This window comes from Musca vetustissima, unplaced genomic scaffold (genome assembly GCF_032173495.1).
Source record: "Musca vetustissima isolate MV318-11 ecotype Yass unplaced genomic scaffold, APGP_CSIRO_Mvet_v1 utg2726, whole genome shotgun sequence".
Taxonomy (NCBI): Eukaryota; Metazoa; Arthropoda; class Insecta; order Diptera; family Muscidae; genus Musca; species Musca vetustissima.
Window position 1 is genome coordinate 67600 of NW_026873534.1, and position 72089 is coordinate 139688.

Consider the following 72089-nt stretch of genomic DNA (forward strand, 5'->3'; position numbering starts at 1 on the left):
TTAAGTGTAACTCCCAAAACTCCCAATAAATGGTATAAATTTAAAGGTCAACCACTCCTCTTGGGTATGCTATCAACTTCTCGGGTCTTTGTTCTTCAGGTGTTTGGGCTATAATTGCGGCCTCTGGAGCGACCAGAAAAACAAAAATAATGTTTTGGGTCCATTTCATCCCCTAAATATTAACCGATCTTTTCCAAAAACAATAGGCGTCTTCATTGGCCAGAACCCATCCTACATGCAAAATTTCGTGAAGATTGGTTCATAACTGTGGCCTGTATCGTGTTTACAAATTATAATGGACAGACGGACGGACGGACACACATGTCTAGTCAAGATATGACGATCGGTATACTTAAAGGTGGGTCTAGGACCAATATTTCGCGTCATTACAAACTTTTGGGGATGCACAAAGCTATAATACCCTGACAACATATTTGTGTAGGGTATAAAAATCCTAGCGATACCTATAAAACATATTCCAAAAATTTTTATTTTGTATAGAGATTGTGTTGGGTGAAAGTGCTTCAAATTTTGATACATAGTTCTCGATTTTGCAATTCATTCGAAAGCTATAAAGCAAGTGAGTGAATTTGACATTCTCGTTCGCATGATGACAGCTTTTTCGACATACATAAACTCAATTTGTAAAGAATATACGTTTACGTTTTCTTTCGAGATGTTTATCTTTCGGCTTCTTTTGCCTGTAAAAAGTTTTTATATGAACCAAAATTGATTTTCATTCGCATTGAAAGCGAAAGAAACATTTCTTTCGCAATACATAAACAGCCTGTTAGTTTCGTCCGATTTTATGGAAATGGTGCACCAAAGTCCCTATAAAACTTTCGATTTGCACGAAATTTTGCATAGTGTACTGAATTGAGTCTTAAATGACGTGTGTTAAGTTTCGAGAAAATCGGGAAGATTTAGATATAGCTCACATACATATTTTCGTCCGATTTAATGAAAAATTGTGCACTAAAGACACAATATAAATTCTTTACTTTGCCATAACACATGGAGTGGACACACACAAATCTTTATCTCACATGTGGCAAGCACGCTACACATGCTTATCAGTCTGTAGTGAAGATTACTCCCGGTAATCTCACCCAAACATACCACATGTGGCAATAGAAAACTCCTATCTTATTCTAGTGTACAAACATTCAACAAGAAAATGCTCTTATCTTAAGTGGACTGTATACAAAAATAGATCACTGTTTAACTAAATACTCTCTCCTTTACACAAGAGACCCACAGCAAGACATTCACTATCTTTATTATTTAAAAACCATGTTCGCTCCGTGAACAAATGATTTTAAAGTAAATAAACATACGCTCTATATTTATTGAGCTGGGCTATTATCGTCGAGCTTTTCCTCCTCGAAATTAGTTTATTTGAGGTAGGAAATCTAACTCCCCAAAATCAGAACATTCACCAGTCACATGTCATTCACCTTAGTAAATGATATCCCGTATTGATGCCAATTATTAATTAAATTTTCTGTAGAGGTAAATTTCACTAATTGTGTATATATTTTTATTGTAATCTGCGTGTCCATGAACCAATCAATTTATATCATCCGTATATAATGACATAGCTAATTAATTTGTGGTTTCATTGATTTTGTTGGAAAAATAAACACTGCAACATCGGGGGGTTGTTGTAAATGACATCAATCAAAAAGCAATCTGGACTTAACAAAGATTGAAATCGATTAAATTTTAATTTGGCATGTAATTGATTCTCGCCGAATAGTAATAATATAGATAATATCATTTTCAAAGCATAGTTGAAATATTGATATGTTGAAAGTATCGTTTCAGGATATTTAAATTACTGTAAAATTTTAGGATATAAATGATTACCTACAGGGTAATGTTAAAATTAATAGTATAAACAAAATGAGAAATAAGCAGTCACTTAGAACAAATAACACATATAAGGCATAGCCAACTTTTTAATAAACTAAAAATATACTACTAAAAAAACTAGTAGGACAAATAGGGCGCAACCGTTTGTATATTGCCCTTTCTTTTACGGATGATGTTATAACTCAAAACAAATTTATGTAATTTGTTCACATACGAATATTTTTTTATCTGCCATAAATACAATTATTACAAAAATAACTAAATTTAAAAGTTATGTGAACAAATCAGCATTTTTATTCAAGCTGACATTTAAAAAGTGGCGTTCATGTGGGAAACTGTTATACATTTTGCCACAATGTAAGTGAAGGAAACTATATTAATTAAAACTTTTTAAAACGCCAACTAAATTTCATGATTTCTCGTGGAATAATCACTTATGTCTGTGCTGGTATATTTCAAAAAAGAAAAATTGTCAACGCGAAACTAAATGTAATAATTCATTGTGTGTGTGAATATATTCAAATGAACAGAATTATTACATAAATTTACTATTTGTGGTCCTGGTCTATGCCTTGGTGGTCCTAGGGAAAAATATATATTTTTTTTTTCAAATCTATGCCATGATGGGAAAATATATTTTTTTAAAATCTATGCCATGATGGGAAAATATATTATTTTAAAATCTATGCCATGATAGGAACAATATATTCTTTTAAATATCTACGCCTTAATGGTCCTGGGAAAAAATATTCTTTTAAATATCTACGCCTTAATGGTCCTGGGAAAAAATATTCTTTTAAATATCTACGCCTTAATGGTCCTGGGAAAAAATATTCTTTTAAATATCTACGCCTTAATGGTCCTGGGAAAAAATATTCTTTTAAATATCTACGCCTTAATGGTCCTGGGAAAAAATATTCTTTTAAATATCTACGCCTTAATGGTCCTGGGAAAAAATATTCTTTTAAATATCTACGCCTTAATGGTCCTGGGAAAAAATATTCTTTTAAATATCTACGCCTTAATGGTCCTGGGAAAAAATATTCTTTTAAATATCTACGCCTTAATGGTCCTGGGAAAAAATATTCTTTTAAATATCTACGCCTTAATGGTCCTGGGAAAAAATATTCTTTTAAATATCTACGCCTTAATGGTCCTGGGAAAAAATATTCTTTTAAATATCTACGCCTTAATGGTCCTGGGAAAAAATATTCTTTTAAATATCTACGCCTTAATGGTCCTGGGAAAAAATATTCTTTTAAATATCTACGCCTTAATGGTCCTGGGAAAAAATATTCTTTTAAAAATCTACGCCTTAATGGTCCTGGGAAAAAATATTCTTTTAAAAATCTACGCCTTAATGGTCCTGGGAAAAAATATTCTTTTAAAAATCTACGCCTTAATGGTCTTGGGAAAAAATATTCTTTTAAAAATCTACGCCTTAATGGTCCTGGTAAAAAATATTCTTTTAAAAATCTACGCCTTAATGGTCCTGGGAAAAAATATTCTTTTAAAAATCTACGCCTTAATGGTCCTGGGAAAAAAATATTCTTTTAAAAATCTACGCCTTAATGGTCCTGGGAAAAAATATTCTTTTAAAAATCTACGCCTTAATGGTCCTGGGAAAAATATTCTTTTAAAAAACTACGCCTTAATGGTCCTGGGAAAAAAATATTCTTTTAAAAATCTACGCCTTAATGGTCCTGGTAAAAAATATTTTTTTAAAAATCTACGCCTTAATGGTCCTGGGAAAAAAATATTCTTTTAAAAATCTACGCCTTAATGGTCCTGAGAAAAAATATTATTTTAAAAATCTACGCCTTAATGGTCCTGGGAAAAAATATTCTTTTAAAAAACTACGCCTTAATGGTCCAGAAATCATATTTTATATATATATAAAAATTCAAAGTTTATACTTTAAATTTTATATTAAATAATGTCAATCGTACATTGTGTCGTATAACTAATAACTAGAAATCATACACAACAGTGGTCAATAAATTTCATTGTATCATGTGTTAAATATTTTAGATTTATGTATTTAAAAATTAAGGTACTTACCCAAAACAGTTGTAGGCCAACAATCTAAAAAATATATAAATTAAAAATATTATTAATATTAACATTATATTAAACAAAAATATAAGATATATGGTAGAATAATTTGTTTGTATATGTCTCTCATATATTTTAAAATTCATTTATTAAACAAATAATATTTCACATATAACCATGACCCAACGTCATAGACAAATCATCCTCGACAACATCATTCGTAGTTCCAAATTCAATGGGAAATGAGATGAGACATGTGAAAGGTTTATTTGTATACTGATGAATTATATTCCTTTTTTAACAAACTCTTTAGGATTTTGAAGAACACAAAAATATACGTATGTATATGAATGTATGTCATCAACATTTTTGAATTCATATAGAATTTGTGCAGCAATTAAATGAAATGCAATAAAGCATGACACACTTTCAGAATATCAACGAGAACAACAAAAAGCACATCATAACGATAAACCATCTTCATCAAAATATTTGAAAAAAATAATAATAATTAAAAAGAAAATCCAATTAAATTTCTGCGTAACTACAAGTCAAATAAAAAAAAAACATATCTACACTTGAATGGAATATATAAGTCACGTTTAATGAAATGGTTTTTAGTTTCAATAGCAACATTTATAATTATAATCTTAGAATTTCTTTGGAGAAGATTATGTAGATATGCAATGACAAAAATGATATATTTTTACTTTTAATCTTAAGATTAAGAATAAGAATATAACAATATTTTGTGAAATTATTTTGATTGTATTAAATAATTTTTGGTTTGTATGAATAATAGATATATGAAAAGTATTTAAAGAAGAAATGATACATTTTTTTTGTTTTCTGTGATATTCAAATGTAATATATTAAATATTTTAATTAAATATGTAATCAATGTATGCTAAATAGCACGAAGATCATACAACATATGGAAAAACATAAGCACGTTAAAATATTAAAATTTGCTAGGATATTTGGTATTAAAAATTAAATATATTGACCCATTTTTTGGGGCATTACGAATTCTTTGTGTTAGAGCGAGATATTGAAACCCAACCGTTTCTTTCCATTGTAGTTTCAAATCTAATTTATTTATGAAATATTGTGACTTAAGTACTACATAAGCTAATCTAACTTAGCCTAATCTTTTACACATAACAGCTATCAATTCTAACAGTGCACATGGGGGTTGCGTTCATTTGTTTACATCAAATGAGCGCACCAATATCTTTGTGTGTGGATTTCTATTGATTCTTTATTATCAGCGCACACACACAGATCTTGTGACTGCATTGGCCACTTATCATAAAACCACTTGAACATAATTTATAAAATGCATAAATGAGAAGTGATCATAAAATAAAATGAATGAAGCCGAGCATGTTCATATTTTTATGAACACTTGGAGCATAAAAAATTTTGGGGAGTTACCATAAGGAGTGAACCGATATTACTTGGTGCAAAGTTGGTGTCAAATCGGATACTCAACAAGCTTCGTATTAGATCAACACAGCTTCATCAATTTTGACCCTTTATGTGGGAAATACTAAAGGAGTTGGTCTGTGAATCCCATTTCCAGAAAGTTTGACAAATATTTTACGATGTACAGAATTCTGACCAAATCCAATACTCTGTTCGCATTATTAAATATTTACACATTGTGAAAACGTAGACCCTTTGTAGGGTAGTACCAGAAGGAGAGTACCAATAAGTTCCACCAACGAACATTCTCGATTTTAATTTTTCAAGATACCAATGCTTGTTAAGGTTTGTAACTTGCAAATGTAACTTTGCATATTTTTTCACAGAGAAACGTGTACAAATTTTAAATCGATTGGCTTATTAGTTTTTGAGTTATCGTGCCTGCCATTCGCATAACCTATGTTTGGAGAAAACACGTTTAAAGTTTAAGAAGCCCTCCAGACGTCACTTGCTGCTGACACAAGAGTTCTTGAGATTTTCACTTGAAATTTTGTAGGGACATTCTTGAATTAGTGTAGATTCGAATTAAATAAAAAAAATTGACCCCGAAAATGGGGGGCCCCTTAAAACAGATGATCCTTTCGCAGGATAATATAAATTTATTTTATTGTGTTGAGCATTTAAGTTTGGATGAAATATTACGATGTGAAAAGTTTGGATTAAACCAAGCAGCCTGACAGACATTTATCAGCCGCACAGACACTACAGACTTAAAGATGCGTGTAAAAACATTTGGTATATATTTGAAAGCTTTTTATGCGTTTTCTGATAATGAATATTTCATTTAAATTTAAATGGAAAGTTTTTTACACAAAAAATGTAAATTTTCGGGTATGGCTCACTTCAAATTGTCTAGGTATATACTTAAGATCCGAAAATGAAGCGGAGCCTAAACACTAGATGTGCGTGTTTAGGTTAATATCGGTTATTATACCTTACACAACTATGTTGTCAGGGTATTAAAGCTTTGTGCAGCCCCAAAAGTTTGTAACGCCGTGAAATATAGGTCCTAGACCCACCTTTAAGTATACCGATCGTCATATATCGACTAGCTGAGTCGATCTAGACATGTGTGTCCGTCCGTCCTTCGTCCGTCTGTCCATTATAATTTGTAAACACGATACAGGCCACAGTTATGGACCAATCTTCACGAAATTTTGCATGTAGGATGTGTTTTTGGAAATGATCGGTTAATATTTAGGGGATGAAATGGACCAAAAAATTTATTTTTGTCGGTTTTTCTGGTCGCTCCAGAGGCCGCAATTATGGCTCAAACACCGCAAATTTTTGCATGGGGAAGGGGATCGGGCCAACGAATAAGCATACCTGATTTGATAAAGATCGGTCAATATGTAGTGTATATATTTACCACTGAAGGACATAGACCCGAGAAGTTGATAGTATATCCATGAGGAGTGGTTGACCTATAAATTGATACCAATTATATTGTCGTAGGTACTCGGATGCGGGAGTTACACTTAAATATTTATAGGTGCTTACGTATTCATATATTATTTAGTAACCTAATACCACACTGGAGGGCGGAAATATAGCGCTGATCGCTTTGAAATGTTCCAGTTATGGTCAAGGACAACGACTAAAATGTTAGGTGATGATCAGATAATAATTTTTCGGATGAAGTGGACCGAAAATTTAATTATCTGTACTTTTCGAGTCGAAAGCGGAACATCACAACCCAACACAATCTGGACAAGTAATTAGAGGGCTGTACTGATTATTAGTAACATTTGTTGACCTCTAGCCAATCAAAAGTGTGCAAATATCCCGAAATATTGCCCAATCTCAGAATATAGAACCACAGAAAGTTAGATTTTCAAGGAAGTTGTGTAGAGTATCATATAGCCGGCTCCGTCCGACTTTACTACTTTCCTTACTGGTTTTTAATATATATATATATATAAAAGCCTCAGACGGTGTTGCCGACAGATAAATACCCTCAGCCTATTATTTGCGGAGGTCTTGGGAATTAAATACAGGTGTATGTTTCGGAATTAATCTAAATCATTTTGCTTCAAATAGCTGGTACATCCCCACTGCATCTAGGTTTATTAAAGATAATAGTTTTACAAAATTTGGTTTGGATCGGGCATTCCATTCGCCTGCTATTGGACAACACTAGACCACACACACATCTACAGTGACTCGCCAGAAACTTCGGGAGCTTGGTTGGGAAGTTTTAATACATCCGCACGGACTTGGCACCAAGCGATTATCATCTTTTTTTGTATTGCAAAATTTTGAAATGATAAAAAATGTTTCAAAACGGATTTGGTCCAAAGAAACATGGGGTCCAAAACCAATGTTTCGATGAGGCACAGTTTTGGAGTACCAAAGTGTATATACCGTACTTAACCATAAGGCTGAGAGTATATATTGCCGCATGATTACAGGTGGGTCCTCTAAGATAAGTTATTGATATTCGTATGTTTTCATCGTAATTTCGCCAATGCTTGCAGAAGCCATTGTATTTACGTAAACTAATACATTGAATATAAATTGTAGATTATTAAGAAATGTCGGACTGGTATAAACTTGGACAGGGGACAAGTCAGACAAAATTCAATGATCACACACAAAAATTTTTAGAGAAAAACGCGTTTAAAGTTTGAGAAGCCCTTCAGCCGTCACTTGATGCTGACACAATAAATCGGCTATATCTTCAAGAGTTCTTGCGATTTTCACTTGAAATTTTGTAGAGACATTCTTTAATCAGTGTAGATTCGAATTATATCCACAACAATTTTGACCCCGAGAATGGGGGGGTCCCCTTAAATCAAACTTAACTACACGTTCGTTATATAAATACAAATAAAGCAGTGTTGTGATGAAATATTGTGGACTTTGATTGATAGACTGAAAAACAATTTTGTAAATATAATTTGTAAAATTTATTATTATATTGGAGAGCTATCACATACAAGTTGGTGAACTATTATAATACTATTTTATTTGCATAAAACCTGTTAATCTGGTCTGTCTTTAAATAACTAATCTAAACTAACTTATCCTAATCCCAAAAATACTTGGCCAATTAGGAACATTGTATATATGTAAATAGTAGAATTAGATTTAGTTTTAGGTAGCTTCTAAGTAGTTTTAGTTTTCTATAAAACATAAATCTAGCCCTGTTTTGAATTATTCTTTTTTTGGGGGCAATATTAATTAAATTTTTATTTTTATTTTTATAAAAAGAAAAAGAAAAAATGATATATTGTAATTTAATTCCAATATCTTTGTAAAAATTTTTGTACGCCTGATAATCTTAGGCAATATCTACTATAGATTATAAGATCTTAAAAGTAAGCCATGCTTTTGTATGTAAAAAATTTTTTGAATAATAAAATTGGCCTTGGGCAAAAACTGAAAAAAAAAACTGTTAATCTGGTCTGTTGCAGCATAGTGCAACTGGTAAACCTACAGTGGCGAGCAGAAACGAGTACATGTTTGCATATTTACGTCATAGAAATAAATCTAAACCAGGGAGCGGAGCAGTATAGTCGGACGGGGCCGACCATATGATACCCTACACAACTTCAACGAAAATCTGACTTTCTGTGGTTCTATATTATAAACATGGGCATTATTTCGCGATATTTGCACCCTTTTGACCGACTAGAGGTCAACAAATATTAATACTCAGTACAGACCTTCTAATTACTTACCCAGATTTCCTTCACCGTGGGTTGTGTTGCGATGCTCGGCTTTCAATTGTCGCCTATATATCGATTCGAAAAAAAAACACAAAAAATAAAGTGTTCGGTCCACTTCATCCCAATATTAGTATCTGATCATCACCGAACATTATAGGCGATGTCCTTGGCCATACCTTGATCCTCATGAAAAATTTCAAATCGATCAGTGCTTTAGTGTGTTAATGGGTTATTAAATAATATCTGAATACGTAAGCACCTGCAAATATTTAAGTGTAACTCCCACAACCGAGTACATGCGACAATATAGTTGGTATCAATTTTAAGGTCAACCACTCCTCCTGGATATACTATCAACTTCTCGGCTCTATGTCCTTCAGGAGCAAATATATACGGCATAGATTATAAATGTTGTAATTTTTCACACAAAAGTCACGGGCCATTTGATCCGCTAAATATTGCCTGATCTTTATCAAAACAGGCATGCCTACTCTTTGGGCTGATCCCCTTCTCCATGTAAAAGTTCACCATGTTTGGGCCATAATTGAGGCCTCTGGAGCGACCAGAAAAACGGACAAAAATGAAGTATTTGGTCCATGTCATCCCTTAAATATAACCCGATCTTTACCAAAAACAATAGGGGTCTTCATTGGCTAGAACCTATCCTACATGCAAAATTTCGTGAAGATTGGTCAATAACTGTGGTCTATACAAATTATAATGGACAGACGGACGGACACACATGTCTAGATCGATTCAGCTACTCGAGATATAACGATCGGTATACTTAAAGGTGGGTCTAGGACCAATATTTCACATTTGGGGCTGCACAAAGCTATAATACCCTGACAACATAGTTGTGTAGGGTATAAAAAGCAAATTCAGAAAATCAACCCCAATGTACTCACTTTTGCACGTCTGCATTTTTTTAATAATGTGCAGATAAGGAATAGAAAATCATGTTTTTTAATCTTTTTTTTTTTTTGGTTTTCATTAGTTTTTTTTTTTTAAGAAAATATAAAAGGTTTACATCATTCAAATCCCGTCTACTAAAAAATTGTACAAAGTTTTGAACAAAAATCAAATAAATAACGAATTATAATAAATTAAGAAAAAATATATATAATAAACACTGAAGAGGACATTAATAAATTGTGTGGACCCACGTCTAATGATAAGGGAAATGTAATTTGATAAGTTTTAACACCAAAATATGCTTCGTAAGTACTCGTCAAACCTGTTAGTCATTGAACGGCGTAAATAGCCCTTCCCGACATTGAATATAGCAGCGTTACAAAAAACTAAAAACCTGTATTATAGGAAAATAAGGGAAAAGACTTTTCAACTAGACCAAAAGTTGAACTGTGGTCGACTGGAAACGTGTGATCGGGTCCGACGAATCCAAATTCAACCATTTTCAATCCGACGATAAGCATCATTGGTGGTGAAAACTAATTCAAAGGCCCAATGTGAAGCACGGTTGAGGAATTGGCATGGTATGCGTAGGCTTTAACTTGTGGGTCCTGGACCGATGTTAAAAAATTGACAATATAATAATGAATGAAGTCTATTTAGAGCATTGTAGAGTCATATCAGTCAATTTATGTAGCTAAGAACGCCTATTCTGAAGAAAAAGTTATTATGTTTATCGTTCTCTTTTGAACTTGCTCCATGCGTCTATACAAGGCAATTCGGTTTCCAAAATATTTTTTTAATTGTTGTTTTTTCACATTTAAATATATATAAAATGTCAACAAATACGAAATACACAAAACGAATTGCCAGAAAATTGTCGGTACGAGCAATTTTTTTTTCATTTCTATACCCCTTGCCCCTCTCTCCTACAAACAAAGACTTGCCGCAAGTAAACTCGCCTAATCTAAATCAAGACTTATATTCTATAACTTTAGATTGATTTGTTAGGTACGAAATACGTTATAAAATACAACCAAAATTTTTGAATTTGCTTTTATATTTTTATTTTTATGACGTCAAAAGTGTCCAATGTACAAACATATACTCATTTCTGCTCGTCACTGTATATCCTATATAAAGCACACAATGTTCATCTATCCAACTCTGTTGAAAATATATTTTGATAGAATGATTGCAGAACTCAAAAAATCTTAACTTCAATTAAAGGTTATTATTTCAGATGGCATATCATCTACATCAACACCAACAAAAATTTCCTAACAAAATAGCGTAGATTAGTTTAATTAAGCCCCTAAATAATATTGGATTTCAATTAATTTGAGTAATGAACTGGCCGAACATAACGGCATTTTTAGTAATTTATTTGTTGCTGTTGCAGCAATTATTTAGAGAACTATATAATACATTGTGGTAATGGTAATACTATTTAATTTTCAAACAAAATGTTAAATAGTTATCCGGTCTGTTGCATATCCTACATTAAACACACAAATCTCTTCTATTCATCTTTTCGATTTAATTGTACTGAGATAGCAATTTGTTGAAAATAAAATTTTGATACAATGATTGCAGAACAGAAATTGTATAAACTTTAATTAAAAGTAATTATTTTAGATGCATCTCCATGGTATCATCTGCATTATCACCAGCAACATATCCTAGCAAAATCGAGACTAGTTTAATTAAACCCCAACATAAGATTTGATATGGTATTTCAATTAACTTGAAATGCTATAATGAACACAAGAACATGTTTGCATAAGTGATAAACATTTTGAGTACATTTTGCTTACATACAGTATCAGCAAATAAATACAATTTCGGATAATGCGATTAAAATCGTACTTGTCTACACGTCTTTTATATAAATACGATAAAAGCAGTGCTGTGATAAAATATTGATTGAGAAACGGATAAATAATTTGAAATTATAATTTGTGACAGTTGTTATTTTGAGTAAATTAATATTATGCTGACCCAGCCGAACTTAACAACGTTTTTAATTATTTTTGTACTTTACAATGTCTTTACTTCTTTTTTGTCTGTACTTGCTGCAATTATTTAGAGAACTATCTCATTCAATGTAGTGATTTATTTTAATACTACTATAGTTTCATTCTAAATGTTAAATATCTGGTCTGTTGCAACATATTGGTACTGGCAAGACCCATATTCTAAATTAAACACAAAATCCTCTCTTATTCATCTTTTCGATTTAATTGTACTGAGATAGCAATTTGTTCCAAATCCAATTTGTTGAAAATAACATTTTGATACAATGATTGTAGAACTGGAATTATATTAACCTCAATTAAATGTAATTATTTTAGATACATCTCCATGGTATCATCTGCATCATCAGCAACAACATTTTGTAACAAAATAAAGTAGATTAGTTTAATTAATCCCCTAAATAGGATTGGATATGGTATTTCAATTAACTTGAAATGCTATAATGAACACAATAACATGTTTGCATAAGTGATACATATCTAAATATGTTGAGTAAATATTGCTTACAGACAGACAGCAACAGCAGTAAATGAATACAATTCCGGATAATGCGATTTAAATCAAACTTATCTAAACGCTGTATAAATAAATAAGTATTTAACATCATTGTTGATAGAATATTGTGGCCTTTGATTGATAAACTGATAAATATTTTGTAATAACAATTTGTGACATATGTTATTATTTTGTGTAATTAAATATTTTGCAATTGTTTACATATTTAACTATGCAATTAAATATGCATATCTAAGAGGAACTCAAAATAGTATGGCGTAGTGCATTCAATTATTGAAATCGGGTTCGATAATTGAATATTAACTACAGTAACTTATTGAGTTATAATGTGCATTCACATTCAAATATTTCATAGTAAGTTCTGCAAACATATGCAGAAATGAACTTATATTTGAATGTAACTCAAGAGAGAAATAAAGCAAATGCCATTTATTGTAGATTGCATGTCATCTTCATGATGTGTTCTCAATTTTATGTAAAACTGCATTTTATAGCATTTTCAAAAAAAATATAGTGTTCACTGATAGTACAAAAATGTTTGATTATATCATCTTACCCCACTGGTATGGGAGGATGTTGTAGTCTATACCTTCATCACACTATGAATATGTGTATGTATTGATTGGTAACATAACAAGTAAAAAAGTGCTAGTCGATGTTGCCAAAAGATATTTACTCTCAGCCTATGGTTTGCATAGGTCTACGGAATTACAGTTTAGTGTATGTTTCTGGGTGAGATAACAGAGTTAATGGACCTACATAACTGATAATTGCACTCAACATATATTTATTTTAGAAATATTAAGGTCTTCCATTTTTAGACCACACACAAATGATTTACTAGATTCATGTGAAGTATATGTTTTTATACCCTTCACCACACTGTGGTACAGGGTATTGTGTATTTGTGCATATGTTTGTAACAGGCAAAAGGAATCGAGATAGTCCCATGGTTCCTTTTGAGAATATACATAGAATCAATTTCTGAGTAGATTTGCGTTCGTCCGTCCGTCAATGTATTTTTTGTAAACAAAGTATAGGTCGCATTTATGATCGTTCGCATAATATTATAAAATGCAATTTTTGCACAATTTTGGCATTTCGTGGGCGAGGTACCAGAAGGAGTGAGCAAATGGGTCTCATGTTCGGAATTGAGGTAGGCTTGGTAGAGATAAAATGTGCAAATATTATCTAGTGATAGTTGAATATGTCTTCAATCACTTTTTCGTTTTCGGTAAATATTTCAAACTTTTTGACCAAAATAAAATCGTGGCATTAAATTTGCTAAAATTTTATTTTTTTTTGCGTTTATTGACTTTTTGATTATACTTCTTAAACCATTATGGATATGTGTGTGTTCTCTTCTCGTTCTAGGCAAAGTTATGACAGTTGCAATTTTTCACATAATAATATATTCTCGGGCATTCATCTATCATGATGAACTATGCCCAATGGGAAATAATGCCGTAAATTCCACTTCCAACACTTGCAGCGACGGCGGATGCTAGCATCATGAAGTTTCATTAATATTTATTTAGTTGTGGCTGCTACATAATTTGTGGGTGTTAAGTTAGACTTGTTCAAATATTTATATGCCACCAAGTTGAAATTATTATCATGGCAAACAACACATGCACTCAAATGCACCTAGTTATAACTTGTATTTAATGTGGCGTAGAAATATGTTTAAAAAACTTGTTGACATACCTTAGATATTGGATATTAGTGTTTATACGACAAGCTAAGACAAGGTAATTAGCCGCTCATATATTTTTCTGAAATAAAAAAATATTTTTCTGAAATAAAAAAATATTTTTCTTTTAACATTCCTATGTATGTTATTATATACATCACACTCTTTCTACTACTATCCAACAATGCAAAGAGCTACAATGCAGAATAAAGTTAATCTGATATGAAAGCACATAATAAAGACGTGAAATTGTTTAAATAACATTAACACCCTTTGAGCAATCTTCTACCATTGTTAGTTGTCGGTGGTCGTAAGAGTTGTTGAAACAGTCCTTTAACTGCTGGTACACACTCACAATCATAGACTAACCATATTGCATGTTTACATTGCCTTAATACTATTTGCTCATGGCAAATTGCTACATTACACTTCCACACATACACAATCGCATAAACCGACACATTTCACAAGACCCAGCTTATAACACGTTTTGTTTTTCTACTTCTACTGCAGTGAAAGCATCTACGTATCTTTGTATATTTTATCACATACATGTACATAGATACGCATTGTGTCCTTTGAAATCGAGTAACACTGGTTCCATCCATCCATTCATTCATTTTCGCACATAATATGTCATTTGATAGTTTTATTTATGCATGATTATGCCATGCTTGCCCACCACCCATGCTACATATCCTGCATATTACACCGATTATCCTTGTAATGTACACCTTATGCTAAAATTTTCATTTTGCTTAGGCATATTTTAAAATGTAAAACATGGGTAGATGTAAAACTGTTCATAAAAAATACTTAAACTGTTATTTATGAATGAATCTCAGAAAGAATAAAGGTATTATGGATGTTCTGTGAAATTAAATTTAAATGTGTGTGTGTATGTATGTAATTTAAATGTGTGTATATGGTTTTTGGAAATGTATACTAAAGGCAAACCAAATTCTAGGTTTTTTGAATAAATAAAAAGAAGTGAAATAGTGTAAGTGCTGCTGACTTTTATCTATAGCATCGGTTTATAATATGTCTACAGTAGTTTTGACATACCTGCACAAACAACACTTGCAATTATTTCTGTGCAGGAAAGTCAAAAGTGCGCTTAAGGGAACCCCACCCATTCTCGATTTTAATTTTTCAAGATTTTCAATGGGCTGGTAAATCAATACCAATGCTTGTTAAGGTTTGTAACTTTGCACATATATAATTGAAGATTTAAAAGAGAATAAAAATAATTTACAAAAAATTTTTGTTTTTGCTTTGTTGTTGTTTTTTGTAATTAAATAAAAGTCCTTATTTTTGATGGCGGGCATGATAACTCCTCACTGGATCATCGGAATCCGAAAATTCCAACGGTGTTAGAAAGAGTACATGTCTGGCTCTCGTATGAACTAGGATTATTGACTTCGCTCTAATATTAACAAAATGGCGGACATTTGAAAAAATATTTTTGAAAAATCGCCAATCCAAGCAGTACCAATACAATACACGCCACGCACGCTGGTTCATGGTAAAAATTGTGAAAACTCAACGTGCTTTTAAAACATTAAAAAATGTGAGAAGTGGGCCTTCTAAGAACACCATTAAGCGTTTATACGAAAAATTTTCGACTGGTAAGGCTCTTTCTAATCCGAAGAGTCCATATAAAAGTCGACCAAGGCGATCGGTCTCGGTCGACTTTGAGAGGTCCCCAAGAACATCCCAAAAACGCCGTTCTCAGCAGTTGGGCATGGCTCGGTCCACTTTACAACGGATTATTCGCATTGATTTGCATTTGTTCCCGTACAAAATTCAATTGACACAAAGAATGTTGCCTGCGGACAAGCCTCGTCAATTGGGAGGGGCCAAAGAGTCATCGAAATGGCCGAAGATGACGAGCAATTTTGGAACAAAATTATCATATCAGATGAAGCCCATTTCACATTGAATGGTACCGTAAATAAGCAAAATTGCCGTTTTTACGCCACTGAAAATCCTCAGGAGATTTAAGAAGTGCCTCTTCTTGACGTAAAAGTCACAGTTTGGTGAGGCGTTAGTGCGAAAACGGTCATTGGGCCGTTTTTCTTCCAAAATGAAAATGGCCATGCTGTTAGCATCAATCAGGAGCGTTATAGCGACATGATGACCAATTTTGTGATGCCAATTATTGGACGAAAGCGTATGAGGCAGTTCTGGTTTCAACAAGACAACGCTCCATCGCACACAAGTCGCATAACAATCGATTTTCTGAAGAATTTGTTTCCGGGCCGTTTGATGTCGAAAAGTGGTGATTTGGACTGGCCACCGCGTTCGCCCGATTTGTCGCCGCCTGACTTCTTCTTGTGGGGATATTTGAAGTCAAAGGTTTACGTTAACAAGCCAAGGACCGTAGAAGAGCACAAGGACAACATTCGTGAAGAAATAGCCGCTATTTCGGCCGAAATGTTGGCAAAAACAATGGAAAATGCAGCAAAAAGGGCACAATACGTCATTAACGCCAGAGGCTGCCATTTGAGAGATATTATATTCAAAAATTGATGTAAACAAATCTACTTGGAACAAATTAAATGATTAACATTGCCAACCGCCAATCTTTGATTTAAAAAAAAACACGGGTCCGTCGTATATGGGCAACCCTGTACTAAATTTGGTACAATTTGGATTTTGTTGAACTTATAGGCCTGGAATTCTGAATTTTGAGTGTAGGATTGAAGTATTGATATAGTTTTGGACATTTTTAATTATGGATACTAAATGGTACGAAATTTGATACAATTTGGAAATTATGATTTCTATTGAAATGAAAGTTTGTATTGTTGTGTTCTAAATTTGATACAATTTGGATTTAGATGATCCGATAGTGCTGGAATTCTGAAATTTGGAATTAAGATTACTGTTTGGAAGTATGATTGGGATATGTAGGAAGCTTTGGATTTTCGTAGTAATGTGTACTAAATGACACTAATTTTGCATTTGGGTGAACCTATAGGGCTGGAATCCTGAAATTGGAAAATAAAACTTCTATTTGTACTAATGTGTACTTGTAATAATGTGTACTACATTTGATACAATTTGGATTTCGGTGATCTGATAGAGATGGAATATTGAAATTTGGAATTAAGATTACTGATGGAGTGTAGGATTTGAGTTTAAATGTAATTTGGGGAATTTGTACTAATGCGTACTAATTGGTGCTAAATTAGATACAATTTGGATAGAGCTGGAATCCTGAAATTGTGATTGAGTTCTGTAGGAAGTTTCGGAAATTCGTACTTATTTCTACTAAATGGGCTGGAATCGTGAAATTGGAAAATATTATTTATGTTGAATTGTTTAGGTAGGTAGTGGAGGAAATTTATATTAATTTGTACTAAATGGTACTAAATTTTGTAAAATTTGTATGGGTAAATCAATAGAGCTAGAATTATGAAACTTTGAATCATGTACTAAATGTTATGTACAAAAGGTTAAATGTTGCAAATTTAGTGCAGAGCTAGATTTCTGCTGCGATCAAAATTGGTGTGTAGTGTTGAGATATAAAGTTGGATTTGGAAATACGTACTATAACAGAACAAAGGTATAAATGTTGCTCTAATTCTGTGAAAACAGCATAATATGTTAAGACATGTTTAAATACTCCCCATATTCTCTAACGAAGTATTGGACCTATGCTAGTGTATTATAAACTTATAAAGTACTAGAAAGAGGGGACCGATAGGTCTAAAATTTTTACCATTTTGTTTGTGAGGTATCTGAAGGAGTGGACCGAAATTCCCTATCTTTGAACTTGATTTAATGTTGAAAAACACATTACGAAATGCAATGTTTGGATGAAACGGTTACTCCCGACGAGAGTTATCGTGCACACCAGCCAGACAGACATACAGATGGACATTTATAAATAGAGCCCAATTTGTCTGAAATTTACTCGGTCCAAGAAGACATGGGGTCTAAAACAAATATTTCGTTGATGGACATTTCCATTTTGTATGCCCACTTTTGCGAAAAACTACCACTTTCGGTATGTGGGAGCTATATATAAATCTGAACCGATTTTCTCAAATTCAATAGTGTTCGTCCTTGGGCCAAAAAAGTGACATGTGCCAAATTTCATCCAAGAATACATGGACGGACAAACAGACGGACGAACAGAGATACATGCATACATCTACTCAGAGTGTGATTCTATGTTTTACAAATAATAAATATAGATATGGCGGAAACAACAAATTTTCCAAAACCTGTCCAAGTCATACATTTTACATTTGAACCTAAAGAAATAGATAATTCTCTGAAAACATGTTTTTTTGTGTGTGCCCAGATAAATATAAGGAAATGCACAGCAAAAATTAAATAAAATGTGAAAGGATATGTTAAAAAAGACAAACAATTCTTTACCAGCCCTATTGCAGAATCTGTTCACAAGTTCAATTTCACTAATTGACTTTTCGCCACGTTTTTATTAAACTGATTTATTTCTTCTTATCATTCTAAAATAACACAAACATTCGTTTTAATTAATAATAAATATATTAATTTAATAATACTTAATAAAACTCATATAAATACAAATTTATATATATATACACTAATACACGTACAAGATTGCCAAAATTAATTTCAATTTGTCGTTGATGATACTTATAACATTAACCGCAAATATATGTAACTAAAGCAAAATACCCAGTAGGAAATGTGTATGATAAATCACTACTGACTTACTATTGGCATTGTCACAAGAATGAACTAATGACATGGTCAGTAGTACGTAAGTTGTTTGAAGACATAGACACAGCGTCACATGTATGGACACGGTCAGTAGTAAGTCAGTAGTTTGTAGATATAGACAGAAGGACAAGTATGTCACTCTTAAATTATTTATAATCATTTTTTTTTGCTCATTTTTTTTTTTATCAAATAATTGTCCAATTGCCTTTGATCACTTTAAAATCGCGTTTGCCAAATCTCTATATACTACCGTTAAAAATATTTCTAATAAAAGAAAAATAAGAAGAAGCGTAACCAAGCTAACGAATTACATGACATAACATAACAAATTACATTATATGTAGACAAGTTGTTGAAAATATGGAGATGTGTCGCCACAATAGTAGACAAAAGCGATACAACACCCCACATTTCCTTCAGGGTATATTCTTACCCATATAATCACACAAACACACCTCCTTCTTCGAAATCTGTTAAATTATAAATTTAATCAAGAATATCAAACTAGCTCTTGGTAATATCTCTTCCAACAAAAACCCATTGACACGTAACACCTTAACAAATTTTCTTATTCAATGAACCTAATAAAATTTTACTCAATGACATCACGTGATGTTCTCTACATGAACGCACACACACACCGACAAACATAAATATATACGGAGGATAACTTCACTACTTGCCACATCAAAGTCATTCAATTTTGTGGCAAACATTTTCATTGGTATTTCTACGATAACTCTTTGACTTTATCTGAGTATGCCTTTATGTTTGTGAGTAAGAAGAACATTACGACTGCTTACTGCTCGGTTTATTGTTATAGTCATGGGAATAAGGACGGAATATCATAAAATCGTATTTCACAGAAATTCCATAAACACCGAATAAATAAATCCTTGAATGACTGAGAAATTAAACTACAAAAATTGTGTCATGACATTCTTTTGTGTGTGCTCCAGATAAATATAAAGAAATGCACAACAAAAATGAAATACCATCTGAAAGGATAAGTTGAAAAGGCAAACCATTCTTTATCAGCCATTTAGTCAGAAATCCTGTTGAATCTGTTCACCAGTTAAATTTCAATAGAAACCAGTCAACTGACTTTTTGCAACCTTTTTTATTAAAAGCATAACTAAGTTTGCCGGATTCTTAAATCTTCACTTCCATTCAAACATTTATATCTTATTTATACATGAACATGCTTCAAAAAAGGAAAATTAAGGACAAAGGAATGCTTTTCGACGAAACGTGCTTCATTTAATATCCTTAGACACTTCCGAAATATTACTACGGAATTGCATGGCAAGTTCTTGCTCTCGGAGAATGGTGTGGCTTAAGCCAATAATGAGTTTTTGGGGGTTTATTTTCTATTAGCTGTTGCATTTCAGGTCAATGGCAATGAACAGTGGATAAAATAAGGACATAAAATACGAAGCTCTATAGTTTACGAAATAATATCAAAATGCAAATAGTTGCCCACACTCGAAAAAAAAAACTTCTACTGTGAAAAACAACGAAAAAGAAAAACAACCCCCGCCCTTCGGCAGCAAAAGCATGGTAGTTAGCAGCTCCAGATTCAAGCATCTCGATATACACAAGGCCTGGTCAAGCAACGACAAATCAAATCGATCATTTTGTCATAGGCGGAAGGCATTCATCCAGTATTTTAGACGTTCAATCGATACGAGGAGCAAATATCGACTCGGATCATTACCTTGTGGCAGCCAAGGTTCGCACGGAAACTCAAGGGCAAATAATTGTCCACTCTCTATAAACTGCAACAAAAGCAACACTTGGGTATCAAAAACCACCATCACGAAACCCATGGTATGATCAAGAGTTTCGTAGTGCTACTGATGTGAAAAACGCAGGGTATAGGGCCACCCTATACCCTTCTGAAAAAGAAGAAGCACGTGAACATTAGCAAATCGAGACGTACAGGAGTCCGGAAATTTTACACACGAGAAAAATACCAAACCGAAGGCATTGTTTCAGGCATATCCTCATGTAGAGATGAAGAAGGAAACCTGGTTGAGGATCTGGAAGGAACATTTTGAAAAGAATAGCAATCAATCAAGCGATCAATCGGCTAAAGAATAATAAAGCAGTAGGTGCCGATGGGTTACCTGTCAAACTGTTCAAGACTGGTGGTCAGATGGTTAGAAGAATCCATGCCTAATGATTGGAACCTCAGTATCCTGTGTCCCGTGCACAAAAAATGAGATTAGACCAACTATAAAGGAATAAGTCTCCTTCCCATCGCACATAAAGTGCTATCCAGCGTGTGTGACGACTGAAGCCAATGGTCAATGACATTATTGGATCACACCAATTCGGCTTCAGAACTGGCAAATCCATCATTAACCAGATTTTCACTCTGCGCCATATCCTGAAAAAAAACCACAAAAAAATACATTTCACCTATTCGTCGATTATAAACCGCATTCAACATCCCTATGCGTTCAGAGATGTTTAAAGCCATGTCTGCGTTTGGCATTCCTGCAAAATTTATACGGCTATGAAAGGATAGCACAAAGGATAAATGGCACAAGGATAGCAGTTATAGTCGGAAAGAACCTCTTGTAGCCCTTCAATAACGAACGAGGATTCAGGCAAGATAACAGTTTGTCGTGCGACCTGTTCAACATCCTGCTTGAAAAGGTCATGTGAGATGCAAATGTGAATCGCATACGCCGACGACATCGACATAATGGGTCGAACATTGCGAGCGATAATAGCCACCTTTGAAAGAATTGTGATGGAGTCTGCCAAAATGGGACTGACAGTAAATGGCGAAAAGACCAAGCTGATGGTATCAACGCGCAAGACATCCAGTAGACTCGGATCAACTGCGGAAGTTTTCAATTACAGCTTCGAGGTTTTGAACGATTTTATATACCTCGGTACCTCCATAAACAAAACTAATAACATCAGCTTTGAAATCCGGAGTAGAATGGTGTTGGGAGTAAGCAACTCAAAAGCAAGGCCGCCAAACCGAACTCACACTCTACAAGACGCTGATATTACCCGTGCTGATGTATGGACCTGAATGGGTACTTGCGCCAGCAGATGGGACAGCTCTTGGAGTGTTTGAAAGACAAATTCTCCGGAAGAACTATGGACCGAATGAACCATGATCTATACCATATATTCTCGGACATTGACATAGTCAGACGGATCGAGCTGCAGCGACTACGTTGGCTAGGTCATGTTGAGGATTCCCCCACTGAAAAGGCATGAAAAAGCGAGCCAACTGATGGTTCACGCAAAAGGGGAAGGTCACGAATCCGATGGAAATATCAAGTAGAAGACTACATCTCGGAACATGGAACATTGGAAGTTTCCATTGTCCAACAGATCCTTATCTACGTTGCTTTTGCTCAAAACTTCGCAGTTTTTAACGCAGTTTTTTCAACAATTTGTACAAAATGTTATCCTTTATACTTTTTGTAGAACTTACTGAAAATATAACTAATTTAGTTCTAGCTAGTTGTTTAGGGTATTGTATGATCGAACTCTTCGACTAAGAAGCTCCACTAAATGTTTTTAAGATATATACAAAACTCCATCGAAATTTCACATCTTTTTAATAATATCACAAAGCATAGATTTTCTCTCCCACTGTTCCGCCAGTCAGCATAAGGTAGATGTTTATTGCAATTCATTGCCATAAACCTCTTCTTCAAAGTTTCGTGTGAAATTGATAAGAATTGTGAGCCAACAACAACAACGTCATCATCAACAGAACGAAGAACAACGTGAAATTGTGGCAATAACAATTTTTATTTCTATGCCTTTTCGTGATTCTTTCGTTTCGTTTCGTTATCTACGAATCTTCATGTATGCACTCATACATTCGTTCATTCATGTTACGATGTCAATTGTAATTTAGACTCTGACGGATTTGATGCGCCGAATGAAAAGAACAGTCATGTTCAGAACTAACTTGCAACATTGTATGCTTCAAATCGAGGACAATACATGTCCTTGATAAAAGGCGTAAAGAACATAAAATAAACACACATACATATACATACATTTATGTATGACTGGCTTACTACAGTGAGTATTTATTCCCTTTTTTGATACATTTCAAAAGAATTGATATCTGTGAAAAACAGACATTACTCCGAAAGGATTTGCCATGAAGTGCAAACGACTTGTATCGATTCATGTCATGTTCATGGTAAAAGAAGAAAAACTATGTGAACATAAGGCAAAGTAAGCTATATCAACGAAGTGTTGAAAATATCTCAATTGGATATAACATATGGGTTTAAATTAAATGAGGATAAATAATTGAAATCTGTTGCGAAATGCTCTAAAAATATGTAGCCTATTTTTCGATGACAAACATATAAAAATTCCAATTGTTTCGTGAAAATTATTGTTTTAATTGCTCATGACTTTGATTGAAAGATGATATTCAATTATTTAAGACCATTGTATTGTGTGTCACTGGCTCAAGCGACATTCTGTCAATATCATTGTGATGACATGAAAATCAATTGATGTGGAAACGCAAAACAATGGAATTCAATCAGACAGTCGTTAAAAACTGTCAACGGTTTAATGGAACATTAAAATAATCATTGCTACTCGGATATACAGTTATGACAGGCGATAATGTGCTTTTGTATGGGTACAGAGTCATATTTTTATTATCATTTCTTTTTATTACAGCAAGATAATGACAATGGGGTGTGATGAGGTATTGATGTTTTTCATGTGGATTGTAAAATTTTGTATTTACATGTTACAGTGGTTTGCATATATATTTCCGCGATTATTAATAGGTATGAAAGCCTACGCTTCATGGAAGCTGGCATTTCAACGATATCAAAACAATTATACTTCGTGAGCGTAAATGGAATACAAAACAAATACATAATATTTTATATTGAAATCGTGAATACTGTAGAATTTGTTGTACTAGAATTCCGAATTCCACCTCTATTCCTTCATCTAATATCAAGTTTATTACCATTAGTACTCTTCATACATATATGCATTAATTTCAGAAATCTCTTCTATAAGTAAAATTTAAATTTCCATGCTACTACTACTTTAATAGAAACGTCAACAGCAATTTTTATTCCAATTTTTTACATTTCAGTTCTATCCATTAACCAGACTGTAACTTTCTAACTTTCAAGATTCCATCTGTATTCGTTCAACCAAATCAAAATAGTACCAATGTTAGTACCATTTGTTACATTTCGTACATCCACGAATGCATTTCCAAAATTACTTTATATTTCAATACTACAATCCAACAGGAATTATAATTCTAATTTGAGCTCGATCTAATCTAAATTATACCAAGCTTAGTACCATTTAGTACACATTATTACGAATTGTCAAAACTAACTCCATGTGTCAATCCTACATTAAAAAAAATAATTTTAATCCCAAATTTAAGCCCTATCACCCAAAATCAAATTGTACTATATTTGGTACTGTTTAGTAATGCTTGTTCCTATAAGTACGAATTAATTAACTACCTCAATCCTACTCCTCAAAATTCAAGATTCTAGTTCTATCCGTTTACACAAAATCAAATGGTAACAAATATAGTTCCATTTAGTACACATAGGTACGAATTTGCAAAACTACCTCCATATCTCAATTCGACGCTCAAACAGCAATCAATATACCAAAATCAATATTCCAAAATCCAAATTGTACTAAATTTATTATCACTTAGTATCCATAAGTACTTATTTCCTAAACTACCTCAAATTTTCTCTCGAACAATAACTATAATTCCCTATTTCAAGATGCTAATCCTATCTGTTCACCTATATTCAACTTGTACCAAATTTAGTACTTTTCGTACCCACAAGTAAGTTCCACTGTTGGTCCGTGTCTTGCGCGTTAATGCCATCAGATTGGTATTCTCGTAATTCACTGCATGTCTCACTTTGGCAGACTACTTCTGAAATCGATCATTATGTTCATTATGTCGATATCGTCGGTAAGTAACATATACTGTTTAGTGTACAGAGTGTCATTTTGACATTTTCCAGCAGAATGTTAAAAAGGTCACACGACAAACTGTCGCCTTGTCTGAATCCTCGGACGGTATTGAAGGGCTGCGAGAGGACCATTCCGACGTTAACAGCTGACCTTGTGCCTGTTAAAGTTATCCTACATAGCCGTAATAATTTTGTAGGAGTGCCGAACGCCGACATGTCTTTAAAAACCTCTGAGCGGATTGGGCTGTCCAATGCGGCTTTATAGTCGACGAATAGGTGGAATCGATGTATTTTTCGTGGGACTTTTCCATGATTTGGTGAAAATCTGGTCTACAGCGGATTTGCCAGGTCTGAGGCCGCATTGATATGGTCCAACAATGTCATTGACTTCAGTCATTCACACAGCTCGCTGGATAGCACTTTTTATGTGATGGGAAGGTGACTAATTCCTCTATACTTGGCTAAGATTCCAATCATTGGGCATACATTCATCTTATCCTTAAGACGCTGTCTGTATCTGTCATCAGGTTTCCTTCTTCATGTCTAGAGATGGTATTTACCGGGTAAATACCCAAGGGGTGGGTAAATACCCATTTGCGGGTATTTATTTGGGTATTTACTATATTGAATCGGTAATACAATATCTTACACCCTATTGGGTAAATACCCGAGTTTTTACCCAAAAATTGGGTATAAACTCATTAACTGCCGAACCACTTGACATAGACGGCCAAAATTTTGCATACATGTTTTTAATGTCAAAGCAAACATAGAAATTCGAAATCGGGAGATACGGTTATATGGGGGCTATATCAAAACATGGACCCAGGGACCCCATTTTGGATTTCTACATTTGCTTTGACATTAAAAACATGTATGCAAAATTTTGGCCGCCTATGTCAAGTGGTTCGGCAGTTAATGAGTTTATACCCAATTTTGGGTAAATACTCAAAATAGGGGCACCTTTGTATGGGGGCTACCAGTAAACGTGGACCTACATACATAAAATTTTGCATGGACATTTTGTACTCAAAAAGAACACTTTGTGCCAAATTACAGCCAATTTGGTTGTAAAATGTGTCTAATAGACAAAAAATACCTTAAATCGGGAGATATGGTTATATGGGGGCTATATCAAAACATGGACCCAGGGACCCCATGTTGGATTTTTATATTTGCTTTGACATTAGAAACATGTGGCCGCCTATGTCAAGTGGTTCGGCAGTTAATGAGTTTATACCCAATTTGTGGGTAAAAACTCGGGTATTTACCCAAGTTTTTACCCACGTCTTTAAAGTATCGTAAAACTATCCATTCTAAATCGATTTGATAACAGAAACCCGGAAATAGGGTGTAAGATGTTATATTACCATTTCAATACAGTTAATACCCAAATAAATACCCACAAATGGGTATTTACCCAATTTACCCGGTATTTACCCAATTTACCGGGTATTTACCCACTGCCCATCTCTATTCATGTCTATAGGAGGATGTGTCTGATTGGTGTTTTATTCATTGGCAAATTTTCCTGACTTCATTCTGACTACTGTACATCTCGATTTGCTCACGTTTTTTTTTCTTGTTCTTTTTTAAATACGTTTCTGTTCTCTCATTTTTCACGATAAATCTCTCTCGCATTACGTGTTGCTACTGAGGGAAAGTGCCTGAGGTGCCTAAATTTAAAGCGATCAACTTCATAATATACAGGGCTCATCCTTTGTCGGAATCTGAGCACCCGTTTGTTTAATGTCGAGGAGTTCAATACCGAATGACAAACTTGAAGCATAAAGCAACAAATGTTTCGCTGTAAACGTTTGTACTATATATTTCCTAACAATTTATCAATAAGTTTTCATTCTCTAACATCTAATAAAAAACGATGCGGGTAGGACTAAAATACAAATTGTTTTCTACAAAGCAGACACTCGAACATTTTTCAAAGTAATATACATATATATACATATTGCAAATAATTGTATTTTTCTTCTATTTATTTGCATAACAGCAGCCATAGAATGGCTGCTGGCAACGGCTGCTGGTAGCAAAAATAAAACTGAAATGTAAATAGTTATGAAAGTAATAAAATATTACCTCATTCTTAAATTTTCTAAATGTGTCTGCATGTCATTTTGTAAAAAGATTGATAAATGGAACATCCTATCGATTCAATATTGATATAAACATAGAATATATTTTAAAATGAATCAAAGTAATTGTTATAACAACAGCATCAAATATGTGGGTATAAGAATTATGTACATACAATATTGTTGGAATTCCCTAAAGGATGTTTGTGTTATTTATGTATGAAATTATGTTTAGAATTTGTAAAATGTTGTGTTGAATGTTCATCATTTCAGTGGTTGAGAAATAATTCTTTGAGTGTATGTGGAATGGTAAAATTACTAATTCCAAGAGAATTTTTGTGGAATTTTGTGAAAGAAGCGTTACCTTCAAAGTATACCTTCCACCATAGTATGGAGGGTATAATATTTTTTTTTCGTTTGTAATTATCGAAATAATCATTTCCGATCCTATAAAGTATATACATATATATATATATATTTTTTTTTTTTTTTTTTGATCAGCGTAAAATTCTATAATTCTATGACGATCTAAGCATGTAATCGCTCTAGCTTTTGAACAAATAGAGATAGATCGCATAAAATTTTGAATAGACTCGTCTTTTGTCTGCAGGCAAGGTCAAGTTCGAAGATGGCTATATCAGTCCACGTTTAGGTATAACTCCCATATAAGGATACCTCTAATTTTCGGTATTTTGGGGTTCTTGAGCGCATTTTTCAATCGAATTCGAAATTTTGGTACAATGGATTCTTATTGGGCCCCAAATCCCTCCACTTTTTCTAGTAGTCCCCATATAATGGTACCCCCAATGTTCAGTTTTTGGGGATTTTGACGGAATTTTCGCTTGAATTGGCTGTAATTATACTCTACGCAACTATGTTGTCAGGGTATTATAGCTTTGTGCAGCCCCAAGAGTTTGTAACGCCGCGAAATATTGGTCCTAGGCCCACCTTTAAGTATACCGATCATATCTCGACTAGCTGAGTCGATCTAGATATGTGTGTCTTTCCGTCCGTCTGCCCATTATAATTTGTAAACACGATACAGGCCACAGTTATGGACCAATCTTCACATGTAGGATGGGTTCTGGCCAGTGAATTTAGTTGATGAAATGGACCAACAACTTTATTTTTGTCTTTTTTCTAGTCGCTCGAGAGGCTTCAATTTTAATGACAAAATAAATATTTTGCGGGTAAAATGGACCCTGACTTTTGTGTAAAAAATGACAATCACCCATATACCATACGTCGTCTTCGACACAAAACGACGTCGAAGAGAGTCGTCTTTTGCAAATGGGTATTCCCTATGTCGTTGTCGACATTTATCGATAACTATTGAAATATTTTTGGTATTCCGTAACAAGGTGTGTCGACGATATTGAAAATTTCTTCGCCATAGTTTTAATGCAAAATTAGGTGTAAATAAACAAAGAAAAATATATGGGATCTATATATAAATCTAAACCGATTTTGACCAATATGAATAGGACTCGTCTATATGCCAAATAAAGTTTCATCCCTTTCGGATGGAGTGTACCAAATGTTTATTTAAGGTGACCTGTAACTTTAAATAAATAATACATGAGCGGAGCAAGGTGCTATATATATCACACGTAGGTCTCGTCTCCCTGATCACGAAAAGTTATGATTTTCATGGGAGAAGCCAAACACCCCGAAACATAGACACTTGAAGTTTCGAAATTCCTTTGTTCATAAGTTCGTCATTTATAGACCGATGAAAATAATATTGTTATGGTTGCAAAGCGTATACATTATATTTTCACATAAATTCGTTTTAATTATAAATTATTCAAAATTGCCAGCCTTCGGCCAGTGATTTAAGACATTCTCCTATGGACAGGCGGAAATCAATTTTGTCGACTAATTTTTTCAATAACCAAATGGATAACTCGGCTACACGATTTAACATTTTAAACATGCAATTATGAGCGAGCATATGAATTCCGCAACTTCAGAGGTCCATATCTCGAGAAGTACGGACTTCTCCCATGAATGTCGTATATTTTTCGTCATCAGGGAGACGAGGTCTACCTGTGGTAAAAATTTCAGAAAAATTGGAGATAAACCCCTAAACTCAACTTAAGCCAACATATTAAAAAAATAAAAAGCTAACTATAATTTTAGAGATGTATTTTTTGTTTTGTTGATATTATCGATAAATAGTCGACATCGTCGTCGTGTTACGGAATGTCGAAGTGATGACGATGTCGATGCGAAGTGATGTCGAAAAGGAAACGACGTCGACAACGACGACGACATACGGAATAGGTGTGAATATTTGTATTCTATAGCGTATATATTTACCCCTAAAGGGCATAGACCCGAGAAGTTGATAGTATATCCAAGAGGTGTGGTTGACCTTTAAATTTTTACCAATTATATTGACGTATGTACTCGGATGTGGAGTTACACTTGAATATTTACAGGTGCTTACGTATTCATATATTATGTAGTAACCCATTACCAGTAGAGGACGGAAATATATATTGAAATTTTCCATGAGGATCCAGGTATGGTCAAGGACAATGCCTTTAATTTTCGGTGATGATCAGATAATAATTTTGGGATCGACTCGGAAAAACACAAAAGAGTAAGTTTTCAGTCCAGGTCTCTAGGCCACATTTGAAATCCAAACATCACAATACAACCCACGGTGAAGGGAATCTGGCCAAGTAATTAGAAGGGCTGTACTGAATATTAGTAATATTTATTGACTTCTATCGCGAAATATTGCCCAAGCTCAGAATATAGAACAATAGAAAGTTATATTTTCGTGGAAGTTGTGTAGGGTATCATATGTTCGGTCCCGTCCGACTATACTGCTCCGCTAACTGGTTTAGTAATTTTAGTTCTTATTGGGTGGCAAATCTGTCCACTTTTGGGTTAGCCCCCATATGAGGGTAAAAGCTCCAAAGTGGATGTATAGTGGTTTTTGGAACCGATCATGGCCTTGTGGGTTCCCATTCATGAAAAATAAAGAAATTGAAATTGAATTGAAAAAAAATTTTGTCATCTCCCCCATAAAATGATACCTCCTGAAGGAAAGAATTGAGAATTGATACAAAACTAAAATATTAAATTAATTAGGCGTGACCCTCATATAATGATAAAATAAAATATTCGCTAATTCGTACACTATGTAATCAATATTGATTTTTTAAAATTTAATAAAAAATCCCCAGTAAAAATTGCTAAAATTTGTATTTAGTGTACATAATGGTTTACATAAATCGTTTTGTTATGTTCCCTATATTTTCATTGCAAGTATCTGTCAGTATACCTATGGTATAGGGATTTATATACGATGACACTTTTTTTTTGAAAAATGCCACTGCAAATTTAATGTTCATTACACCAATAACAACTTCACTATTTTTTTAATTTGGTATCTTCTACTATTTTTATAACATAATAAAAATTGTTCATTTCTTGTCCCAAACAACAAAGCAAAGCATAAACCAAGTTTTTCCTATATAAGTTTAAATTTCTTAAGAAAACACTAAATTTATCCTTTGGGCAAAAACTTAATTTTCATTTTACCTGTTATGGAAATAAATAAACTTTTAACTCACTGCATGCAAAAACTGCAAAAAAACTTATTCTTGGTTGTCGGTATTTTGTTTATTCACAGCTTAAACATAAAGTCGACATTTTCACGTGGACAAAAGAACTTGAAAACACAAAACGAAACTTAACTTTTAGTCTTCTTGTGGCTGTGGTTGTGCGGCTGAGGCTATAACTGTGCCAACAAAAGGCCGACGCTGCTTCCGATGAACTTCGCCAAAAGTGGCAAGTTAATCATTTGACAGAACCGAAGAAAGTTTTCACAACTTTTTGACAAGAAACACACAGAACAACAACTATAAAATGTTATCATAGACCAAAAAGATTTGTGTGTTTTCTATCAACTTTGAAGAAAAACTTTCAACAGACCGAACAGATATATACGGATGATGGTTATGCATGTTTATAATTAAAAACAAGAAAACTTGTTGTGGACACAAAACGTGCTAAACGAATACAATAGAAACCGTAATCTTTGTTAGACAGTAGGAAACTATTTGCTAGGTTTATTAAGGGAACCCCACCCATTCTCGATTTTAATTTTTCAAGATTTTCAATGGGCTGGTAAATCAATACCAATGCTTGTTAAGGTTTGTAACTTTGCACATATATATTTGAAGATTTAAAAAAGAAGAAAAATAATTTACAAAAAAATTTTGTTATTGTTTGTTGTTGTTTTTTGTAATTAAAGAAAAGTCCTTATTTTTGATGGTGGGCATGATAACTCCTCACTGGAACATCGGAATCCGAAAATTCCAACGGTGTTAGAAAGAGTACACGTCTGGCTCTCGTATGAACTAGGATTATTGACTTCGCTCTAAAATTAACAAAATGGCGAACCTTTGAAAAAATATTTTTGAAAAATCGCCGATTTTTGACCAAAAACCAAGTTAAAAAATAAAGAAGATCGTAACCGATTGGCTTTATCCTAGTTCATACGATAGCTATACACTCACAGAAAAACGTGTAAAAATTTGAAATCGATTGGGTTATTAGTTTTTGAGATATCGTGCCCGCCATTCGCAAAAGAGAAAACCGCGTTTAAAGTTTGAGAAGCCCTTTAGCCGTCACTTGATGCTGACACAATAAATCGGCTATATCTTCAAGAGTTCTTGAGATTTCCACTTGAAATTTTGTAGAGACATTCTTGAATTAGTGTAGAATCGAATTAAATCAAAAAAATTTTTTAATGGGTGGGGTCCCCTTAAACAATTTCTATTTTTGGTAATTTTAAATGAAAGGATTGAAATAGAAAATTGTGACCATTTGCTTCGCAGTGTTTCTTTCAAGAAAATCATTCTTGGAAGAGCCGCTCGATTTATTGATGTGTTTTGTTTCGAGCACATATATTCATGATTCGTCACCTGTGACAATTTAATAAAAGTTGAGAACAAATATTGAAGATTTTTATTTAAATCCATTGTCAAAAATGTTTTTCTTTGCTACAATAATTTGTTGATTAGTTTTTTTTTTAATTCAGAATACAATCCGTTTATGTTTCTCTTAGGGGTTTCTACATTATTTTAAATGTGAATAATCTAACCCTATGAACCAACAATTATGTTTTCTGTAGTATGTTGAATAGGGTATTGCCAAATACTGCAAACATTTGTTTATACAAAAAACAACCAGTAAGGAAAGTAGTAAAGTCAGACTGTGTCGACTATATGATACCCTTCACCACTTTGGGGATATACTACATATGTATATTTACAGATATCGTCTTTTCGAAGGAACATTCACATAAATTTATCTATAAGTAAACCGACTGACATCAATCCTTACACATTCTGCAATCTATTCCATACATTTTAAATTGACTTTAAGCAAACTTTGCGCACGCTATTCGGTATGATTCACTGTTTAAAATGTAATATCAATCAAGCACCCATTGATTATTTGGTTTACAATCAACATGAATAGGTCCAAAATATATATGGAATCTATGCTATATCTAAATCTGAACCGATTTCAAGGAAACTTGTAGAGATTAATTTAGCTATGGGTCTTTACACCATTTACTTAAAATCCGAAGAAAGTATATATAGGAGGTGTATGTAAATCTGAACCAATTTCAAGAAAACTTGAAACACACATGTACATTGTACAAAATTGTGTGCTGGTCGGCCAATCTTTTGTTCTTTAGTGCACAATTTACATCAAATCGGACGAAAATATATATTGGAGCTATATCTAAATCCGAACCTATTTTCACGAAACTTAGCACACATCATTCTGGACCCAATTCAGTGCCCCATGCCAAATTTCGTGCAAATCGAAAGTTATATAGGGACTTTGGAGACCCATTTACCTTTAATCGGACGAAAATATTATACGGGAGCTATATCTAAATCTGAACCGATTTTCTCGAAATATGGCACACATCATTCTGCTGCTAATTCAGTACCCTGTGCCAAATTTCATGCAAATCGAAAGATATATAGGGATTTTGGTGCACCATTTACCTTAAATCGGACGAAACTTTATATGGGAGCTATATCAAAATCTTAACCGATTTTCTCGAAATTTGGCACAAATCATTATGGACCTAATTCAGTATAGGGACTTTGGTGCCCCATTTACCTTAAATCGGACGAAAATATATATGGGAGCTATATCTAAATCTGAACCGATTTTTCCCAATTTCAATAGGGTTCGACTTGTGCCAAATTTCATCTAAATCGGATTATAAATGCGACCTGTACTTTGTTTACAATTTAACATCTACAGACGGACAGAAGGACGGACATGCATAAATCGACTCAGAAAGTGATTCTATGCAGGACACAGGAACCCTGTGTCTATCTCGTTTCCTTTTGCCTGTTACAAACATATGCACAAAGACATAATACCCTGTACCACAGTGTGGTGAGGTGTATAAAAATTACAATTGCTTCCTAGACTTTTACATTTCTGGGACAACAATTACAGAAAATGTTAAAAGAAGTTTGCATCCACAAATTTTCCCCAAACAAACCGCTTCGCCCTTTCCGCCATTTAGAGTTTGTTTATGACTTTACAGTACAAAATGTATATCATTGTAATAAAAGTTTTAATGTAGCACTTACATTTGTGTGCTTGTTACATTTAAACTTTTGTCTATGGAGACAAGAATAGTTTTTTTTTTTTTTTTTTTTTTTTGAAAACATTTACATGACAACAATTTAATTAATTTTGAAATGCATTTTGAGGGGATGCAACATACCAGAAAAGTTTCATAACTAATTTTCTATGAAATGGTGTATATATTTTAATAAAGTTCAGACAATGAGTCATAGGACTCTTGGTGTCTCAGCAATGGACAAATTTTTGTTTCTAGCATCATGTGTGATTCTCCGGCGACAGGCGAATATACATACATAACTACATTTTCTCAAGAAGGCTAACCTGCCTTGTCGATGAAAAACTTGACTTTAAGATCGTCGTTCAGATTTATATCACATTTAATAACCTTGACCATTTTGTATAAGGTGATCTGGGCAAACCACTGGTTCTTCCGATAAACTTCATAACCATCGATATCAGTTCTGTCAATAATTACCACTCGTCGATCAGCTGTAACACCTGGCTGAGTAGTTGAGTCGATATGCTTTGATTCCCATTTAACTTCAAAGATTGGGTTTCATCCTGCAGAGTAATTTTGCGACGCAACCAATACATTCTAATCAGTTTAGAAGTTTCAAAGTACACTGTTCAGTCTTCCATGTCTACACTGTTGTCGCGAGCAGTATAAGTACTCCTACTGTTCTTCTCAACCAATACATTCTAATCAGTTTAGAAGTTTCAATGTACACTGTTCAGTCTTCCATGTCTACACTGTTGTCGCGAGCAGTATAAGTACTCCTACTGTTCTTTAACTTCTTTCGGTTGGAAAACTTGGCTACATACGTCGCAATACCGAATATTGGGCGGAACCTTAACAAGGGGGGCTATATCAAAATGTAGACCTCCAAAATGGATATTTCAAGATGTAGACCGCCGAACAGCTGATAGATAGATGCTTATATCGACATAAATTTTATATCAAAGTGTTTTTGAATATTTGTAAAAGAGCCTGCCATACCCCATCACCATATACATATAACACAAAATAAGAATAGAATGAGATGAATCCACCCAGAGAAAATGACAACACTAAATAATCAAGGACCCCAACCACTGCACAAATACTCATAGAGATTTTGTTTCTAGACAACGGTAAATGGCAGGTAGCCTTATCACCTAGGACAGGCCACAGAAGACCAATAATCTGCTTAGCTGATCAGAGTTATTTTTTTCCATCGCACTTGATGTGCATTCGAAAATCTTAAATCGTTTGGGCCTTTAATTGTGGACTTTTTTATTGTTTTAACCTCCAATTTTTAGCCACTTCGGTGATAATGTGACGGCACCTTTATATGGGAGCCACGCCAAAACATAAAGCGATATTGAAAAATTTTGTTAATTGATATATTTTTGTACATTTTGACACACCCATGAGATGGGAGTACCCGGAAACTTCAACCAATATTGATAATTTATGATAGAAAAATTTCTACTCAAAGACCACCCAAAATATAAAATTACAGCCAATTTGGTTGAATCACGTGTCCAAACCCTCCTCCAGTTTCGTTTTATGGGGGCAACCCTGAAAAATTCACCAATATTGATAATTTGTAGAGGAAGATTTACTACCCAATGATAACCCAAATATCAGATGATTAGGTTGATATCGTGTCTATTTAGAGATTTTGAGCTACTTGGTCATCGCTAATACAAAATAAATTCTGTTGAAAACGTGACCAAAAGCTTCATAATAACTAATATGGTGCGTACTGCTCCTGAAAAGTAGACGTCTTTGGTATGGATTATCCCAATTACACAGCGACTCACTCACCAATAAACCACTCTTATTATTATTGTTCTTTGGGAACTTCCACATGAACTTGAGGTTTAAACATCCACCTCAATTGATTCCGGCCCCGGTAGCATCGACTCGTCAACATACGAAGTTGGGCTGGGCTTTCCATGTTCACCAAGATCAGCTATCTTTTCTACATCCTTCGGTGATTCGCCTGTCAAAGAAATTCATCATAGAATAGGTTGAGCAGGGCTTTCCATGTCCGCCAATAAAATCAGTCACTCTTCTTTCAAAAATTTGGATTAATAGCGGTCCATAGCGACATTCTCAATAATAGCCCGCCAAGATCAAAATCCATTATTACTTCTTTCGATAATTTGGGTTGATTTTGGAGAAACGCCACTGTAGCACGCATGGCGTCTTTCTCAGCCGTCGAGCTGGGCTTAAAATGTCCACCAAAATGGGCAGTCTAGAATGTCCACTAAAATGGGCAGGGTAGAATAGTTTCATAGCTGGAGAAGCATGTTTGTCTTTCTCTCAATGCTGCCATTTATGTCTTCAAGTGCATTGGGGAACTAAGGTAAATGTATTCGGTCAAGATCTTCATTATTTTCCAACTTGGGTATTGGTCGAAAATAAGCGATTTTCCAAAAAATAAGTTTCATAGGTCCGCCATTTTGATCATTTTTTCGAGACGTTAATAATCCTAGTTCATACCTAGTTTCTAATTGCGTTGGAATTTTAAGATTTGAACAGTCCAGTGATCGGCAATTATGTCCGACCTCAAAAAGGACTTTTCTTTAATTACAAAAACAACAACGAGACATTTTGTGAATTTATATTCTTCTTCTTGAACTCTTAAAATACGTGTATGTAATATTACAAGTCCTTAACATGGTAATTTGTCAGCCGATTGAAAATTGTCGAAATTTTAAATTGAGAATGGGTGTCCCCTTAATATTATTTTCAATTATCTTTTTTCCTATTTTTGGAAAAAATGACTTCTGCTAACCTATTATGCAACCCCGAGCCACACAATTCGCATACAGGTTTACTAGTCTATTAAATTATGTTTCATTCAATTTAAAAACTATTTCTCTGATTCTTATTTAAATAATATTGAAGGCTTCGAATGTCTACATTTATTCAAAATTGAAACACTCTATATTTTATCGTTTATTTATTGTCAACTCTTACCATTTCTTTGCTCATGCAAGTTATTTATTACCATGACCAATGTCTACATCTATAACAAAAAAGGAAACAAAAAGGTAGTTTCAAATTACACAATATATATGTACGTATATTTTTCTCGTTATATTTGTCTTCATTTAGTTTACATTGGAATGCTGATATCTCATTTCTAATATTTAATTTGTACAATTATTGGTTATTTCTTTTATCACACAAATAACATAAAAAAATACAAAAATAAACAAGAATCGTAATCGTAATATAGCGTTGTGGTGGAGTATTATATTTACCTTCATTTAAAATACAATTTCAGTCGTCGTCCAATTAGGATAGGAAGTTGTGAATATATATAGGAAATAAATAAATAGGAAACAAAAAAAAACTACAAAAATAATAATACATAAATAAATAACTTGTAGTTGTGTGTTTACAAGTGGTCTTTGGATTTCGTAGTAGTTGTAGCAGTACCGTACATCAGTACCTTGGCGTGGACGTTTTTACATCCAGATTTTTTGGGTTCAATTGTGGCAACAATTTCGTCAAAATGTTGAGGACTTAATTTAAAGCCGGTCATTTCAGCTTCTCTGGTTATGCAGTCTTTCAGTTCATTTTCTCCGAATGTGTTAAAGTTGATGACATGAGTATCGGTTAACAAGTCCAACACTTGTTGTTGTTCCTTATATTTATCTGTGCTCAACATTGTATTTAAACTAAATACATAGAATACAACAACACGTTTTTGTTGTTTCTCAATCGATTCTCTTACTAGTTGATTCACTATCGATACAGCCGCTTGATCACTGGGCCACAAATTCTCTATAACCAAAAGATTTTGTCCACAATCTGAGAGGTTGTCAATCAACAAACGCAACAGACGTAGCCTTTCTTCGTCATCTTCCACATACGCGTTCCAAGCATAACTCTGTACATTTTCCTGCCAGGGAAAATTCTCCATCATTGCTCGCATAAATAGACTTTTACCCACACCGACGGGACCCACCAAAGCAATGGCATTTAAATCACTCTCGTTTCGCAGCGCAACATCAATTTGTTGCAACGATTTTTCCTGATTCAAAATGCCATATTGACGGATGCGTTCGAATAAGGATGGTGTAGCCAAAACTTGTTTTTGATCACAATAATTTTGTTTTCCATGAATAATTTGAGTATATTGATTTCGATAATTTTTAAGGAACTCTTTTAATATTTGTTTGGTATTAGAGTTATTTTGTGTATAGTAGTGACCCATTAAGAGAGCAACGGTAAATGTAAAGAGGCCGATGAATACAAGAATGCGTTTACATTTACTAACATTTTTATTAGTCGTCTGTGTATTATCATCGGCTAAACGGCGCAATCGTTTACGTCTATGTGTTTTATGTGGCTGCAAACAAAAATTATTCAATGCGGTTTATTAGATAATTCATATTTTTTGGAGCTTAAGCTAAAACGTAAATGTTAACACTTATTTGTAGCTTATTCACTATTTGTAATTTGAAAAATCTTACTTTGTATTGAGTACGAAACATGCACTTATCTTTAAACATTATATACATCAATAAGACACGACATAAAAACAAAACACTCTTTTTACACCAACCACCAATGAAATGGTAAATAAAATGAAGATCAAGTGCCTGGTCGGAGAGCAGTCGTTCAAAGTGTAAAAATAATACTGATTAAAGTTCCGTTCCAAAACTCTTTACTCGGGAAATTTGGCCGAGTAAAAATTGTAAACAGGAATGCCTACTTCTGATTGGCTGTTATGTTGGTTTTTATGTATTGCCATCTAATGTTGGGATATCCAGCATGTTAACCAGCTATTTCATTCTCCTGGAACCCATCAAAGTCTACCAAATAAGCGGTAATCAAGCAACATTTCTCTACATTCATGGCTAGAATCCTCAAAGGACTTTTCAAAAGACTAAAGACTGATTAACTTGGTTTCTTCTTAGAAACCAAAGGCTTGATATGTATACCAAAATCAAATTACAAAAGCATCAAATTACAAAATATTGTTATTTTATGAAAAAATGCAACCAGACTTTAACAATTAAAAATATTCTATTCTGCCCATTTATTTGGGTAGGTTTATATTGAAACATGTAAAAAAGGGTCAGTCGGTGTGGCCGAAATGTATATACCCTCAGCCTATGGTTTGCGGAGGTTTTCGGAATTACACACAGACTTAATTTTATTTTTTTATTTATTTATTCAAAAATTCAATTTGAAGCCATTAACGCCTATTTCAATTAAATTGCAAACTATACTACTCCATTTAACAAGATTTCTTAATGATATCTTAGAAGGTATTATTCTAAAAATAATTATATATTTGAATGTTTGGCAAGTGGCTAACTACTTAAGTAAGTGTATTAATATTACACTTACTTAAGTGTATTAATATTAATTAAAGTGCATTGTATAAAATATAAGAATTTAGATTTGTATATTATTAAAAAAGATGACATACATAATGTTATACACTTTATTATTCGCATTACATAAGTTAATGTTTATCAGAAAGGTTTCAGATTTAATTTTAATCGAAGGGGCCGTTCAAGTATTACGTAAGAAAATTTATTGCATTTATTTATCCCCCACTCCCCCTTGTCATCAAAAGTAAGCATAGCTCTTAACCCAAAATAAGCAAAAGCGATAAAAAAGCAAATCGATGTGGGATTAATAAATATGTAACCATTGAAATCTTTGTGGGGGAGGTACCAGAAAGTAAAGATAGTAGGTTGCACACAATTTTGGTTCAAATATTATCGTCGGGGTTCGCATGATATTATAAATTATTTTTTTCACAAATTTAAACATTTTGTGTAGCCTCATCTTCGGAGTTGATCTAGGCTTGGTAGAGATAATTAGTTGTGCAAAGTTTGTTTCAAATTGGATATTTCGTTCCCCTAATATTGGATTTATAAATGTTGAAAATGATGTCCATTTGTGGGAGAGGTGTCAGAAGGACACCCTTCGAACCTTATTTAGGCTTGGGAAAGATAACGAACGATCCATATTGAAAATGTTAACTATTTGTGGGTGAGATACCGGAAGGGGTGAATAAATGGGTCCCAGCTTCCGACTTGATCTAGGCTTGGTGAAGATAGTAGGTTGTGCAAAGTATGGTTCAAATCGGATGATCCGTTCACACGATATTATAAAATTTATTTTTAGCACAATTTCTACCATATGAGTGGACCTAAATTCCCCACCTTCGAACTTGAACTAAGTTCGGAAAAAATATTAAAATGTGAAAAGTTTGGATTACATCAATTACTCCCAGTCATACAGGCCGGACTTTTGTAAATCGACTCCAAATTGTCTGAAACGGATTTGATCCAAAAGAAACATGGAGTATAAAACCAATATTTCGATGAGGCACATTTTCACCGTATCAAAGTGTATATACCAGGGATGGTCCGTGTGACGAATGTTTAGGTTTTCGACTGTCAAAAAGGTGTAAACGTCGAAAACGTCATATACCTGTATAAAATGTAATAAATGTATTAAACGTCATTTATTTGAATATTATCACCATATACAGTTATTTTCAAGAATATATATTATTTTAACATATATCTGACTATTCCTCACAAAAACTGATAAAAAATTCTAAACTTTTTGGGGAAGAAAATTTTGAAATTTGATATGGATTTGAATAAAACATACGTAATTTCGAAATTGATTTTGAAAAATTTTCAAAAACCTAATGGTTTGGGGTGGGTTTAATACGTTTCTGACGTATGTATTATAATAAAATGTATGTCATTTTGTCACTGTTTTAGAACCATCTCTGGTATATACCCACATTAACCTATAGGCTGAGGGATAAAAATTGATCCGTCGCATAGCCTGAAATGGCTTTAGCTTAAAAACTGTGTTAACGTGATTTGAAGTTCAGAAATTCCGAAAATAGCGATTGTGTTCCCTTTACAATCATACTAATGTTACTTTCATCAGTCCATAAATGACGAAGTTATGAGCATATCGAGCTTCATTCGCCAAAAAAACCTAACCTTCAAATTTGAAATTTTACAGGAGAAGGTTTGTTTTAATAAATTCAGATTTAATAAAACTATTATTTTGTAATTTAGAACTATAGTTTTGTTATAAACTAGTCTTGTTTTAAACTATATTACTAAATTGCAAAATAGTAGCTTTATTAAATCTTACGTTTTTTTGGCGAATATGGCTCGATATGAATTCCGGACCATCAAGAGGCCCATATCTCGGGAAGTATGGACTTCATATATTTTCGTGATCAGGGAGACGAGATATTCCTGTGGTAAAAAATTGAAAAATCCGAAATGAGCCCCTAAACTCTACATAAGCCATCATATACTCGCCCTTGCGGAATTTTCCACCCTCTGCCCATTAGTTTGATGGTGTTTTGTATAGCAAGTATATTGATACCTAGTGGTTGTGAACAGTATGTTTTTGTCGTATTAATTTGTTATGCCGCATCAACCCCTATATTCACAAAACTTCCCATTATAGTTTTAATACAAAATAAGATGCCCTGTTTTATTGCATGTCAACCATTTTAAATGGAAATTACAGAATAGAAAAATATCACAATCTTGTACATTTCTGATATCTTCTGAAATAGAACAAATTGAAAACATCAATTCAGGAGACCCAATGATATGAAGTTAGCCTAAAACGCAAATGTTTCAAATATAGGTTAGGGTCACGATTCTCAAACATTTCTCGCTTTTTGTAAATTGCAATAACCAGGATTTTGTTCCACTGTATTTAAAACTCAGTTATAAATAAACTCTGTGTAAAGTCTTTAAAAACTCTTCCGGGATATCTGGGGACAATAAATAATATAATGCCCAAACCAAAATTGATCTATAAATTCTATGCCCCCTAAAATCAATGAATCAAGGGTGAGTTGCAATACATAAAAAAATTATATTTAATATTAGTTTTCAAGCAAAAATTCAAACTTACCTCATTGTCACGGCAAATTGTTGGAACTTTAGTTGCATTTAAATCGGGCTCTGTTGGGCATTCCGTTGCCATTTCTTGATCTACTTCCATTTGTTAGCGGAAAAATAACTTCTTTGCGCAGAGAATTTACTTATTTCAAACCAAAATTTTATAATTTTAATTCAAGAACGGAGAAAATAAAACACAATTTGCACAAAACTTCTGGGACAATAGTAATGGCGCGTTTGACAGTGTTGCCAGTTGTTTGTTTGCAATAATTGGTTACCAAGGCACATCTACCTTGATTGTTTACAGTTATTGGCTACGGTATGATGTGGCAATGTTGTGCTATTATGTTGCCACATGGTTCATAATGTTGGAATAGTTTTTTAAAGAACTTAAAGGGGACTGAATAAATTGGGTCATAATTTCAATAGTCATTACTTGCGATATGAACTAAAGTGCAGAGCTTTCTGTAGTATCTTTTGGATACCGTTTTTATATCCAAAATATTATGGCCCCACACACTATACTGCCATACTGCTACTGCCGATGAACACCTGTGTACGTGTGTGCTTGAATAGTGTGTAGTACTCTTCAATCAAAATTAAAAAAATTGTTTTTAAAATCACAAAAAATGATAATTTGATTTAAAAGTTTATTTATTGTATTTCAACACACACACATACACTTTTTATTTCAAATATTTTTTTCTGACAACTTTGAAAATAAAAAAGTTCATCGAATTTGAAGGGGTTCATTTTCAAAATCAAAACTATTTTGATTTTCGTACTGTATGAAATTCTCACACATACATCCTCAAAGTGACACAAAATTACTACTAAAATTACTACTTCAAATGCTGTCATGCATGCCCTATGGTGTGTGGGGCCCTTTACACAAAAATCATAATGACCTATTTCTATAAACTGATAATCAGGTCCATGCAGAAAATTCAATAATATTCCGGATATTCGAATAATATGTATACATTTTCTATTTTCCGAATTCTGAGTTAGGTGGAAACATTTTTGCTGAACATTGCTTATATTCTGACATAGAGATGTATAAAGGTTATGTGTCATTTTAGATATGACCATTCCAAACATTTTGTAATAACTCCCTATATATTCTCGGTCGAATTTAGGTATATAGATTGCTCAAAACATGTCGGAGAGATTTAAATGTGGCATCGCGTTAGCTATTAATTTGCCACTTAGTTTCCCTCTCGGTTTGTCTTTCTACGAACATATGTTTCCATGTTTCATTCCACTTCGTTCCCATTTCAATGTAACCCTTATACACGTTTTCAATATTACAATTAGAAATTGTAAACAAAACAATATATTTCATACATTTTGAAAACACAATGGAAATGTATGTTATTTAAGTATTTATTCGAAATAATTTATTAATTTTTCAATTCTTCTCCCCACAGTGTCAATCCTTGCTTCTCGGTGCTCTCCAATTTCGAAGTACTGGAATGTCTTAAGAACATAAAGGACACTAAAAAGAAATATGGTCTTCGTAATTTGGCCACAATAACCTATGAAACATTACAATATTTGGAGGAATCACCGTGTAAACATCAAAACCGTGATGTCATCTTTGCCTTTATCAAAGATATGCAACCGTATAAATTAACCACAAATGAACTGCTGATGATGGTCAATGATCCACCCACAAGTGCTTTACATATTCAGCTACTGATAGAAGATAGTGAGGAGCGTTTGACCGAGGATCAAGTTAATGAGATCATAGAAATAGCGAAAAAACATTTTCCCGGACCACCGGCTGAATCAAGTTGATAATAAAATGAAGATTTTGTTTAGTAAAAACGATATTTTAATATTTATTCGATAAGGCCATAGTTAAATACATATCTAATCAAAAATTAATTTATTTGAAAGGAAATTCGCTCGCATATCCGATTTTACCTTATTTTCATAGGTTTAAGTCGTAAAACCTCCCAAATTTTTGAAATTCAACCGATTGAAGAATGGATGGGATAGAAAGGTTATCTGCGGAACTTTTGAGCCAATATTTTAGGAAGTAAGGATTTAAGCAAGGACAATGATATCTTTGTAAAAACTCTACTTGAATTATCCCGTTAATGGGTATATTCCAAGTCCATGAAAATTGATAAATTTTATGTATATTCCTAAAGCCTATGGCCTATTTTCCTCTCTATTAAAATAATGGTAAGATAGCTGGACCTCGAATAAAATATCACAAAATCTAGAAAAGATCCGCACGACTTCATAGATATCTTCTGAAGCATAAGTCTTTCAAAGCTCTTAAAATGAGGCAGGATCTATATTGAGCACAGGAACATACAAATATTTGATATGTGACTGGACCTTTATTGATATTTTTATAAAAAAATAATCATAAGACCTTCAAAGTTCTTAAACTCATCTAGGACCTATATATCTGATCCTTGCCAAAGTATGGACCCAGTTATAAAAAAACGATGGTTTTATGGGCCGAAAAATTGTTTGATGATTTTCTGCAGTTGTTACCCACCAATAACAAGAATACGAAAATGCGGCCCCTCAACATTGCTAAATCGGCCTAGAATTGTATTTCATCAAGAATATATACTTTATGGGGTCACAGATGAATAGTTCGATGTGTTGCAATAGGAAAAATAAAAAATAAATAATACCCCACCTTGTTATTTATTAAAGTTTACTCCAATCGTTAGCGAAGCCAAGAACAATCTTCAAAGAATGTGGGTTTCCTCATTAAATAAATTGTCCTTTAGCAAACCGTACCGTGTTATTCGAATAAACAAACAAATCAAAGTTGTGTTCTATTAAAAAAACTGTGCTTCTATTTTTCTTTATTCCACAAAAAAAAATGCCGTCACACTCTCTTTCGATTAGTCTTGACAATATCTACTTTATATCTACTCCGTTTTAACGCTTTTGATCACCCAAATCTTCAATGAAATCCGGATCAATTTCAGCCCATTTCTCGGGTATCACATCGAATAAATCATCCTTGACATCACCTTGAATGACAATTTCATCGTCACCGGTTACGGAAGAACCACAAGCAAATTTTGTGCCAAAATATTTTGCAGCCACTTTCAAATCAATTTCGAATGTGCTCAGACCAGTGACCACAGTGACAGACTTCTTTTTGCCGCGAGGTGCACGCGATACGGTGATCCTCTTATTGACCTCTTCCTTCTTTTTGATTTTCATTAGACCTTTGCCACCACGTTTTTGACGTCTTTTGTCGTCATCAGCACCATCACCGGCTTCTTCTTCCTCCAGCTTGACACGTTCAAATTCTGTGGGTAAATTCTTTTCCAGCCATGCTTTGCATTTCTCATATTCCGGATAGTATTCACAGTACTGAAAAATGGATGAATATGTATTTTAAATTATGAAAATGGAAGGAACAAAAGAACTGGGTGGTATAGACTCACTTCAATGGGCATCGAACAGTTACCGCAATAGTGGACTGTTATGGGATAGTTGACACCCTCACGTGGACCCATTTTTAGACGTTCGGCTACAGGATTAACAGTTTCTGTCATTTTTCTAATTTTTAATTATTTATTTTCTATATTTGACGACAATACAATGCAAATTTCCAAAACTGTGCAAAATGTGAACAGTTCGTAGGAACTATTCCCAAAATGGAACGATTGGAACTAGGTCGAGTTTGTTCAATTGTTCGTTGTCGTTCTGAAGATGTTGCCATACTTGATAAGTTATGAAATATATATACTTCATCAGGATAATTGTGTATAAGTGATTTCAGAGGACACAAGTTAGTTTTCAATATAATACCATTCTTAAACATAGCTCCATTTCAGGCAGACAAATTTGTCCCGCCTCATTTTAGGTATTTTCATGCGCCTAGCACTACGCCCCATGGTAGAGCTGGGTCTCTTTCAAACTTCGTAGCATAAACATTAGGTTCTGTTTGTTTGGGTGAAATGTCTGAATCGATTACAATAGTGTATGGCCCTTCGATATATTTCTATTACTTTATGAATTATGGTAAATTTTATTCACAATTATCAAGATCGCACAATTCTGATGGGAGTTTAGCCAAAACTACTCTGGTTTGACTTGTCAGCCGTCGCTCTTTAGATGTAACATGCGGGATCGATACCGAAGACAATATCCACACTGTATTAATTTATGACCTCCATCAGATTCTTTTACGCCTGAGTAGAGATCATATTTCTATGCTGAAGTAATAAAAGGATCTTCGACAGCTCATGTTGGGCCACTGAATTCAACAGTAGGCATCATATATATGTTTATGAACATTACTTCCTGGACTTTGGTATTATTGGTTGTTGTAGCAGCTTGTACTATTGTGTATTTCTCCTTAATATTGCTGACCGCGCGGTCAACCCGTGCCCAATAACAATTTTGCTGCCATCGTAGGCAGGTGATCACCGAAATTTGTATTCACACGATATTCTCGAATTCCTCCCCCAACAGCATCCGTATGAATATGACTCAACCTTTTCCTTCCTGACATGCCTAGGTGGTGGGATAGGCACCCATTAGGTAATGATTCGGATGATAACTTCCATAACACCCAAGCAAGTATTGCATCAACGTCTTGTTGTGTTGACGCACAGGAAGGTTCTTCGTCTCCTCATCTAAGTGGTCTATTGGAGTCATGAGTATACACCCTATTGCAGCTCTCAGGGCGGCATTCTGGTAGGAGAGAAGACTTTTCCATTGGGTTGTAATAATCTTAGCGGGTCACACTGGCGCCGCATTGTTCACCACAGACCGGCTTGTTACGTTGTATGTCGTTAACAAAGCTTTTTTTGTCAGCTACCCAAGTGCTGCCGGATAGCGATTTGAGAACCTTGTTCCTGCTCCTGATCTTATCGCAAATAGCTATGGCATGCTCGGACGACTAATAAGGGTTATCGAATGTGACCCCATAGGTTGCAGCATCTCCGCTGTCCATGTGATAAACAGTGTGATCGTTGATTTATTGGCATATATTTCTATATTCCTCGCCGTGGTTCAGCAATGGTCCCGATGCCATTATCGTTAATCATCCGTGTACGTTTTGATCTTTATGCCATCCGGTGGGCGAAGAATTTTAGAAAGGTAGAGGTTAAAAAGTTCCGGTAGTCGGAGATGTTGATAAGGATTCAGTTTTATTCAGACAGTGTCGTTAAAATGAGCCTAATACGAATTGAGAGAGAAAGAGAAAAATATCACTACATTATTGAAATATGTGTTCAAGCTTTTACATTCCTATTCAATGGCAGGACCAGAGGCCTTGAACGTAAAAACATCAGCGTATGTATCATTTGCATATGTTCCATAAAAGTAAAGGTTAAAAAGTTCCGAAGATATTCCTCAGACTGGGGACTCTTTGTCTAATGGACTGGAATTCTTTTTCCGATACTCCACTAGCGTCCACATTTTTAATTGTTTATGCAAGGTTTCTCGACGTCCCTTTTTTTGTAATTTGATCGTTATAATATTTTTTAGTAGTCCAATAAACCTCCCTTTTACATTTAAGCCGCTTAATATGATAAAATTTAAATTTAATTGTGAAATGTAGCTTACAGCCTTAAGGTCGAAAGACTGGGCAATATGAAATATAAAATAAATAAATAAAAACTGCCCACATAAAATAACACAGATTTTCATTCTTCCATGGCAACTCCATAATTTAAATATTTTTTTTAATTTCCCAGCTTCTAGCTTTCATATACATTTCAAACAGCTGTTGTTTAATTTTTGTACTAAAAATCTGAATCTATCATCTGATTGATATTCTTCCATGTCTCATTCGTAAATATGATAAGAGCTCTTGATTTTTGTTGCAATCTGTAATTTTATCATTCATTCTTTGCTTTCTTCCTATATTCCTAGCAGTCAGAACGATTTTGTCTGAATCGGTTTTCGATTAAAGGACGAACTGGTTCGGATTGATTCCACATCTGTTGATAGCTACTACCCAAATGTTGGATATACAAAATGCAAACAAGTGGTAAACAGTTCTTTGAAGGTTGTGGTAAGGAGGGTCAGATACGATGTATATTTCTAAGTGAATTCCATGCCACAGCAGGTTCAAAAATAAGTTGTCAGGTATGTTGAGACTTCTATAATAAATCTGAATTCTTATCATATATTCACATCTCTCTTTGGAAATAGGTTCCCCCGGATTATGTCCAGAAAGACGTGTTCGATGCCATCAGTGTTTACATTATACCAAAGCCGCATTTACAAAAATGTATTCTCACCGTAAATGCTATGGATATCAAAATTGTGGGCTATCCCGTTGGTATAGAGGATCAACAGAAATATGCACGAAATGCATTTTTGTTTAATCTGTGTTTTGTATGTGACTCATGGGCAAGATCGGTACAATATGAACCAGTTGTCAAGAAGCTCTCGGAATATTTGGTATCTACGATTTGCACATTTCTGATTTGCTTTATGAAAAAAGTACTAGAATTATTACATTTTCAGATTATGATGGAAGAAGAGAGTTGTTTCCTATCCAAAGAGGGTGACAACAAATTGAAATTGATGAAAATCTTTGAGACGGTTATTAATGATTTGAACAAGAAGAAAGTTACAACTATTGTGGGTGAGTTGAAAAAACGAAAGGTTAAATTTGTATACCCAACATCATAGGTGGTCTGAATAGTAAATTTGTGTTTCTGTTTGTAATATTTAGAAATATTCGTTGGGGACCCTATGAAGTGTATATGTATATGAGTGTGGCATATATCGGGACAGGTTTTGGATGAGCCTTATATGACAAACTGTCCTATTTTCGGAATTTTGAAGTTTTTTGTGGCATTCCACCCGAACTGGCTGTGATATCGCATTTTAAGTTCGTGGAGGTAGATAACATATCTGTGCGGAAACTTTTTAATGCAGGTCCATATTTCGTCATAGCCCCCATATAAAGTGTCGGACTTATTTTATGCATTATTATGACCCTAAGTGCATTTTAAGCATGGCAACCCGCCAAGAGCGGCACCGCTTCATTTTCATGTTTTGTCCCTGCCTCCATATGAAGTTTCCGACCCATTTTAAAAATTATCAGGGGCATTTTCCAAGCTATGTAACTGTAATTTAGAATTCGTAGTTTTTGGTGGTGAAAAATAGGTTTTCGGATTTGTTTTATTTTGACTATATTTTTTAGAGAAATTTGCCATTTCGTTCTTGATGGTCACTCACAATTTCCACATATGTCCATGTTTTGACATAGACAACTTTTACGGTTATATGAAGGCTTTTGGGACGTTCAAAGGATAAAATTCCTATAGGTAGAACATTTTCGATTTATTGATATAAAATTCAGCTATAAGTTCACTGACCATTGTGGTGGTGTTTTTCATAAAATTGGGAAATTTTCCTTAACTTATCTTTTATTTTAATTTGTATTCTTTTTCAGAGGGTGACACAACAATATATTTGAAAATTGTAACCCACAAACCAGATCCACCTGTTGTTAAGGATCATATGGTTCCTCTTTTGCTGGTTGATTATCAAAATACACCACTAGAAAATTGGGATTTAACAACACAACAAGTAAGAATTAAAAATCATATCAAAAACAAATTCCAAACTAAAAACTTTACATTTGCAGATACTACCCTATATTAATGGCATTAATCACATTGCACGAATTGCTGCTGAGGCCGACGTTGAGACAAATCTCGTAAAGTCATGTGTACAAAATCTAGTGTACTATGGTGTTGTACAACTCCTACCAATTCTAAAATATTCTAATGTTTATATGACACAAAATCTTAAAAGTCTCATACAAAATCCTTCACTTACCAACGCATGTCGAAAATATGTTGCCCTAAAACCAGATAAAGTTAAACCAACAATACAGAAAATCTTTCAATTTTATGCCTCAATGACACATGGTGTAACATTGCGTGTTATATGCCAACGTCTATGTCCACAAAACCATAATATCGATGAAAGAAAATTAGTTATATTCGGGTTGCAGCATAAATTTATACGTTGCATACATAAATATCCGGTATTTACGGGTTCAGTGCCATCGGGGCGACAAAAAATGTATACGGGATTATCGAATTTTGATGAGATATGTTGCAAGACCGGTCTATCGCCTTCCAGTATAGAAAAAGATATAGACAAGGATACAAATGTTACGGTTATTTGGAAATGAAGAGGATAATTATGTTTAAGATATACTTTTCAATATTTTATTTTTTTATTTAAGATTATGTAAATCACACACAAACAACCAAAAAGAAGTATAGTACAATGATTACTATTGTAATTAAATAAAAACATTCGACTGAAAAAAATGGTTCTTTGGTATGAAAACTACAATGAATATAATTACAATCTTTAAACTTGGTAAGAAAATTGAGATTAATAGAAACATTTATAAATGTTTGTATTAAATGCACAAAATATTTTAAATAGTACTAAAATTAGTCAATTTTTTGGTAGTTGGTGAACGAATGAAGCTTAAAATTTAGTAAAAGGAATGATTTTATTGTGTAGGATTGAGGTAAGGCTATGGTTTTGGAAATGTTTAACATAAATATACGAAAAATTCAAAATAGCTCCAAATTTTTCAAATTTGTCATGGGGATCATTTTGGGTATATTTTGTTTTTTTTAATCGTATTATAACTCTCGAACCGATAACTCTCGAACTGAGTATTCAATTTCATTAAAATGTTGCACTTCGAAGATGGAGAATATAGGGCCACTGCTTCTGGTACCTCCCCACAAATTTATCAATATTTTGCTGAATACTAATTCATAATCTTGATCTTTTTAACATCCTACTGGAAAAGGTCATACGAAACGCAAAGGTGAACAGAAATGGCACTCTGTACACCAAACAACACCAGTTACTCGCCTACGCCGATGACATCGATATAATGGGTCGAACATTGCGAGCGGTAACAGCCACCTTTGAACAAACTGAAAAGGAGTCTGCCAAAGTGGGTCTGGTAGTAAACGGCGAGAAGACCAAGCTGATGGTATCAACGCGCAAGACGTCCTGTAGACTCGGACCAACTGTGGAACTTGAGAACTACAGCTTCGAGGTAGTTAAAGACTTTATATACCTTGGTACCGCCATAAATAAAACGAATGATATCAGTTTTGAAATTCGGAGAAGGATTGTGATGGCCAACAGCTACTATGGTCTAAGTAAGCAGTTTAGAAACAAGGCCACCTCTCGCCAGACCAAACTCACACTTTACAAGACGCTGATACTACCCGTGCTATTATATGGATCAGAAGCATGGGTACTTGCGCAAGCAGATGAGGCAGCGCTTGGGGTGTTTGAGAGAAAAATTCTCCGAAAGATCTACGGGCCGATCTGCGTCGACGGTGAATATCGGCGTCGAATGAACCACGAGCTCTACAATTTATACGCAGACATCGACATAGTCAGTCGTATTGAGCTGCAGCGACTACGGTGGCTAGGCCATGTTGTGCGGATGAATGAAGAAGCCCCAGCTCAAAAGGCATATAAAAATGAGCCTACGGATGGTTCCCGTAGAAGGGGAAGGCCACGAATTAGATGTAAAGACCAAGTAGAAAACAACATCTTGGAACGTGGTCTTCCAAATTGGTGGACTTGCGCACAAGACCGGCGCGCTTGGAAATCTTTTTTAAGCTCGGCTTATGGAACAACCGTTCTGTAACAAGCCAGCTAAGTAAGTAAGTAAGTACTAATTCATAATATAACTAGCGAAGTGCGCTCAACTTCGCATGCGGAAAGGGAATACAGAACAAATAAATACTATTTTATATGCAACTCGTCAATACTGTAAATTTTTTGTATTATAATTCTGAATTTTACTTCTATTCCTACATCTAAAATCAACAATTTAGTACTTTTCGTAGTCATAAGTATGAATTTCCTTAATCCTGCTTTTAAATAGTAATGGTAAGTTCAAATTTAAGAATTCCAGCTCTGTTCACCAAAATCCAAATTGTACCAGGTTTGGTACCATTCTGCACTTTCAGTACCAACATTCCAAATTATTTCAAACCTACACTCCGACAGTTATCTAAGTTGCAACTTTCATAATTCCAGTTCCAAACATAGAATTTTTCATATCCATAAGTACGAATTTCCGTGTCCACATTTTAAGATTCCAGCTCTACACCAACATCCAAATTGCACCAAATTTAATGTCATTTATTACTTTTTATTTCTAAAACCATTTTCATACATCAATGACTCCTCCCAACCTGTATTCGATAAAAAATTTTATGAATCTGGCTATATATGTTCAATGTATATACAATTCGAACTGAATTTAGTAAAGTTTAGTACTTTTCGTACACATATAGGTCGAATTAAAAAAAAAAACATTTTGTACATATTTCTAACTTTTGATCAGTGACTCCCATTCCAAATTTCAAAAAGCTAGCTAGCTCTTCTCGTCCGCCTAATACTTAGGGTACTACAATTAGTACTGTTCATACTCTTATAGTTCGAATTAATAAAAACCCACACTCAAAATTACAAGAACCTAGCTTCAGCCGTTTCGCCTTGGCGATGATCTGACAGTCACTTACTTATCACTAAGCTCTTTTATATATTAAGATTTGAACACCACCTAATATTATATTTTACCATGCCTACATACAGTACGGAAATATGAAATCTCATCGAACTATTTTTACCAAACCTAGATCAAGTCAATCATTAAAGAAGTTGTAATTTTCATATCAAATGAAAGGAGCATCCGATTTGATCTTTTGAATGTTAACTGTTTTAGTTTTTATAGTTTTGTTTCCTATCGAATACCAGCTACGGGACCAATCTTCATTTATGTAATATAGTTGATATGGGTGGCGACCTACGACCAGGTTTTTATTACTTTTTCCCATGGATATATGCCAACTGTGGCAGAATCAAATATACTCCTCATTTAAACAGAATCTCTATTTAAATGGAAAGTTAATGATTTTTCGAAGTCCACTTTTTGGTAGGTCCTTTTGACAAACTTCTTGATAACTAAGATTTCATCGCTTCAAATTTATAGAAAATTATTAAAAAAATGGAATTTCATTGTTCCGAAAGATTTTGTAATACAGGTAGAATAGAATATGTTGGAAAAAGTTTCGGGTCGATCGGTCAAAAATTGAATGAGATATGAGTGTTCAATGTTAAGAAACCGTTTAGAAGTTTTTCTCGAAATTGCACTTTTGAAAGCCGGTTTCAAATTCCCATACAAACTTTTTCCTTAAGTGAGAGATTTTTTTAAATTGTAATCAAGTTACCGAAGTCCACTTTTTGGTAGGTCCTTTTGACAAACTTCTTGATAATTAAGACTTCATCGCTTCAAATTTATAGAACATTATTAAAAAAAAATTGGAATTTCATTGCTCCGAAAGATTTTGTAATACAGGTAGAATAGAATATGTTGCAAAAAGGTTCGGGTCGAGAATGAGATATGAGTGTTCAAAGTTAAGAAACCGTTTAGAAGTTTTTTCGACATTACACTTTTGAAAGCCGGTTTCAAATTACCATTCAAACTTTTTCCTTAAGTGAGATATTTTTTTAATTGTAATCAAGTTACGCATTAAAAATGGTTCTACTTATTGTAAACTTTTCAAAGCCATCTTCACGTATTGTGTATATGATCAATATTCCAAACATCCCAATTCTGAATTATTTTCTCATAGTTTAAGAGACTCTCATATACAAAACCATATAAAGAAAAATTTTCAAGTTTAATTACTAAAATCAATAAATTGAAAGAATATTTTTTTTGTATCTTTTCCATATCCCAAATTATTTAATTCAATCAATATGGAATTGATTCAATGAAAAAAAACAAACAAACAAACAAAATCGAATATCAATTTGTGACATTTTCCATGTTCCCAAATTGGGGTAATTTGAAATTTAACAACAGAGAACCAAGAGAATTCCATAACATTGGTCATTTGGATCCAACACTCAATTGCTATAACAATGTCCATGCGATTAACTCAATTGATCTCCAATGTGCGAAGGCATCTCTGAGTACAAGCTGATGGCTCTCCAAAAACAAATGATGTATACAAGTAAGTGGCCAAGTGATTGTACGAACGCCTCACTCAATCAGTCTTTTTGTAACGTTCGGTCTGGAAACATGTGTTCGGTTAGTTAAGCGGAAACTAAAAACGATCTGTCTGTCTATCGTTCGTGGCCGTTGAGTACAACAAGTATTAAGAGAGTAGTGAGTGTGTGGCCGGTTTTTCAGTGCATTTTTTGTTTTTGTCGAACAAAACAGAGAAGTTCAAATTAAAAAAACAAGAAGAATAAACCACAACAATAAAACAAAATAAATATATTCGCAGATAGTGTGTGTGTGGGGTGTGTATTGAAGAAAATAATAATAATGAAACAAAATGTGAGAATTCTGTAAAAAAGATTGTTTATTGATCCTCAGTGATTATAGTTTGCATGAAGATAACATCAGAAGAATACTTTGAGTTCTTAATTCTTCTTCTTCTTCTTCTGGTATGGTTCCAACTGCTGCTGCTGCAATTTTAACAACAACAACTGCTCCTTGTATTTACAACCAGCATTCAAGTTAATCACAATAACAATAGAAATAAACCAACAACAACACCAATTAACACGTACACAACCAAAGTAATGGTGTGTTAGTGATAACACAGCATTGGCAGCGATGACGAAGACGACCTGCCTCCGTATGTATCAGAGTGTCTGCTGCCGCTTCTGCTGGCTGAGTGCCACTTTAATATTGTGAATCATCTGGCTAAAGCAGAATTCGAAAATGACGAAAAATAACAATAAAAGAAAACATGAAAATAACTAAAAGCAAGCAATACAATGTCTAGTGTTTAAAAACAAAAATTGAACCGACTAAAACTTATTTGAATATGAAAATGTGCCGAATCGATCGAATTATTTATACCCTTTACAATGGATGGTGGATTCAATTGAAAAGAAAGGAATAGTAATGAATAATTTATAATACAAAAATCGAGAGTAAATTGAGTTAAAAATTAGTTAAGGGAGATTTTTATAATGTCGCACTGTTATAATTATGCTGCAAGTAGTCTAGGTGCCTGATTTCTTGTGGAAGTCCATACTTCCGGACAGGGACGTACGCCCCATCGAAATTAATTTTTTTCACAGTAAATTTATGTTTGCAGCAGCGAATTTTTTCATTTTCTACTACCGGCCCCCCCCGAAATGAAATCCTGTGTACGTTGCTGCTTCCGGAGATATTTGCCTCCAAAATTCTATTGGGACTAGTGTATTTCCCATTCCATTGAAAATTATGTATCGTAATATAATGGGCATTATTTTATTGGACTTGAAGATGGACCTATTTCTAGAGATATTCAAATTTGTCCGAATTTTTGGCTTAACTCTAGTTTAGTAAAAACTATCAGCTTTTTTTATTTTTCCAGAGGTAGGTATTTTTACCCTTATTATGGCTGTATCTTTTTTCCTTGGGCGACGTACCCGGTTATCCGGTTATTTGACCCGGAAGTTCGGGTACGGGTAACCGGTTATATCCGCTTCTACGGATCCGGTTATTATAAAATGGGTATCATTTATAAGATTATAAAAATAGGGTTCTAAGGTCCATATCTTTTGATCCACAACAGATGCACCCACATATTGTACCATTTTGGAAAGGCCAAATTGTGGTCTATCATTTAAGTCAGAAAAGTTTAGGGAGTTTCTCAAAAAAATCGGGGACCAAAACCCAGTTTTTTGACTGTATCTCCAAAACGGTTTAATAACGCCATCATATCACCACTTAATGCAAAGGTATTTTTATAACCATTAAAATGATACCCATTTTATATTAACCGGATCCGTAGAACAACCGGGTACGTCCCCCAAGAATAAAAGATATCCCCCTAATTATGGTAAAAATACCTACTTCTGGAAAAAATTTCAAAAAAATCTGATAGTTTTTACTAAACTAGAGTTGTTTCGAATTTTTCATAAAAAAAGATTCTGGCTAAGCTAAATTATGACATTTGTCCAATGGAAAAAGTCTCAAGTCCCAGATGGAATGTCGGCAACCCACAAAATCGTTTTTATTTAAAGTATGATTGTCTCGTGTAGCCGATGGAGACAGTTAAAATGTCGACAGAAAGCTGGCTTCACAATTTATTTAAATCATAACTTCAGATACCCATGTAACGGAAAGAAAACCTCAATGATATCAAAATTGTATACATAATGCCAACGAGAGACTAATGAGAAAATTCAAAGATACCAACGAATCTAGATTTGAAACTAATATTTGGATGAAATTCAAATTTTTCAATATTTATAAATCCAATACCAGGCTAATGGGATGTATGATTTAAACCAAACTTTGCACAAACTAGATCAAGTTTGAAGATGGGACTCACTGGTCCACTCCTTCTGGTACCTCCCCCGAAAAATGGTCAAAATTGTGCTAAAAATTAATGTTATTATGCAAACGGACTATCCGATTTTAACGAAACTTTGTACAACCTATTATCTTTACCAAGCTTAAATCATGTCAAAATTTTCAATATTTATAAATCCAATATCAGGCTAATAGAATGCTCGATTTGAACCAAACTTTTCACAACCTGTTACTTTTACCAAAGCTAGACCGAGTAGGAAGATGGGACCCATTAGTCCACTCCTTTTGGTACCTCCCCTAAAAAAATCCAACATTTTTAATATTTATGAATCCAATATCAGGCGAATGGAATGATCGATTTGAACCAAACTTTACAACCTATTATCTTTACCAAGCCTAGATCCAGTTTGAAGATGAGACCCATTGGTCCACTCCTTCTGGTACCTCCCTCCCAAAGGGTCAACATTTTCAATATTTATAAATCCAATATTAGAAGATTTGGAATGCCCGATTTGAACGAAACATTGCATAACCTGTTATCTCTACCAAGTCTAATTCAAGTCTGAAGATGGGACTCAATAATCCACTCCTTCTGGCACCTCCCATACAAATGGTGAACCCGATTTAAACCCAATTTTGCACAGCCTATTATCTTTACCAAGCCTAGATAAAGTCCGATGATGGGACTTGTGTATAGCTACGAATTCCTCCTCCGCAAACCATAGGGTGAGGGTATATATCTGTTGGCAACACCAAATGACACTCTTTTACTTTCTATCTATGAAAAAGATTCACAAGACCTCTGTGACTATTTTTTTATAAAAAAATCATTCGAAGCTGTGACTGTTTTATCTTCAATTTCAATTTATTTTTACGAATGGGAACGTAGTCACAAAGCCAAGAATGGTTCCCGAAACCACTATACATCTACTACTCCAAATCAAACACCAAACTCTAATCTATAGAAAATGATTGGCAGAACCTCGGACAATTTTTTCTATAGAAGAAAATTCCCTATTGGGATATCACATCTGGTTTAGTCATATTTTTACTGTGATTTTTTTATTACAAATTTGTTAACAGAAAAAAATGCTGAGGACACGTGGAGATATGTTTTAATAGAAAAAAATTCACAAGACCTTAAGACTATTTTATTTTTAATCAGTACATGAGGTTCTGCGATTTATTCCTATAAAAAATGTACTCTGAACTAGTACTAGTTTACGAAATTTTGAATGTAGGACGGGTTCAGGCCAAATGACCGGTGAATATTTATGGGATGAAATGGACCAAAAACATTATTTTTGTTAGCTTTTCTAGTAGCTCTAGAGGCCACATTTATGATCTGAACATGACTAAATTTTACACAGAGAAAGGGGTTTGACGATAGAATAAGGATGCATGTAGAAGTTCGATCAATATTATATTGATACCAATTATAGTTATGTATGTATTTAGAATTTAAAAAAAAATAATACTTTGGAGAACATTTTTTCTCCGGAAGTACACGGTCATGAAAGTGCAAATATCGCGAAATATTACCCCGGCTGGGAGTGTAGATCCGCAGCAAATTAGAGCTCCGTGGTTGTTGTGTAGGGTATCATATGATCGACCCCATCCGTGCTATGCTCACTGGCCCTAATATTTTAAATTTATGTTTTAATAAATTTCCGAACTAAAACTGCTCAATTAGTTTAATGAATCGATACAACCGCCATCCATTGGTGAAGGGTATAAAAAACAAAACAATAATAATATTCAATACAAAAATCAACAACAAATTGATAAATGCTTTCTTTTAAAGTGAAATTTTGAAACTCAACTAAATTGATTTTGGACATAAAATAAGTAAAGTGATGAAAAGAATTGCGAGTGTATACTAAATGATGTTGTCTGTCAAAGTAAATATGTGTGTATGCTCGGCTGTCTGTCTAGCTCCCTCAAATCACATTTATTAACATGCTGTTAACAAAGTATTTTCGAAAGCTAAAATTCGCCTAAAGCATCGAAAAAAATAACAAAAAAAGTGGAAAGTGTGTTTGTGAAACAAACATTTAAGAAGTGGTAAATTTTGGTGAATGAACAACAATAAAAAAACAACAACAAGTACATCAGCAGTAAAATAACACTTGTACCGTAGAAACCTACGAAGGAGAAAAAAACAGTAAACGAGGTAATTAAATAATTTTTTAGTACATAGTTTCTGTTGGGTTTTTTATTAGCAGTAAGTTTGTGATATGCTTTTAAACATAGTTTTGGGATGTTGGTCGGGGGGAACTATTCTCTCAGACAATGAGAATTTAACATTTGACCTTTATGTATTTCACTTTTAACATAGTTTTATGTTTCTGGGTTAGTTGTGCATTTTTTGGAGATTTTTTATACACCAAGTCTATATAAGTTAAATAGATATTTCCGTTACTTTTTTAAATTATGTCTGTGGAATATTGTATCAGTCACTAAAATAATTCAGTGTAACGAAGTCCATATTTTACATTGAAAAATTTGTCATGCCACTGTCACTACTTTATGTGCATTTAGATTAGTTTTTTATTGTTGTTGTTATTGTTTGACATTTTCAAATGCAACCTTAAGTTTAATAATTTTCAAATACCGAACCAGAATAAATAAAAAAGGTGAAACGTGTTTCAAAAATATCACATCAGCACACCCATAAGTATGTCTTTAGTTTTTATATTCAACATAAGGGTGAAATTTATAATTTTACTATGCAAATTGAATTCTTTGTGGAGTATTTCAATATTTTGAAAAGTAAGCGTATAAGTTTCCTAAATTGAAATTACTTTCCATGAAATTTCTCTCCTGGCCAAAGGAGTGCAAACTAAATACTAGGAGTGCAAAGCAAAATACCTTGGGGGTCTGAGTGTTTTTGGGGGAGAGTCTCGAAAGAAATGAGTTTCCCTGATAACAAGATAGTCGAAACGGAATTGACTCCTCTAAATAATAAATTAAAAAGAAGTGTCGTAGGTCACCACCTAAAGCGACCTCCCTATCGTAGAGGTGTTGGCGACCCCGTGCCCATCTGTGTTGCACGGTTTGCAGACATCCTGCCGACTCTATTGCTGCGCTTCTTAACACGTTTTCAAGCGTACCAGCTAGGTTAGGTTTGGGGATGTGCAGTCACTAATGTAGCTGCAACACTCTGAGACCTTTCGGTTCATTGTGATCATCCATAATAAAATATGGAGATATCTGTAGGGGGAAAAGGGAGAGGGAAAGAAGTAATATGGAGCCAACAATAAGTGTTAGGAGGAGGTAGGAATAGTTTCGATGGCTAAAGAAATTGGACAGAAAATTACGTGCTTAGGTTGCACTTTCCTAACCATTTTAGGTTTCTAATGTTGTTGTAGTTTAAAGCCGGTTCCATATTTGAAAAGAAGATCAAAGATGGTGGAAAGTGAGCACCCACTAGTCTGAGACGTCTGTAGGTCAGAACTGGACATTGACAGAGGAGATGGTCAACTGGCTCCGTCTCCTCCTCGTCAGAGTCTGTAGTAATCAGTAACATCATGGTCCCATTTACAGTTAAAGGACCTGCTATTGCAAGTAATGACTCAGCTTTGCTCAGGTTCAACAGTGAGTTTGTTCTCTTGGTTGACATAGCCGGTCAGCTACATCTTGACACATTGCACCTAGGTTCGTTTTGCCAGAGTTCATTGGCTCGTTCGTCGAAGAACGCCTCAAAGTGGGTGGTTTGATTGAGCAATCGATTGCTAGATCTGTACATTGAGGTCCTCGTCTCTCCATAAGGCTATGACAGGGATATTCCCGACGATAACTTCTAAGCAAGTACAACATATAATTGTGTCGATGGACGGGTAATACATTCGTATCCTCATGAAAATGGTCCACTGGAGTCATGATGAGACGCCCTAATGCAGTTCTCACGACAGCATTCTGGCAGGTCTGGATATTCTTCTACTGCGTATCACTTACATTCGCAAACCACACTGGCGCCGCATAGCTTACCACTGACCGGCCTATTGCTCTATAAGAAGTCAACAAGATTTCTTTGTTCTTTGGCGACTTGAGGACCTTGTTCCTACTTCTCAGCTTATCGCATAAAGCTGTGGCTTGCGAAGACAACTTGGAAAGGCTGTCGAACGTTACTCCCTGTATCTTGGGGTAGTTTGTGATAGGAATCAGTTCTCCATCGACCATTGTGTTTAGCGGGAGCTTTATTTCAGCCGTCCATGTGGTGAACAGTGTGACTGTTGATTTTGTGGCTGATATTTTCATATTCCTCAGATGAAAGAAATTTACGAGATCAGCAATGTAGAAGTTTAGCCTCTCACATATGTCATCAACGCCATGATCGTACAATAATCCGCATAGATTACGATATCTATGCCGTCCGGTAAATACTGATGTTGGGCAATTGGAAAACTGGAGTAGAGCTTCGAGTATATTTGCTACTGGCGACAGGAGTGAAATCGGCCTGTACAACTCACACCTGCTGGCATCCTTGCCAGGTTTCAGTAGCGGGACTACCCTGCCTATATTCCCGGCTTCAGGAACTAAGTAGGTGGCTAACGACAAGTTGAAGGCTGGTGTTATATATTCAACTCCGGGTTCATCCAACTGCGTAAGCATTATCATGGATATCGTACCTGTTCTAATACAGTTTAATATCGCCTGTATCACACGCCTTGAAATTTTGTCTAGGCTTGGGTCGAGTACGTCAGTTGGGCGGTCCGCCCGCTTACTGTTGAAATCCCCAAATCGATTTGATTTTTTCAATTTCCGATTGATTTTCATTGTGGCTAACTGACTAGCCACTAGCACGTAGTCATGTAAACAACACTATTCCACATATGGGGATAATTACAAATAAATCAACAGGTGGTGGTGGTGTTGTCATTGCTGTTAGTTCGGATACCGTTTGTTGTGGCTCGACGGGCTTATCAATCGATTTGATAAAAAGGAAATGAGACAGCGACAACGTGTACTATACTGATAACAAACAAACAAATAATCAAACATTTATATTTTTTTACAAATAGAAAAAAGTTTATAAAAAATTGACGACAACGTCGACGCCACTAAATGTATGTCACCACACACAAATATGGAACATCTTTTGTCGTTGCAACGTAGCGTAAGTGCATTAGTTGTTAATATTCATAATAGAATATACCTATGTATGTCTTTGTTTAGTTTTACAGTAAACAAAAACAATTACAAATAGGAAAGAAAAATGTGCATTCATGAACAATATAAATTTTGGTCTTTGTGTGGCAAATAAACAAGTCATCCAGGCTGAGATAAGGTTAATAGTTTTGCAGGTAAAAAAGGAGGATACCTTTAAAAATTGGTTTGAGTACCAACAAATTTTAGATTTCATACCAATTTTGTATCTTCAAAATAAATATTGAATACATACATCAATATTGTTCCTGCATCACCATTATTGATTCGCACAACATAATTGATTATCACCATCGATCTAGCATTTGAAACGATGACAAGACATATTATTCTAGGCATGATCCACTGTTCCGGACTTGGATTTCAATTTAAACATTTAATTCCCTCTTACCTCTATGAATTCTATAGAAATATATGCGGGTGTGGTATGTACTCGTATGTAATTGTTCGTTTGTTTGTTAGACACCCATTTCTGGTTTGTATTATTTTACATCAATGTTGTCGTTTTTTTGTTGTTGTCTTTTCTAACCGTCGTCATGTATTACATGTTATTGGTTTCTGTGGTAGTCATGCCAATTCCATTGACAATATTGAAATGAAACAAAAGATTGAATGATTAATTAATGAATATTTAGTTGGGTATGTCTTGCATCGAAGGCGAATCCATACAAATGTAATGTAATTAATTTTGTAGAATTAAATACATAATGGGATGGAGGGAAATGCATTACAATAAATTATTGGGATTGTTTAAATTATTAGGCTTGTTGCTGCATTCAATGTCAGGGGGAATTGTTTGACAAATAAGGATTCAAATCTTTGAAAATGTTTTGTGAAATAACATTTTATGGATGATGTTTACTCTATAAAAGAAAAATGTGAGCGGAGCAGTATAGTCGGATGGGGCTGACCATGTGATACCTTACAAAACTACTACTGGACTTAAATTTTAATTGGATCTAAATATCGATTTTGCATCTTTAATAGTCCTAGGTAATATTAGAAAATATAGAATATTTTAGAATATCATAGGTTGGCAATTTCTATACCCTGTTTTCATGAATGAGATAGCAATCATAACATCGGCCAGGAGCTACAAATCGACCATAAAACCATTTACAGAAAGCTGGATTAAAAAAGAAGGTCGATGTTTGGGTGCCACACCAATTAACAGAAAAAATAGGATGGATGGGCCTTTAATTTGCGTACACACTTGGCCTACGGAAACGGAGTTAGACCCATTTATTAAACGGATGGTGACTGGAGATGTGAAATGGATCACATACGATAACCCTGTGCGAAAACGAACGTGACCAAAGAGCGGCGAAGCACCTCAAACGGTGAGTTGCTTCCATATGCCCAAACGCTAAATTCTGATCACTACTGTCAACAATTGGACCATTTGAACATAACAATTAACAAGAAACGGCCATAATTCACCATCAGGAGAGATGTTGTGTTCCACCAGGACAACACTAGGCCGCACACTCACTGTAGTTGTGTGTGGCCAGGAGCTACAAATCGAAAATAAAACCATTTACACAAACTTCGGGTGCTTGATGGGAAAGAAGCTCGTTGTTTGACTTAACACCAAGTAATTATCATCTTTTTATTGAACTGCAAAATTTCTTTATTTATAAATTGTGAAAATCGACTATTAGAGTTTTTGCAAATAGAGAGCAGGACTTCTATGAGAGAGGTAACTTAATAATACCTTTAAAATGGCAATGGCAAATCATACAACAAAAGGAGAGATGTTGTGTTCCACCAGGACAACAGTATGCCAAATAAATCTATAGTTCATATAAAAATAACGGATTTCTTTTTCCCCCAACATAATATAAAACATACCGACTTGACTCTCAAGCGATTAACATTTTTTCAAATGCAACCTCTGCAAATATTTTTACATCAATTGTCATAAAAAATTTTAGGGAGGATTTTGAAAATCGACTATAATAGTTTTTAACAAAATTTAATAATTATTATATACCAAATAATTAAAACACGGAAACAATATACGCCACTTTTCACCCACCCTATGTGCACCATTTTAACTGTGACCCTCATTTGAAATGTCAAATAAAGCCCTATAGTTCATATAAAAATAACGGATTTCTTTTTCCCCCAACATAATATAAAATTTAGTACCGTTTAGTACTCTCTTAGGGTCCATTTTCAAATGCAACCTCTCGCATAATATTTTTACATCAATTGCCATACCAAATTTTAAGCTTTGTTCGTCAAGAAATTTTGCATGCACTATGGCCTGAACTCCACGAAATTTTACTGCAGGTAGGGAGTCTAGCCGAAGAATGACCATGACTGTTTTCATTAAGATCGCTCAAAATTTAGCGGATCAAATGGACCCAGACTTTTGTGTGAAAATTGTCAAAATTTGTATTCTGAAGGACATAGACCTGACATTTTAATGGTATATTCAAGAGGAGTGGTTGACCTTGAAATTACAAAGATTTAAGTTCAACTTGTCGTGGCAATCCACGTCGAAAGTTGCAAAAATGTTTGACACGGAAATGATCAAGAATTAAATATATGTTTTGGCTACTTGATTTTTCAAGTCATTCTAAAGAACACAACACATGTTCATACGAGGTAGGCAACGATGGATGAAATAAATATAGTATCCTTCATGAATCATTTTCAAATTCAAATTTATGCGCAAAAATTCAAATCTCTATCAAACATATTGACAGCTCCATCGTGATTAAACAGACACACAGACAGACAATGGAGATCGGTGCGTGTATGACCCATTTTTCATGGTATTACCAATTTGCAATACGGTCATTACTGAATAATTAAGTTATTTAATTATCTCATAATTATTGAAATAGTTTGAACTATGTACCAATTAAACCAATCATTAGTGGCCCTAATATTAATGATTTTTTGTTTTACCATGACGATGAATTTGAGGTGAAAGTTTTGTTAATATTTTTTAAATTTTCAATGAACAAACACTTTTTTAAAGTGTTGCAATATTTTGACCGTTATTTCTTGCATATAATCTGCTGTGTGTTTAAACATCAAGTTAATGGTTCAAAATCAATTGCATGGATTTCAAATGTAGATCATTTTTCACAGTATTTATGACATAATAATTTTCAATTTTTAAAATAAAGTCATCTTAAAAACTAAAATTAATAGAAGAGGAATGGGTCAATATTTTTTCAGTAGGAAAATAAATGATAGACTTGAAAACTTATAAACCTAATATTTATTGCTGGATATAAGGTCTGATGGTACATTGTATTTGAATATTTTGATGATCGTTTTACATTACTGACATTGTATACGCAGTTTAAATTGTAATCACATTCGATGTGTATTTTTTTATTAAAAATATGTTGCTAATTTTTCATAAATATGTTAATTTTTCTTCACCCTGCATAATGCGATATAATTTGTATTTATAATGAATTTACATTTTTTATTGACAAAGGTCTGCAACGCTTCGGTGTATAATATTTTATTATGTATTATTTATAGTGATAAACATGGTACGTTTTGGTATGCGTTTGCCAAAATTTTGGCAAGCGAAGAAAGTTAGTTACAGCCATAACTGCTCCCACTCGATTGTATTTCTCTTGAAAAAGAGTTTTTTATAATAAATATCGCTAAAGGGAATATGTTTTTGGTATTTTATTGTGTAATATGTATACACAAATAAAGACATCGATATTTGTCTTTCTTGTATTCCATCTTATGTAACACATAAAGAAAAAACCCCTTGTCTTAGACAATAAGTAGAAAAGTTTTCAAAGGCATACTTGATGTTTTATCAACTTTACTCTCAAATAGAAAAAAAACGGACGACGAAACTTAAATGAAAAGTAAAAACTTAAAGTTGTTTGACAACATATCTTTCAACATCAATTGTAATCGCTAGCAGGCAGCCAGCACCACAACTTGTATGAACCTATACGAACGTTGTAAATGTCTGGGGCAAAAGATACAAAATAGCAACACCTGAGCATTATTCTCTATAAATACATGGTTAGGTTATGTGAATAGAATGCATACATAGATAATAAATCCAAAGGTTGTATATATGAGTTATTTTATATTAAAATATGTAGTTTTAATCAATATTAAATATGGAATTGCAAACATATGATTTTTTTTTAAATTGTGAAAAGTAAAAAGGTAATAAGCTTGATCGGAAACTGAAGTGCTCCACCATATGGTAAGATATAAGCCATTTTATCCAACCAAACCCCTTCGTGACATTTGCACCCCCTTGCCCGATTAGAGGTCAAGAGCACATCTTACATACACTGACATATTTTTCGATAATTACTAATATTCAGTACAGCGTGGGTTGTATGATGATGATCGGCTTACAACTGTGGCCTATAGATCGATTCGAAAAATTGCAAAAAAAAAATAAGTTTTCGGTCCACTTCACCCCAAAATATTATCTAATCAACACCGAAAATTATAAGCGCGGTCCTTGACCATAACGGGAACCCCATGGAAAATTTCAAATCGATCAGCGTTACATTTCCGCCCTCTAGTGTGGTAATGTGTTTCAAAATAATATATATGTAAATATTTATGTGTAACTCCCACATCGGAGAACTTACGACAATATAATTGGTATCAATTTAAAAGTCAGCCACTCCCCTTGGATATACTATCAACTTCTCGGGTCTATGTCCTTTAGGAGTAAATATATACGCCATAGAATCTAAATTTTGTAATTTTTCACACGAAAGTCAGGGTCCATTTGACCCGCTAAATATTGACCGATCTTTATCAAAACAGGCATGATTGTTCTTTGACCCGATCCCCTTCTCCATGTAAAAATTCACGATGTTCGGGCCATAATTGTAGCCTCTGGAGCGTCGAGAAAAAGCGACAAAAATTTAGTATTTGGTCAATTTCATCCCCTAAATATTAACCGATCTTTACCAGAAACAATAGGGGTCTTCATTAGCCAGAACCCATCCTACATGCAAAATTTCGTGAAGATTGGTCCATATCGTGTTTACAAATTATAATGGACAGACGGAAGGACGGACACACATGTCTAGATCGACTCAGCTAGTCTAGATATGACGATCGGTATATTTAAAAGTAGGTCTAGGACCAATATTTCGCGGCGTTACAAACTCTTGGGGCTGCTCACGCTATAATACCCTGACAACATAGTTGTGTAGGGTATAATAAAAATCTTGAAGTTATGGAACAGAATAACCTTGAAATCTACGGTGTAATAAGTAACGTCGATCAAGACATGTGTGTCCGCCTGTCCATTATAATTTGTAAACACGATGCATCTGAGGCTATACGTTCTGCACGTTCTAAATGCTACAATTATGATCCAAACACCACGAAATTTTACACTCATAAAGTGGTCTGATCATTGAAGAAACATAGCGGATCAAATGCACTCAGACTTTTGTGTGAAAAATAGCAAATTTTGGATTATATGGCGAATATGTTTATACTGCTACGATCACTGGTTCAATTCCGATCAAATTTTAACGTCTCATTTATTGCATGCAATAAAAAGATCCATTTAGATAAATTCGAATTTAATTTGCAATGACACAAACCTCATGGAGAAACAGTCGCCACGTGACCACTTTTGCCGATGAAATCTTAGAGCTTCTTCCTGCTTTGTGTTGGTGTTAGGCGATTTCACGCTGTCAGGCTTAGCTGCCAAGTGTTGGCCATCGCAAAAGGAATGGTAACCTCAAACTCACACAAACGAATCTCTTGACGATAAAGGAAATCGATACAGATGCCACAATGGTTAACACCACTCCTCCAAATCAAGGATAATAACTAAAGATGAATCTTGACGATGATGAAATACTCAAATCCACATCGCAGGTAGGTAGCAATATGCTTCCGAACTAAGAAGTCATAGTGATGGATGTGAATCTTGATGACTTCACCATTGATAAAATTGGTGATTCGCCAGCACCGTTGACCAGCAAATATGCTAAACAAGCATCCGACAAGAAATTATACCGGAGGGCAATAAATTCCTGAAAGAAGAATCTCAAATTTACTTAGAACTTCACAAGCAACAATTAGAATAACATTATGAGATATTTCCTGATTGAAAGAATTACTATATTTCGTACAAAACTGTATCTAGTTAACACCCTTCGATAGAGATGGCGAGGATTAGCCCGAGAACGGCTCGGGATCCAGCGATTTGTACTCAATCACAACCTTTAAGGAGCCTCTGAATGAAATGAGATCCGTTTTAGCATTTATCAGTGAAAAAGAATGCAGAAGGCCGTAAAAATCTCTAGAAACAAATAGAATAATATTAATATAGGAAATATTGTATCTATAGCAGTTAAATCATGTATTTTATGTGTAAAAGATTTCTGCATATAAGGGACCTACTATTTGCAAATATTTTCGAATTATTCTCCAGCATGAAGAAGCCTTCAGGCAAACAAATTGTGATGTATCACTTCGAACACGACCGGTATTGCGGAATAAAGAGACGACCATTCGTTTCTAATTGCTTCTTTCATGGTATGGCTCGTATTGGAACATTTTTTTTTTTTGATTAGTGTCAGTCTTGCAGCAAATGACTTGAACCTGTTGTCAAATTATGCGACATCCAACAATAACTTTTTATGGACATGTATTCATGCAATATCGAATGTGTGGCGGCTGAAGAATTGCCTATTCTTGTGGTATGTCATATAAGCAGTTCACAACCTTCAACTTTCCGCTAGCAAAGCTCCTGTTAACAACAGGTTTGTATAATTTAATCAGGATATTGGATGGTGATTCATCGCCACACAAAGATCGATGCACTCTTGTAGTGATAATTCACGTCAAATTGTGAACAACTTTCAGCTTTCTAGCCAATAGTATTTTCAAGTCACTGCACACAACACAACACCTGGTCGCACGTCAAACTGTACTAAATTTGTTTTTGCTAAAAATGTCAAGCACTTAGTGTTGCTTAGGCCAAACAATATAAATAATTTTCATAAAATGCAAATAAATCATCCGTTTCATACATACAATATATACTTTCATCTAGGCCCGCTCCATTAGTATTTTGCTATATAAATGATTCAAAAATTTGAAAAATAATAATACTTATCATAAATTCCCAATTTCAGTTAAACTTTGCACACAATATTGTTATCGAACTCATGTTCCGTAAAAAATGTCAACAAACTACAGAAACTTTATTGCTGCTGATGGATATAATATCAAATTTTTATTTCTTCCCATTCCATTGTGGAATGACTCATATACGACAATGTACACACGAGTAGTTAGAACAATAGCAAGTTTACCACTTGTTGTTGTTTTAGTTTCTTACATAGAATTATGTGGACAGACATTGAATTTACACCAATAATGGAATGTCAACAAAACATAATAAAAAATCCAAACACGTTTGAAAAGAAAAACAAAGAACTTAAAAGTACAACAAAACTGGGTAGGTATAACTTCGCTCACAACATGCAATCATTAAAAACGTTTTTTTCCAGTGCGATAGATGGATGTTTCATAACCAATGGATTTCTACGGTAGTTCTGAATGTTGGTTACGGCTAATAAAAAAAAAATAAATTTTAATTGTCATACAAAATTTATTTTAATTTAAATCATGTTTTTAGAAATTTGTAACACATTTTCGAATGTTTTTATTAGAATTTTAATTAATTCTTGTATTTTGGAGAAATCTCTAATGAGTTCACATGAAAAATATTTCTATAAACATTCCTTTGATCAGCCAAAAATCTGGCCTATGTATCAGCTGCTGCTATGGTTTTTGGTTTCTCGTCGAAATCATCAACAAATTAATCATATTTCAGCTGATGCTATACATTCATCATGAATGGCATATTTGTTTATTTTTATATTAAATAAATAAAGCCAGCAATAAGAGAGCCACCACAATAATATTTAATTTACTATGTGGAAATATATATAAAATTTATACAACAAATATACATATATATTTATTGTTTTTTGCAGATATGAATTACTGAAGCAATATTTATGACTAATTCATTTACAAGTAGTAATTGAATATAATTTTATAGTTTAAACGTTGAATCAACAATATTTTGTTGTTGTTGTTGCTGTGCTCGGAATGTGAACTCTTGTTGTAAACAAAGAAATTTTTTGAACAAATTTAACCGCACATTCCGAAAGGGCAACACTTTATTTGTTTATATTTTTCTTTTTGAGAAATGTCTTACTGTGAGAATAATGGGATGCAAGTGATACTATTTATAATTTCAAAGGAAGAAGATTTTTCTTGCTGTAAGGTGTCACTTAATGTCTGTTAAATACCCTAGGGTTATCAGAAGAAAATAATGCCAAGTGGCGGAGCTATTAGTCATTGGGAGAACAATGAACTGCATGGTTCCTCGAGGAATATATTCATTAGAAAGCAATATGTATTAAAATATATTTACATACAGACAGCGGACGGACCGACATTTGTATATCGACTCCAAATTTTCTGAAATGGATTTGGCCCAAAGAAACATGGGGTCTAAAACCAATATTTCGATGACATTTTCTTCTTTGCTGCAATAATCAACGACTCCAACATTTTTGAAAAATCACGATTATAGCCTCAATAATTATGAATAATCACGCAAAAAAAAATAATAATAATATTTTTAAAAAGACGACTAGAATTAAATAATCGTTGACAAAATATTGAAGAAAATATTCATTGAAAACCTCTACAAAAATATTCTTGGAAAAACCCACTGCAATAATCCTTCAAAATTATTCTTTGAAAACTCCGTATCCATACCTTCATCAATCCTTGAAAAAATAACAACGCCTATAGCTACAATACTCCCAGCATAAATAATAAATAAGTTAAAGGATCAGACCAATAGATTCAATAATTCTTGAAAAAATCCCTTTTGAAGATCACGCCATAGCTCCAATATACTATTAAAACCTCGCATATAACTACAATAATCCTTGAAGAAATATGATTTTAAAAACATGACTACAACTCCAATAATTTTTAAAAAATGACGCAGATAGCTCGAATAGTCCTTAAAACAATAAGGTTTTGGAAAAAGTATGTAGCACAAATAATCCCTGAAAAAAAACTATGCCTATAGTTCCAATTATCCATTGAAAACATTTTCTTAAAAATCCATTTCAATTTAAAGTTAGATATCATTGGTCAACGTTTTTATATATGTTTATATTGTTCCCGTTCTTCTTTAACAAAATTGACCGCGCATTTTATGCCGGAAAAAAATAAGTTGGGTACCCAGTCAGGCCGCTCCAAAAGATGCTGGCTTGGGAGAAAACGAATTTTGACCTTTCAAATAGGTCCAAATTCGTTTTCGCTGGTTCATTTTTTCAGACAGACAAATTGTGGTTTACCACTCAGAATTGAGTGTCATACGATGTTCAAGCGGGACAGTCCCAAATTGTCGAAGAAATAGGCGATAATTTTCTTTTTACACGATTTAGCAAGTCTTTCAACACCAAACGATCGATTGCTGCTTTGTTTTGGGCTCAAGATTCGTCTCAGGTGACGATCATGTAAATATTGGCATCATTTTTCATAACATTCGATATGGATTATCACGATAGGAGAGTATCCATGAAATTACATTTGATATTGAATTGACCGTAATGATGGGTTGTTTTCGTAGGATTCCGGGCAATTTAAAAATCGCTGGAAATGGCTTGTGTCGATTGGTTCATTTCGATCGAGCTGCTTTAAAGATATTTACATGATCGTCACATGAGACGAATATTGAGCCCAAATCAAAGCAGCAATCGATCGTTTTGTGTTGAAAGACTGGCTAAATCGTGTAAGAAGAACTTCGATAAATTGATCGATTTAATTCCAAGTTTTGGTAAATATAATTTTTACATCAAGTTTTACAGAAGTACGACCTTTTATGCTTAAAAAGTGTTTACTTCGTCAGTCAAAACTTATTGTTGTCTAGACCACAAATATAAATGTTTTCAAATATCCCTAATATAAGGGCTTCGGCCGAGTTTACGTATTCCGAATGCGCACCTTATGGTGGAAAGTATACAATTTTCGTCCCGAACTAATTTAAAGACGTTTTTTTTTACTTTTTATACCACACACACAACATAAAATATTAACTCAGACCCACCTTTTAGTATACGGAACGTCATATCTTCACTAGCTGAGTCGATGTAGACATGTGTGTCCGTCCGTATGTTCATTATAATTTGTAAACACGGTACAGGCAACAGTTATGGAACAATCGTCACGCCCTATAGACCATAATTACGAACCATGAACCAAGAAACTCTACTTGGATATGGTAATCAATTAATGCCAATATCCCTAACCTAAACCCTAAATGTGATCTTAACTTCAAATTTAAGCATTCCAGCTCTATTGGTTCACCCAAAATTCAAATTGTACCAAATTTATTACCATTTACCATTTCCAAAACTACTCTTATTATACAAATTGTACCAAATTTATTACCATTTACCATTTCCAAAACTACTCTTATTATACAAGCAGTAAAAATCGTTCTTTTCGATTTCAGTATTCCGGCTCTATAGCTTCGCCACCTTCTAAATTGTACCAATTTTAGTACGAATTTCCACCACTTTCAATCCTAGATCTCAACGGTAATCCTAACTCTAAATTTGAGATTTCAACTCTAACGGTTCACACAAATCCCAAAGTGGGCCAAATTTAGTACCATTTAGTACCCATTAGTACAAATTTCCAAAACTACATTCATACCTCAATCATACACTCCACAGTAATCTTATTTCCAGATTTCAGCCCTATCGATTCACCCAAGTCCAAATATAGTACAATACACACTTCCACCTTATTATTTCGACCCTACTTATTTCCTTTCACATGCTACGAAATAGTACCAAGTTTAGTACATTTTAGTACTTATAGTCTCTTTAGTACATCTATCCTATACTCCATCAGGGATCCTACACCGGTTCGCCA

At 34.0% G+C, this 72089-nt stretch overlaps 4 protein-coding genes across 4 annotated transcripts; 2 read left to right on the top strand and 2 right to left on the bottom strand.

The window, feature by feature from the left end:
- Window positions 1–37083: 37083 nt before the first annotated feature.
- On the bottom strand, window positions 37084–41690 carry LOC133326053 (uncharacterized). Its single transcript, XM_061534731.1, has 2 exons — window positions 41619–41690; window positions 37084–38040 (listed from the first exon to the last, which is right to left on the bottom strand). Exons 1-2 carry the CDS (start codon window positions 41688–41690, stop codon window positions 37084–37086), a joined length of 1029 nt encoding a protein of 342 aa, XP_061390715.1.
- A 1276-nt stretch (window positions 41691–42966) lies between these two features.
- On the top strand, window positions 42967–43427 carry LOC133326074 (DNA-directed RNA polymerase III subunit RPC9). The gene is made up of 2 exons (XM_061534754.1): window positions 42967–42974; window positions 43036–43427. The coding sequence occupies exons 1-2, from the start codon at window positions 42967–42969 to the stop codon at window positions 43403–43405; spliced, it is 378 nt and encodes a 125-aa protein (XP_061390738.1). The 3' UTR covers window positions 43406–43427.
- A 1091-nt stretch (window positions 43428–44518) lies between these two features.
- LOC133326043 (density-regulated protein homolog) lies at window positions 44519–45148 on the bottom strand. Its single transcript, XM_061534721.1, has 2 exons — window positions 45037–45148; window positions 44519–44962 (listed from the first exon to the last, which is right to left on the bottom strand). Exons 1-2 carry the CDS (start codon window positions 45145–45147, stop codon window positions 44519–44521), a joined length of 555 nt encoding a protein of 184 aa, XP_061390705.1. The 5' UTR covers window position 45148.
- A 2433-nt stretch (window positions 45149–47581) lies between these two features.
- Window positions 47582–49763, top strand: LOC133326064 (GATOR complex protein NPRL2). The gene is made up of 5 exons (XM_061534743.1): window positions 47582–47692; window positions 47759–48010; window positions 48077–48197; window positions 49014–49150; window positions 49209–49763. The coding sequence occupies exons 1-5, from the start codon at window positions 47582–47584 to the stop codon at window positions 49761–49763; spliced, it is 1176 nt and encodes a 391-aa protein (XP_061390727.1).
- Window positions 49764–72089: the final 22326 nt, after the last annotated feature.

What these genes read in the sequence shown, in the direction of transcription:
- LOC133326053 (XM_061534731.1), bottom strand. Translation starts at nt 41,690, where the DNA reads ATGGCAACGGAATGCCCAACAGAGCCCGATTTAAATGCAACTAAAGTT. An exon ending in CAATTTGCCGTGACAATGAG is followed by an intron (nt 38,041 to 41,618) that starts GTAAGTTTGAAT and finishes TTTTGTTTGCAG; the next exon opens with CCACATAAAACACATAGACG.
- LOC133326043 (XM_061534721.1), bottom strand. Translation starts at nt 45,147, where the DNA reads ATGACAGAAACTGTTAATCCTGTAGCCGAACGTCTAAAAATGGGTCCA. An exon ending in ACTGTTCGATGCCCATTGAA is followed by an intron (nt 44,963 to 45,036) that starts GTGAGTCTATAC and finishes TCCATTTTTCAG; the next exon opens with TACTGTGAATACTATCCGGA.
- LOC133326064 (XM_061534743.1), top strand. Translation starts at nt 47,582, where the DNA reads ATGCAAACAAGTGGTAAACAGTTCTTTGAAGGTTGTGGTAAGGAGGGT. An exon ending in GAAAGTTACAACTATTGTGG is followed by an intron (nt 48,198 to 49,013) that starts GTGAGTTGAAAA and finishes ATTCTTTTTCAG; the next exon opens with AGGGTGACACAACAATATAT. An exon ending in GGGATTTAACAACACAACAA is followed by an intron (nt 49,151 to 49,208) that starts GTAAGAATTAAA and finishes TTACATTTGCAG; the next exon opens with ATACTACCCTATATTAATGG.